A 72,089-nucleotide genomic window follows, 5' to 3' on the forward strand; every position below is an offset into this window, starting at 1 on the left:
GATTGTGAAATTGTTTCCTCAGACATGTTTATGAGGTGGTGCATGTACACATACTGTATTATTGTAAAATAATTTTATTATTAACTTATCAAGGAGGGACAGGGCAATTTACTCTTACTGTCTCCAATAAGAGTCCTGTCTCCAAGGTGTAGGAATCCTTTGTCTTAGGGGAGAGAATGAAGGGACAGTTTTTCTCAAAATACTAGACCCGTGTCTCTTAAATCTGACCTGCAGAAGGATTTTGTTTGGTCCACACAGTTTTATTTTTTACTTTTAGCATTTTACTTATTTATTTATTATTAAATTTTTTAAAAATTACGGTTGATATACAATATTATATTAGTTTCAAGTGTATAACATAGTAATTAAACATTTATATACCTGATGAAGTGATCACCCCAATAAGTCTAGTACTCATCTGGCACCATACATAGTTATCACAATATTATTGACTATATTCCCTATGCTGTACTTTACATCTCCGTGACTGTTTTCATAAATGGCAATTTGTACTTCTCAACCCCTTTCACCTTTTTCACCCATAACACTGTTTTATTTATTTATTTATTTATTTATTTATTTATTTATTTATTTATTTAAATGGAATCAATGGTCAAGATTAAAAACTTGTATGTGATTTCTAAAACCGAGAGTGGAAATACATTTTATTTTCCTCTAATGTGTTTACTCATCTAAGATTTCATGGGTAAGAAATTAAATGAAAATTGTTTTTGCAGCCACAGATGGAGTAGGAGGCCGGTGACGATTCTGAACAAAGCAGATGGGTTCACTGTTTCTGTGTTTAGGATTTTCTGTTGAAACCCAAAGGCGAATGAGGGCCGTGGAGAAGAAGAGACTTGCAAGAATGTTATGCATTCGGGGTAATGGGTTTATTATATCCATAAACAAGTAATCACTTACTGGTGTTTCGTCAAAAATAAAGGACAAGGTGACAGAAACGATTTTAGCATGGAAACAAGACGGCTGCCACAGACAATACTGAGCTTACAGACTCTCAAAAGATCACAGAACCTGAACTGAGGGCTTTCAGGTCGTATAGTTAGTTATTCAGACAATAAAGTCAACTACACAATGCAAGCAACACATGGCAGTAAAACACGATTTGCGAGGCGGCCTCTCACTGGGGTACCGAGGAGGGCTTGCTGGGGCTGGGGTCACTCATGGGAAAGGGCGTTAAAACTTCATAAACCCCCCGTATCTTTTCTCCGTTTCAGGAGCTTCTTTGGAGTAACCTTCGCTCTCTTCGTTGGGGGGCAGGGAATCGGCGAAGCGCTTCAGGAAGCCCCCGTACCTTTTCTGGTAGTCCATCCACCACTCGGGGCGGCCCACTCTCCTCATGAAGCCCCCATATCGCTTCTGCAGCTCCTTGGCTTCTTCTTCCAGCTGGGGGCTTCTCTTTAAGCTCCTCATGAAGCCCCCATACCTCTTGCCCACCTCCTCATCATCGCTGCCCTCTTGGAGGTGGCTGCCCTCTCGGTTGTCCCCTGCTCCTAGAAGCTCTTGCAGGGGCTCTAAGGAGTTGCCCAGAGTGCCATCCTCACCGGCACCCTTCTTCATGAAGCCCCCGTATCTCTTGGCAAGGACTTCACCTCCCTCTGCCTCTTCTTCTGGCTCCAGGGGGTAAAGCTCATCGGTTTTCTTCATGAAGCCCCCATACCTTTTCATGAAGCCCCCATACTTCTTGGCCAGCAAGTGGCCCTCCTCCTGCCTGCTGCTCTCTTTGAGGGCACTGGTGCCATCCTGAGGAAGCCCCAGTTTGGACAACTGGAGCAGCTCCTTGCACGTGTCCCAGGTCCTGAGAGAAGGCAGTTTCCCTTCACATTCCAGTGTGCAAGCCTGGGAAAAGAATTCGATTTAAGAATAAAAAGAGGCTTTTCTGATTTTGTTAAGTAAACAGATTTGTGTGGACCACAATACATTTGCTTTGACACGAAAACTCCCATACAATAATCTTCATTTTCTTATTGAAACGTTCTTATTGAAACTGAACAGGCAAATCGAAGGAAAATCAATTTAGAAAGATTGTGAACAATTAATTAAAACAAATTAGAATTTTTCTTTGAACTTTAACAGATCGTGTATATATTGCCATTTCAATACTGTAAAAGATTTGTTCCCACCCAATTTTAACCTAGATTGACTGCCCGCACAATCTAATTTCACTGCATAGTTGTTCACTGTTGATTTCATTTCATTTGAGCTTTCCCTAAGCAAAAGGGAGAAATTTCTCTTTACCTAATTAGGGATATCATCCCTAAATTCATTTTATCTACTTGTCTTACGTAAAATCAATATCAATGATATAAAGTTTGTTTACTTTCTTGTGTTAATATTTTACCTGCAATGGTATCCAATATTCCTGCAAACATTTTCAATCTTAAAAAAACCCAATTTCAAAAATAAGTTTGAAAAAAGACTTTCTAAAAATTCAACTTAAATCTCATGAATTATTTCAATGATGACATATTGATTTGGTGAAAGTAGAGGTTTTGCTTTTCTTCCCCCTTAATTGATTAAGCGATTTAATCATCTTGAAGCAAATGTTTGTAGTTATGAGATCCACATGCTAACGTTTAGATTATTCATGTTACTTTTCTTAACATTTAGTTGCTGGTGTACAGGAAAATATTTTCCAATGGAAATCATGTTATCTGACAAAATAGAAATCATCCATATACAATTTCTTCCTTTTAATTATATAATTAGGTTCTAATCATTGTAAGATTTAGTGTATATATTCTAATAATTTTGTTAAGATTCTCTTCTATTAGACAAATAATTTGGCTATGATAAAGAGAGTACTAAGATTACGTGAAGTCTTGACATTCCTGAGCATGCAATCCATGTGATATTTCTGAGTGTTTCAGGGGTTTTTATAGCCCTCTGAAGTCTACTTACAGAACTCAGGTTACCCACCTTTGATTTAGAAAAATCAGGTTATTTCTTGGAATTTAAAAATATATTGGTATATTAATTGATATAAAACACACAAATACTATTTTCACTATTTCATTAGTTCAACAAAATTCTTTAGGGTACATATTTAATCAACTGTTAATGATTATTTAAGTTTTGTATCTAAGAAAATTAAATATATGCACATATCAAAACCTAAAGATGATCTAATTAAAGTGATCCTTTATTTTTGATACCTGATTAAGAAATCAAAATGTTATAAAAAACTTAAGATGTTCAGATGTCAATAATATTTTTATTTAAAAATATAATTTAAATGATTTCTTTACCAAAAATGAATGTTGAATATTTTGTATACTATTACCAAAATGGTTTTTAATGTTAGAAATTTTTCAAAAACAAATAATGATAAATAATCAGAAAAACACATTCAGATTTAAAAAGTGATTTAAATTTATATGCTCCTATACATGTCTATGCATGTTTTGTGTGATATTTATCACATTCTCTGTTCTATGGTTAAGGTCATTAATATTATACCATAAATCCAATTTGGACACCAGCCATAGCATGCCTATGTATCTTTACATCTGCCACAGAACCAAGCACAAGTGTCTTTCACGTGGTAGAAGGTCAATAAATATTTGTTATATTGGTTTTACTACATGGTTTTGGCTAGGCAACCTCATTTCTCATATGTGCTTGTGCATCCAAGCTAAAATTCCGGCACTGCTGTAATTCTGACAACACAGCCATTAACAAAGCCTTTTGTCAAAGAGAAAATAACAACCCAAAATGTAAGCCCCACCACAAAACAAATCAGTTAAACAAAAAACACATCAGAGGGGGAAAAAAAGATGGATGAAGGGATTGTTACCCCTATTTAAGAGACATTTTTCGTGCTGGTAGTTTAAACATAAAGCCCCACTAGGTGTCTTCTCTTTAAGGCCATGTTAGCGCCTGCACACATCAAATGAAGTGAGTCAGGTAATTCAAAGGAAACCAACGAACCCTTAACCTGAATAATAAGCCTTGGATTTTGTGGAATCCTTTCCTTAATGTTTGTCCCTATTTTATGCATCTAAAGTTCCTTCAAAGGCTCCAGGGAGGAGCTTGGCTCCTCGGATGAGCACACTGTTCTCTGCTGAGGGGTGCAAGTGAGTCACAGGGTAGCTGGTTAAAACGAAGCTGCCGGGTCCCAAGTCCGGGGAGTCTGCTCAGGAGAGCACCGGTGGGATGCAGGAGCACAGGGACTATGATTAGAATAAGAGCTCTTTTGTCCTCAGCTTGCCCCCGCGCCCCTGCTCGGCGGAGCCGTTTATCTTTGCGTGGTTGCCGCCTCGTTGGATACTGGCCACCTCTCCTGCGCCTTTTTCATGGGTAAATCAAACTGTCCTCTTAGGTTTTGCAAAAGCACCCTCAAGACGTGACACAAGTTGAAGTCCATCGTCACTTTTTTGGGAGACAGTCGTTGCTCTCTCTCTTTCTCTCCTGTCCACTGCCCCCCCCCCCATCCCTTAGCTCTCTGAGGGTAAGGGCTTGAGGGATCCAAGGTTAAACTGGCTAGAGAAATGAAACAGGTAAAAAGGCGACCAATGTCACTCATTAAAAAAATGACATTCCCGCGGGCAGGATGAGAGGATGGTTGTGTGTGGAAGGGTCCGTTGGTGGTATGTTAGGAGTTGGGGGGACTGAGCATCTTCTCTGGGACAGGTGAGGTGACAACGCAGTGCTCTCCGAGGTGCTGAAGCGAGCACCTGGGGCTCCCGCATCCCCGAGGTTAAAACCAACTTGGTTTGTCTGGGGACGCGGCCGCCCTTACAGGTCCCGAGGGAGTCGCGGGTCCCCAAAGCTGAGAGCTAGGGCGGGACCTGGGTCAGCGTTTGGAGGAACAGTCGGGACACCCGAGGCACCAGAGACCCCGGCCGACTGGACCAGAGGCGCCGCGCGCTGGCCGCCGCACTCACCAGCGGGTTGATGTCGGCGGGGCGCGCCAGGCGGTAGCTGCACGTCGCGCAGTCCTGGCTGCACTGCGCCCGCACGGTCGCCAGGAGCCCGGGCCCGAGCGCCAGCAGCCAGGTGCAGAGTCTCAGGAGCCGCGCCATGGGCTGCGGGGAGAGAGGGGCGCGCTCCGAGCCTGCCCGCCGGCGAGCCGGTCCCTCCGAGGGGCCCTCGCGGGACAAGCGCGCCAGAGCTCCTAGGGGCGTCCCCGCCGGGGCCCTGCCGGCCGGGCCCGCGAGGTTCCGCGAGGCCCGGGGCGCTCGGCTCCTCGCGGTTCCCAGGCTGGCGCCGTGGCGCCGAGCCCGGGGCTGCTCGGGACGCTCGGCTCTTACTGGGCGTTTGCTGCTCCGCGCAGGGCTCCGGAGGGCAGAGCCACGACCAAGTGCTCGAGAGGCGGGACACTGACCCGGGTCGCAAGCGGGGAGACAGCTGGGGACCCCATGCAGTGACGCGCGGTAACCCCAACAGGCTGGGGCCCGGGGCGCGGGCCAGGGCGAGCCCCGGGCCACTTCACTCACGGTGACGCCGCTCGGAGGGCGCAGCTCCGTCCGCGAAGCCGAGTCCCAGGCGCGACGCTGGCAGCGAGGGCAGAAGGCGGCGGTGTGCGGGGCGGCGGGCGGCGGGCGGCGGGCGCGGGCGCGGGCTCACCGTCGCGGTCCTCAGCGTCGCCGCGGGGCCGCCGGCGGACCGCAGGTGTCGGAGCGCCCGCCTCTCCTCCCGTCGCTGTCCCAGGCTGGCGGCGCGGGAGCCACTTTATAATTAGCCCCAAACCGAAGGAGGCGAGCGCGCCCCAATCGCCGGCGGGCTGCCGCTGACGCAGGCCCGCGCCACCCCCGCCACGCGGTCCCGGGAGGGGTCGGTCCGCGGGCGCTCGCGCGTGGCGCCCGGCCCCCGGGGAGGGGGCGGGAGGGACGGCGCGTGCTGCTCTCCGTGCGGCCGGTGACAAACCGAGGTAATCAGGACATTTGGGAACAGAGTGGGATGAGATCGGGTCCCCCAAGGAAGGGCACTGGAATTGTGCTCCCTGGGGTGCGGGCTCAGAGAGAGCGCCGAGGGGCGGCGTCAGGAAGGCAGACGGACTGACTGACGTTCCCAGAACGTACTGGAGACCCTCGGAGCTGGTGAACCGGCCCGCGCTGCCCTCGTCGGGGCGCCCTGGCGTCGCGGGCGCACCAAGCACAGCCCTGGGCTCCGGGTTCCCTGCGGAACCGTCTAACGCGTCAGGCGCACGGCGGGCGCTCCGTCCACGGTTAAAGGAGGGAATGACTGAAACTTTCCGGGAGCCTTAAAACCTCGGGATGAGCTTTCCCCCTTTTCTTTAGTGGGACCCGCTTTTACCCAGCTTCCCGGGCATCTTCCCAGTTGGCGTCCGCTGCCTCAAGCGCGCTGCCCGAGGTGTCCCGGGGGGTGTTTGACGGGGCGGGTGTGGTATCCGCACGCCAGGGTTGTGGTGTCCAGGGAGGGACGAGGGGCGCCGCACCCAGGGCGTCTGGGACTTGGGGCTCGCCCGCCCTCTGGGCTGGAGGGGGCCGAGAGCCAACGGTGGAGGCGGGGCCGTCGATTGAGACCCGCTCGCTCGGCCGCTTCCCAGCTCGACGGAATACTGGCGAGAGGCAAGTTACTTATCTTGCCTAAGGACTCAGTTTCCCCATTCAGAAAACAGGGACAGAGGGAATGAGCCGTGCATCGGGTTCCGAAGTCACGTAAATGAAATAATGGACGGGCACATTTAGCCTTGTGCCTGGCACCTAGCAAGCCCTGAAAACGTGTCACTAATAATCTGTCTCCCATCTTCCTTCCTGTTTGTCTGTCATTTACCCCTCACACATCTGTTTGTCCATCCGTCTTTGTATCTATCCCTCCTGGCCCTAGAGGGAGACCACAAACAACACCGGAGCGCACACCTAGAGAAACGGTCTCAGGTCTTTCCGAGCCAGCAGCGCCCTCCGCGGAGGACTGACCACGGCTTCAGCCTTCGAGGGGACCAGCAGCCCCAGGGCTCCCCCCGAAGCTAGGGTTGCCCTGCATCTCCCGCTTCGGTCGCTAGAGGGCAGCGCTCCCCTGCGTAGGTCTGCGTGCGCCCGGGAAGGGGGTCTCAGGTAGGAGCACCCGAGGAGCAGCGGGGTGGCCGCGGGGCCCCACCGCCTGCCTGCGGGCGGGCCGGCCTTGCAGGAGGCCGGGAAAGCGCTGCGCGGGGGCGCGGAGGCAGAACGCCCGGCGCGGCCCTAACACACCTTGCAGGAAAGCAAGTTTCCCCTTCGGCATTTTTAAATTCTTCGCATCAGGGCGCTGGTGGTGTCTCCTCCAGCTCCTTGGCCCTGTCCCCAGAGGAAAGGACTGCTGACATCTGTAAGTGAGATTTCCCCCTGTTGCCCAGACTTGCTAAAGGCAGCCAACCGTCCTGCAGCGCTCAGGAGTAAAGGAGCCCACGAATAAATCCTGCCTAGAGTGGAAGGAAACTTGCTCAGTCTGAGCACTGGCACACCTGGGACCTCTTGAGAACTTTAAACACATAACCAGGAACCAGAGGCAAGAGGCTGTGTGTGTGTGTGTGTGTGTGTGTGTGTGTGTGTGTGTGTGTGTGTGAGTGATGACCGCTTCCTTAGGGTGCACAGTGCTGGACACGGAAAGACTCCTAGACACTGGGAAAAGTAGAAACTTAGCACTGAAAGGGCCTGGGGGATAATTTATTTCCACCCTCATTCTGTATATGGAAAAACTGAAGCTCCGACTGTCCAAGTGACATCCAAGTGACCATCCCAGACAGTGGCAGAACCAGGTTCCCTCACAGGTCCCCTCCGGCACCCACCTCAGGCCTGGTTTATTTCTACTGGAACAATTAAATTAATGGTTGCTCTGAGTTAGTTTCTGTTGGTGAATCTGCATCTTTCTCTGAGGCTTTTTAAATGTCAGGGGAGAGAAAGAGACGGCTGTCCCCTAGGAGTAGTGCAGGGGTTCTTAGTGCCCCAGCACCCGCTCAGATAATTGGGACATCGTGGGTGCTGAATACTGACTGAAGGAAGGAATGATTGTGAGAAGTCAATTTTGTTTGCGTATCCTAATCAGTAGTGATGTCTTCCCATGACCTGCCCCAGTCTACCCTCGAGGCTAAAGGGCATACATTTTTGTGTCCATTTCTTGGTATTTGAATGGTGGCAGTGGGTTGCAAGGAATTTACCTTTTCATGATCCTTTAAATATTTATTGAGAGTAAATGGATTTTGCAATTACCTTCTGGGGAAAAGCTTCTCTAAAAATGAGACTCAAAAGGGAAAGGAACCTTCTCTTAAAGCATTTAATCCAGAGAATTCAGTTTCCCAGGTCAGAATCAAGACCTTGCCTTCTTCTGATCTCGAGTCCCAAATATCAGACAAAAGGGATTTATTCCAGAGACCAAGAAATATGACTTTTTAAGTCCCAATGATAAATGGTGTTTCATTCAGTTCTTAGGTATTCTGCAAGCTGGTAGGAGGGATTTAAGAAGTCCTTTCAGTGTTGTTGTTCTTCATCTCCAGGTTGGAAGATGCTTAAATTGAATAATGCCTTTCAGGTGTCCATTCCTCTCCTCCCTTCCCTTCCTGCCACCCACATACACACACTTTAGTATGGAACCTGATTTCCCTCTGACCCTCTCTCCCTAACACAGCAGTAGTGAGAACACGGCCGTTCTGCACTCTGGGGATTGTGTAATGTTTCAACATAAAAGCACCATGTTCTAAAATTTCCAGTGTTTGCAGTCATGCCAGAAGCAGGGCAAAGTTGACTGTTTTCAGCGATGATCTAAAGTAAGCACTTTGCCAGATAAGATTCTGTGAGCTGGGGATGTTACTGTGAAGTATCACTTGGTTTTTCTTTGGATGGGCTCAGAACCCCCTATCAGAGACTGGAAGGTGGTTCAAAGGAGAGGTTTTTATGGTGTGATAAATCCTGCAACCCGGGCATGTGCCCTGACTGGGAATCGAACCCCGATTGCCTGGATCCTAGGTCGACGCTCAACCGCTGAGCCACACCCGGCCAGGCTCCATATAAATTTTAGAATCAGTTCATCAATTTATTCAGAAAATCCTGCTGGTATTTTGACTGAACTGACTTAAATTTGTAGATCAGTTTTGGGAGAATTGTCATTTTAACAACTGCATCTCCTAAACCATGAGCATAGTACATCTCTCCATTTATTCAGTATTCTTTAATGTTTCTCAGCAGTATTTTTTTTTTAAATATATCTTTATTGATTTCAGAGAGAGGAAAGGAGAGGGAGAGAGAGAGATAGAAACATCAATGATGAGAGAGTCATTGATCAGCTGCAGGCCGCAACCCACAACCCGGGCATGTGCTCTGACCGGGAATCGAACCCCTATCACCTGGATCCTAGGTCGAAGCTCAACCACTGAGCCACGCCCAGCCGGGCTCAGTAGTATTTATAGTTTTAAGTGTATAGGTATTGCACATATTTGTAAATTTTATTCCTAAGCATTATTTATATACATTTTGATCTCTTTCTAATGGTATTACTTAAAAATTTATTTTCCAATTATTTGTTATTCTGTTTTGTTTCTAATACAGAGGAACAAAACCTTATAGGTACTAATGTTGTTCTACTTTAGATTATAATTGGTCATATATTTCTCCTCTCTTAGCCTGTAGGTGACTACTCGTAGTCTTCATTCCTCATGTATAGGTACAAATAGTTGTATATAATTGGTACTCAATAAAAGTTTTTTGAATGAAGATATTACTTTCAAGATCAAGTTCATTTTGGATTAGTTCTCAAAAGACCATTATAAACTACTGAGAATTTTAAAATCTTGGGACTCTCTTAGCTTGAGCTATATCTGAAAAGCAGAGTGAAATGATTTGACAATTACTTGACTGATTAGAAAAATGTGGACATTTTTCTACATTTGATTGGCATCCAAATTATCCATTGTTCTCTTAACAAGATAAATGTCAAATCACATCCTTGCTTGTGTTATCTCAGGAGAGAAGCCTAGAAAAAGAGAAAAAGGAGAGGTAGTGACTGATTCTAAAGTAACAATATTGCGCACAGATGTAGAGCGTAGGGCGCTGTTGCCACTCAGGACGATTACAGCAATCACAGAGCAACAGAATCCCGAGGTTGCAAGGAACCTTAGAGGCAGAAGGGGCCCAGGAATTAGAAGTACAGTTGGATCAGATGAGGTATGGCTTCCTCTCTAATCTTGAGTTTCCTTGGTTATTGGACTGGATTATAGATTTATCTTAATTTTAAAAAATCCATAACCTAGAGAGAGAAGGGATTTGTTATATTGGTGTGTAGCACCACAAGCTGTTTTGAGGGCTCGAAACTGAATGCTCCAGGCTACCTCCAAGTGCCCCACCTCCAAGTTCTATTTGATTGTCAGTTTCTAAATTTTTTTAAAAATTATATTTTAAAATAAAAACTAGCAACTAATTAAAATTAAAAACTAACCATCCTGATTTTAAATTCAGACTTTTTGTAGAGCAACCAAGATTTCTGGGTTCTCTTGAAAACAGGAAGCTATAGAAGGCCTTGGCCTTAGTTTTGCAATGGTAGCAACTGGCTAGAATGAGGAGGGGCTGCTCTCTGGTTTCTCTTTAATTTTAGTGCCCTCTTTGGTTTGCCATAGTCTACACCATCATGACCCCTGACCCTCTTTACTAATATATTTTATATGCTTGGCCCTAGAGGCATATGACTTTGCAAGCTCTGATGTCTGGGAATTCAAATCAGAACCTTGCTTGTTATTTGTGACCCCCCTGTCCCCAATCTTCCTGAACCTCTATCTCCTACCCATCACCATGCCCCAGTGATTCTCCCTTTTTAATGCTTCCCCAATCTGTCACCTCCTCTCTTTCCCCATTCTCACTGCCTTTATCCACACTTCTCAGATGGATTACTTCCATGTCGTGGTAACCTTCATGAGAAGAGAAGCAATGGAAGATAGAAGGGGGTGGGGGTGGGGGAGGAAGAAGCCTTTCTGTCCCAAAGGCAATAGCAATATTTCTGGAGCAATATGGGACAGGGTACAGTGTCCTGAGTGCAAGTCTTCTGTCCCTGGGACTTCCTCCTATCTGGGAAGCAGATCATTGTGGAAGGAAAAGGAAATGAAGGTCCTTCGCAAGGCTTCCGTTCTGTTTTTACCCTTTTTCTGGGTTTCCACTTTCATTCCCCTTCACTAGTTTATTCCTGTCAGCCTGCGTGCTGCTCACTACAGGGGAGTTTACAATTTAGGTAGCATGACTTTTCAAGTCGCTTAGATGAATGCATTCGAGGCCCAGGAGTCAGACCTTTCAGTCTGAGACCTCTACCTACCATCTGCTGGAGGTACCGTTAGGTCAGAAGCACCCACGTTCGGAAAGTCTTTATTGGTAACACCAATGATAATTATTTTAAAATGCTTGAGCCAAGATGGCCTACATACTAAGCAAAGAGATCTCAAATGTATTAATTGTTGCAAATATCTTAAGAGAAAGACATTTTGACTATAATTTGTGAGAAGAAAATCCTTAGCGATTAGCAGTACACAGCAGTTTATGAGGAATGGGAATGCCCAGGGTGGTGCTCTGGGGTTAGAAACTCAACTAAAGAAGCAAAGCCTCCTTCAGGTAGGTATTTATGTGTTGTCAAAGAGGAAACAAATTTGAAAACTGAAAACATAAAGGTGCCATGCCTGTGTGTGTGTGGTGGGCGTGCAGGGTAAGACTCTTTCCTGCTTATTTAGTTAGTACAGAAAAGTAAGAGAGGTTTCGGCTATGCCTGAATTCTTTGGCCACTTACATCTTGAGTATAGATCATTGGGAAACCTGAACATGTATACGTATAACCATAGCTTATAGCAGGAATGCATTAACCTTAAGTAGGACACCTATTAAATAAAAGTGCAGATTCCTAGGCCCAGGGCTAGATAGTCTGATGCCCCAGGTCTGCAGGGACCCTGGCACATGCACTGTAACAATGTCCCCGGCAGATCCACCTGCAGCTGGGCAATCAGATCATATGTACTTAGAGAAACAGTGTCTACAAGAAAACCACAAATGGATGTGGCCTGGGTTAATGGCCTAACCTCTGGCCCTGAGATCATGTGGCTGCATTGATTGTCCTGAAAAACATCTTAAAAGTCAAATACACATCCCCCTCCCACATACACCACACCACACACATATACACACACAACACATACACACACCCACACACCACCCACACACCAGATATGCATACATATAGATACCCCACATACACCACAGCACACATATACACCCACCACATACATATATACCTAACACATACACACACTCACTCCATGCACCACACACGTATACACACACCACAAACACACGAGCACTTATGTGTGTGTATTTTGCTTTTTTATTTAAAATACAAGGACGGCACTACCCGCCATGAAGCAGCAGTATGTTAGAGAACAAAGGTCTTTTCCCCACATTTCTTGAAGTCCTTAAAAAGAAAGCCCAAGTCACAGAAATGAGTTCGTCTCTGTACCCGTCCCAGAACCTACTCCCTGCGGCAGCACGGACTCGATGATGATGAGAGGAGAAGGCAGACTCCAAACCTCTCTTTAAAATGTTTCTTGTAAAAATATCTGTAACAAATGCACAATCTTATCTCACATTGACTGTGTTCTGGGTTGAGGAAACGGAATGATGCCATGTCGTAGGTGAGTAATAGGGAACAGGCTGAAATCATGAAACCAGGAGGTGGGGGACAGCGGTTGAGAGCACAGCTTGGGAGCTTTGGGTTGGAATCATGTGGATTCTCGTTAATTCTGGATTCTAGTCTAATTCTAGTTAACTGGATTCTAGTTAGTCCAGGCTCTGCTACTTGTGGCCTTGACCAAGCTCATAACCTCTTCACGCCCTATCTATTCAGGGCGGTAACTGTAGTACCTCATTATAGGATGATCATAAGGATTATAATGGAAAATGCTTACAGTCAGGTACGAAATACATTTCAAAGTAGCCAAATGTTAGTTTTTAGGGATAAGCAGAATGGCGCATGACTTTCTCTGCACTCCCTGCCCCTGTTGGTCTTCTGCTCTACCTACCAGAAGAAGAGAGGAGAGCTGATAGAATAGGCTGTAGGAGAGAACGGGGGGAGGAAGGAACAGGGTCACTGGAGGGTGCATTGGGATCACTTGGTGTGGCTGGTCCTCCCCCCTTCCCACCATATCACCTACTAATAGAGCTCAGAAATCGTGGATGGGCTGGGCAGTCAGTTTTATTCTCTGTAATCTCCAAAGGCACCAACCGATCAGATTTATAATTTCTGCTTTTCATCCAAATCGACCTCCGCAGTGAACATTTAATTTCAGGTGGCTCACATATTAGGAGCGTCTTTGAGCATAACCTCTTTTCTTTTCCTGAATTCAGGAGCCATAAAAACTGGCCAGGAGGAGGCCCTCAGACCTAGTTCTTTACAGCAGATGTTGTGAAATAGTGACCAGCACTTGGAACTTGGCCCACAGATGTGTTTTGTTTGGCTCATATGGTATGTTTTAAAATTTGGAATCGGTGTCCAGCACTTCAGAATAAGAAAGGATGAATAAAAGGACGAATTACATAAAAGGACGAATTTCCAGCCTATTTTGGAAGTCAGGCCTGGTCCGCGTCCAGGCTCCCGCTTACGTTAGGACTTGCTGGTCAGGCCTGGGTGTGGCTGTCCTGGGAGGGAGAGAGGTCCTGTAGGTTTTGGGACCCTGCCGGGCTAGATGTACACATTCTAATCTTCCTAGAGTTTTGAATTCTGCTACTGGCTTGACAAGCTTCATTAGAGCCTGATCTGAGAGTCTAGAAAGGACCTAATCTCTTTGGCCTCAGTTTACTCATTTATAAAACGAGCTAGGATAGTCCCAGTTCTAAAAATCATCGATCTAGCTATGAACACTGCACTTGACAGGGGCAGAGATGTCGAAGTCATGCTTCATTTGTAAGTTCTTGCTTTCTTTCCCCTTCCCTGCCTCATCTGTCAGGCGATGGGCTACTGACAGAGTGCCACCCCCACCAAACCCTAACCAGCTCCGCTGAGCTGGCTTCTCCACTAGGCCTCAAGCTTGGTTGAACAAACACTAACATCGTTTCCAACAGCCCAAGGCTGCACCTCCAGGATGACCATAGCCCCCCTTTAATTGTCTGCCTGAGAAAATAAGGCTGCCCAAAGAATTTACTGTTTGTTGCAGCTGACTCCTGAAGATAGTGTCCCCGCATCCCAGTCTCTGTGGGAGGGGAGGAGCTGAAATTTGATAAATGCTACTTTTTGTAATTTTTCGCTTCTCTGATTCTGCAGAGCTCCTGCTCACCCTTCCCAGCTTCCTCATTCTGTCTTCAAAGGCCCTGTGGCCTCTACAAATTGAGGCTGAGGCCAGTTCATGCTGGGTTTCCCTCCCCCCCATTGTAATAGTGTATTGCTGATTAATATCTGTCCTTACCACTTTAACTAGTGTCTGGCTTTATCTTTGACATTGCTCATCCCCCGGCAATTCAGAGCCAGCAAGTTTTTGAGAAGCCCTTAGTTGAATCCCAGCTGTAGCCTCCACTTCAATTGTACTTCATTGTATTTGGGTTGTAGTATTTGGTACTGAATTCCATTTTTTTGCATCTGGGAGAGAGCAGGAGAGAGTAAGCATTTGTTGAGTAAGTAGACGAATTGGTAGCAAGCTTGGCATTCCACTTGCTGGGGCATTTCAGGGAGCCAGAAGCTGCAGTCTAAAAGATTAGATTTTCTTCCCCACACTAAAAAACAACCCCAATAAGCTTATGCCAAATACTTAAGGAAGTGTAATGAACAAGCCCAGATGAGATCGCTTCCCATTACACTGAATTGCCAAAATAAGTGAGAAATTGTAGTTTACCACCGGGGTTCTCTCTCTTAATGATGCTTGGAGTAAACTCTGTTTTAGTAGTTTGTGTTTGGTGCAAATTAAAAATTTAAAACATGTAAGCGACAATGCAAAGACAGCTATGGTAGGGAAGTGATTTGAATTTTAAATTTAATAGCTTGTCCCTCTGGAATGAATAGGTGATTCAAAAGGCATGGAAATGAGATAGAAACCTGATCTCAGACGGCTCGTGGAATAGTGGTGGATTTTAATGCCTCTTTCATCCACTCATATTCAGTGCCTCATGCAACAGAGAATAAAATATAAAGACATGTATACCCACTACCTTGATTTCCATATTTTCTATTTTTAAGGTAAACATTGTTGAGGTAAATCTCCTCTTTTCTACTTGTGTTCCATATTGTTTCTCACCTCTGCATCTCCAGCATCTTTTGAAGCGTGTAGGATTCTCATTCACATTTTTATGCTTTTATTTCACCTTTTGGGTTCCTAAAATAGGCAGAATTGTGTTGTGTGTTTTCAAAATCATATTTAAGAGTATCATTCTTCATGTATACTTCTGACGTTAATGATTATGCTTTTGAGATTTATCCATGTCAATATATGTATTTCTAGTTTAATCATCTTACTTGTTTTATGGGATGATTAAGCCACAATTTATGATTCGTTACCTTATTATGGGCATTAATTTATTTCATTACAAACGATGCTGCAGTAAATGCCTCTGAATGTATCTTGTGGCTCACATGTTCCTGAGCCTCTCAAGAAATACACCTGAATTGGGTTACCAAGGTTTTAGAGCATGTGCCCCTTTAACTATATTATTGGCTAATTGCTCTGTGAAACAGTTGTGCTAATTTACTCTTTTAGTGGCAATATTACAAATTCCTTTTTCTCCACATTTTCTCCCAAACTTGTTAGATATTAATTTTTTATCCATATGATGGGTGGGAGATAGTACCTCACTGTTGTTTTACCTTACACTAACATGATACCAGGGGAGATGGACATTTTTTCTTGTATTTATTGATCATTTGGGCTTCCATTTCTCTCAACTACCTATTCATATCCTCTGGCCATTTTCTACTGAGTGGTTTAACTTTTGCTTTTCATTTGTAGGAGTTACTTACCCATTGTAGATCTTAATTCTTTATTGGTCAAATATGTGGCAAATATCTTCCTCAGTTTGTGTAGGAAGACTTTTATTAAATTAATTTTCAAATTATGAGAGCATCAAATTTATTAATCCTTCCCTTATGGATGTTTTTGTGTGTGTCTTTAGAAATCTTTCCAATAATTCATACCCATTATGATGGCATATATATTTATGCAGGTTTTCCCTTACTGTCTTTTCTTTTCCTCCCTCATCAAATAGTGTAAAAATACTGCAATAATCCATATATTTGTCCCATTATGCATTTGGAGATTAGTGAAGAACAAAACTTTTTTAGTTGAGCACAAGAAGGTATATCTGTTCCATTTTAGGTCTAAAGTGAAATGTGGGAAGTATGTAACAGGCTTTATCCCACAAGAATCTTGCCACCTGGTTGAAGAAGGTAGAATTTTTTAAAAGAAAGAATTTTATAATAATGTGAGAAAAAATGTAACCAAGTGCTACCCCTTTGGATAGTAAGTACACAGGCAAAGGGGACAACCCTGTGAGGATAAGAGGTTGGGGGAGGCTCTTCAGAAGCCTGGGTTAGACCCTGAGGACACTGAAGGATTTGGATTGACAAAAAAGGGAGCAGGTGTTCTAACAAGGAAACAGCCCCAGCAAAATAAGGCATGTGCATGAAATACAAGGGCTCAGCGAAGGGACTGAAATGTTCCCCCTTTGGCCATAGGAAGTGAACAATATGCAAGAAAACTACTTTTGCACACAAAATAATTCAGTAATTCTCTTGAGGAGTACATAAGGAGTACTTTTACAGATGGATGAATTGGCAGCTCTATTTTGTTTGGTAAAAGAGAAACCAAAAGGCAAACATTTTATTTACTGATATTAACTCAGAAGCAACTCCAACCATGACATTTTAATTTTTCTATACACATTCTAAGACACAGCGAAGTGGGTTTTTCCCTTACAAAGGACTTTAGAATGTACATGAATAAATCTTTTCCCTTCTGGGGTAAAATCTAATACTTGTTTGGGAAACAAAATGTGAAATGCATCCAGGCTGCTAAAATTGAAGAAGGAATGTCATGTCAGTACTCATCAGAGCTCTCTGGCTTCCTAGCATCTTCCTTCCTCTGAGCTTCTCTTCTAAGAATGATCCCCTTTTTACCAGTCCTTGGAAATTCACTTCCTTTCAAATGACTTAGTTGTATTTGCATTCTTTAAGGAGTCTTAGTGTTGGTCAGTGGACATGCATTTACTGTTTTCAGGCATGTGGATCAAAAAAGCAACACGTTCCCCACAAAGGATTATCCCCAGGATTTTCGTGTCCCTTCTTGTGACCACCATTCATATCTCTGTATTTCATGCTGAAATCAACGAGAGTTCCACATTCTTCCTGGGACTCTGTATGGGTCTCGTCATTCAAGGGCAAAAATTGCTGGCAAGCTATATTATACACATGTTTATAATCACTGACATTTGCATTGCTATAACTAAAAGATGCATTCTTCCTAAACACGTATATTGAGGGTGGTTAGAAAAATCTGTTTTGAGTTAAGCGCCCTCCCTTTGATATGTGTTTCCAATTGCTAACTGGATGCTGCTTTAATTTTGTTTGTAGGAAGCTGAACTGACACCAAGCAAAAGCGGCCTGTTGTTTGGACTGTGTCCTACACTTGGCTATCCCAGAGGTTGGTATCACCAACATTCAGAGATCTAGGAAGAAGCCATCTGTCAGAATTAAGAAAACCCAGCAAGATGCTGCTACTCTATTTTTTTCTGTGTGCTTGCAAGTAGACCTAATTAGTGGATGGGATGTATTTTTGAATGGGCGTTGAAGAAATCTTGATCACGAACATGGGGAACCATGGGGACCTATGGCAGCCAAATAGCAATGATGTGGCAAACCTAATGGCCCTTCCTGCTTATGGGCGGTCAGCTTTAAGCAAACTTCCACAGGTGGGCTCAGCTTTCCTCTCTTTCTTTTACTGTTTCCTTCTTGCTCACACATACCCCTTTTAAAAAATTACCGTTTCCACTCATGTCTCTGGGCTGTTCTTTCTCATCTCCCTCCCCACACGCTTCTCCTGTCTGGACCACATATCCGCCACCAGCTTTTGGAGGTTGTTCTCTTCATTGCTGCCTGTGTCACTGGCCAGGACTGACTTGGCTCTGTGCACAAGACATCTCTTCCCAACTCCGTCTTTGTCACAGGGGAGGCATACACCCAGCAGCATCTTCTGAAGCTGGTTGCCAAATTCCTTCTTCCACTTTCCTCATTCTCCTGCAAATTCAACTCTTACAGTTTGCCTAGTGGGTTGTTCCTTTTTTAAATTTTTTTTAATGCAAAAGAATTACATTTTACATTCTTATTCATAAAGTTTCAAATTATATGCAAGTATGAGAGGGGAAAAAGTCCCATTTACTACCCACCTCCCTGAAGCTCCCAGTCCTGGTCTTGTTGAGCTTTGTGGGCACAGCCTTCCTTATCAGCTTGAACCATTACCAACATTTTGCCTTTTCTGTTTTGTTTTGTTTCATCTATCTTCCTTTTTATATCACTAAGTATTTTAAAATGAATTCCAGACCATGTAATTTCTCCTACAAATACCTCTGTATGTATTTCTAATAGTTATGAAATAGCACTATTACACTTAATAAAGTTAATAATAATTTCTCAATATTAACCAATACTCAGCTATATTCAAATTTTCTCAATTTTCTCAAAAATTACTTTTAACATTTTTTTTCTTTTTCAAATTAGAATCAAAATAAGGAAACTGCATTCTATTTTGTGGGCAATGCATTATAAAGATTATTTTTAACCTTTAACAATCCCCATCATTATTTTTTCCTGCTATTTATAAGTTTAAAAAAAATAAAGTAATTTTTCTGTAAAATTTGTTGGATTGTAGACTCAGCCAATTGCACCCTTGAGGTGTGGTTTAACACCTCTCTCTATTCCATATATTTTTTATAAACTAGCAATGCATCTATAGATTCTATTTGATGCAACTTTGTTTTGTTGAACAAGACTATGTCATAGATACGATGTAGTATACTTTAAAAGGCTTTATATCAGGTGACACTAACACCTAGTTATTTCTCTTCCTGTGATGTTCAAATTGACTGATGAACACCAGTAAGTCTAACCCATACATTATAAAATTCCCAATCAGCTTCTCACTGAAGGGTTTTAACAACCATTGTCCAAAACAATTATTTCATTAAAGATTGTAAAGTTGTGATTTCCAATTCTGTCATTTTTTTCTGCATTTATTAATTTGAACTCATATATAAAAAGCTTTTCCTCATCAACTATTTGTCTACTCTAAAATATAATATATACAAGAAAGGCAAGATGCATACCTTTATTTTCAGTTTTCAGAATAATAAATTAGTACCCTAGCAATAGCATCCAATGAGATATTATTATTTTGGAATTTTAAGAACTCAGAGGTTTTACATATTTTACATGTTTACAACACTGAATGTTTTTGGTGTTCAAATGTCGATGGCATAACTAGGCCCATCCTAGTTTTGTGTTTAGCACAATTAGCTGTAGCTTCCTTGTCTTCTGGCACAATAAGATGTCTCAGACTCATGTTGTACATATCCTGCTCTAAACCTGAAGTTGGCCAATTCTCCAAGGAGTTCTAATTCATATAAGTGATAAATATTACTCAAAAATCATTATTTGGTTATTACGGTTGTTCTTGCCCCCAGACTTATCAATAAACATGAATTGTGATATTACTACCTTACACAATAGATTATTTTTTTTTTACTTATCACTTATGAGTTTATGTTTGTATCTCTCTTTCTGTTTTGTACACGGACAATCTTGGTACCTGGTGATTGATTGCATAGCTCGTTCACAGTCCCATACAGCACTCACCACATTGGATACTGGGAACTCTTTGAGACTCCTGGGGAATGGTGACTCACGCATCTCCTATTCTGGGTGCTCAATTCTACATTGCACACACAATAGGTACTCAATTCTTTGTCAAATTGAAGTCCAAGTATTTTTTGAAAGCCACTGATTTTTGAGGCCCAGGGAGTTAGAGCTCATGAAATGCAGGAATCCCAGTGAATCACCACTGAAAAGATCAAGGCCAGGTTGTTTAAGAATTGTGACTAGGACTAATGGAAAGGAAAATATGGAATCAAAACATAAAATAAATGAATTTAGAGCTATACAAATATGAATGCCAAAAGATAGCTGGATTCAAAAATATATCAACTCTGTTAAGAGCTGCCTCTTTTATGTCTACTAGGGAAGAAGAAAGGAGAGAGAAAAGGAAGCAGCTTGTTTATGATGAGGCCGCTTTCCTATATCCAGAGCGAGGTGAGAGGGTGAGGGGTTGGTGGCGGGAGAAAAGTGGGTGATCGGATTTTGATAGTGAAGTGCCTGCAGACTGTCTTTGCTTCCAGACAGCTTTGCTTTTCACTTCTCTAAGTCCTGAAAGCAGATTGCTCAAGTCTGAGCAGAGAAGGGGAAGGGTGGTGGGGGTGGGGTGGGGGCAGGAAGGGTTTGTTCTCTGGGTCCCACAAGTCTCCAGTGATTATCATGCAAGCCACCGTGAAGTAAACATATGGTCGATCCTCACATATCCTCACATTTCCAAAAGTCCCAGTTTATTTATTTCTAGTAACTGGGCCTCTGTTGTTTACTGAAAAATATAATATTTAAGGAAAAACGATGTAGAGGACTGGCTATGCATTTCTTTGCTTTTGTTCTTTAGAAAGCAATGCAGTATTTGGTGAAGCCTGGCTGGTTGCATCAGAACATTCTCCCTTGGAATTACAATTAATTCAGCTTAACATAACTCTCAGATATTTACCTGTAAGATGATCGTAATGCCACAAATGCCCTGTGGTAAGCAGTTAGTAAGAATTGTAACCTCCAGGTAACCAAACTTATTCGAGAGTATATATTACGTGTCACTAGAATCATTTATCTACTTGGGTTTAGGGAATGACCTGATAAAAATGCACCTTGATAGCCTTCTGTCTTTTGGACAAGCACAGGCATCACTACTTCAGTCTTGAATAATTTTCTGGGGAGCTGCAACATGTCCTGGCAAACGGCAGTCAGCAAACATCTGCTTGGATTTCAGCTTTGTCTTTGAAATAATAGCCTGACCATGTTTCCAATGAACACGTCTGGAGTTAGTGCCAATTTCCCTTTGTACTTTGTATCTTTTAATACAAAGATAAAACACTAACTTTTTTAAAATAAGAAAACATCTCCATAAGGAAACTTACTAACCCATTTATACAGAGGAATGGATGTGGCATCTCCAGCTAAAATCTCCATGCAGATCACTAAAAATCAAGTTGAAGATAAAGCTAGAAATATGCACAAAGCCAAGTGGAATTTTCTTCCATCTGAAGCTGCTTCTCCCACGCCTGGATGTGATGGAATATCCACCCAGTTGGTGCCTTCTCCATCCTGTATCAGTAACGAAGCCCAAATCCAGGTGCCTCTTTATAGATCTGTTAAATTGCGTATCTGTGTACTCTCTATCCAGATCCAAATCACTGTTTGCATTGCAGCCCCCTAAAGTACACCCCTGTTAAGCCTAGACTAATAAGTAGATAAACACAGAGAATAAGAATCGCAGATACTGCTGGAAAATGTTACATTAGCTGAAAGAAAGGCCCCATTTCACTTTTATGACAACTAACCCAGTTCCTTATAGACAACAACTTCCTTAAGGCGTCTGGTGATGGCTGATGGAGTGTCTCACACACACGCCGTTCTAGGTGGCAAAGGAGGAATGAAGGGTAATTTTACCTTTCATCAGCGAAGTAATAGGGAGTGGAGAAATTAGATGGCGGCAGTGCCGTGTAGCTTTTTGAACTGCCTCGTGCCCTTTCCCCTGAGTGTGACAACATTTTTAATGTTTTGCCTCTTACTGCACGGAAGCCCTGGAAATGAATTTTTGATGTTTCAAAATGAGCCTTATGAGGAAATCAGAGAAAATGGTCAAAATACAGTGTGAATAGTTCTTATAATACATCTTTAAAATAAGGTGTGTTTTAGAAGAAAGGTTTGTTTGGGCTTTTCACGCCAGAGGTCTGTCTGGGTTTTTACTCCCCGAGGGAAAGGCCTGCTGCTCCCCGCAGCCCCCCGGGACCCCTGTCGCAGTCATCCGTCCCGACTGCAACGTGCCCACAGCTTCCAATCACTGCTTTCTTTGTTACTGCCGCCGTGGGGTTGAGGCACACGATGGTATTTGGAAGACAAAAAAGGACTGCTGTAACGGGCCAAGAAGGCAAACTCTGGCAAGTGGGGCCTATCAAAAGCAAACATGCGTAATGATCAGTGAAGAAAATAAAGCGTTTATTCTTGGCTGCTGGGTATGGTGCCATCCAGCAAGCTCTTCTTTCATTTCACTGTTGGGGTGAGTCTAAGTCCACCTAGCACCAGAGGCATGACACAGTTGCAGGACTCTGTACTTGAAAACAGAAGAAAATATAAAGTTACACACACGTCTAGCTGGGGACCATCAGAGTAGCTATGGTTTAGGAGATTTATTTTCAGGTTATCCTTAGGTTCACATGAAAGCCCCACTTCCTTCCCTATGGGCCAGAGGACTGGGCCCTGGACAGGAGTTCTGGAAAAGCCTATAGAGAGCACAGGAGCTTCCCACTGTGCTGGTGGCAGCAGCCGTGCCCGCGGCTCTATGCCTGTCGGTTTAAATCGCGCTCTGGCTAATGGGCAGCACACTGTCCAGTGTGCTTTTCCTGGAACTGCCTTAATGGCTGTGGATAATAGTTTGAAAGGCCCGACACCTGATCTTCCATTAACAGACCTGGCTATTTTCGCTTTTAAATGTCCAAAAGAGCCAATTATCCTGAAAATCTCCAATTAAGTGTACCAGATTGAATTATAGAAGTGGATATTTCAGGAAAGTCCCCCCTGTGTTCCAAGTTTGTCCAGTTGAGGTAGAATGTTCATGGTGAAAACATTTCCTTTTGGCTTTTGTGCTTTGTCCCATTTCAGAGCACCTACTTTGTAATATCTCCCTCCCTTGGCAACAGAGGGGAGCAGTCTTGTTTTGGCATAAAACCTCTTGTGAGGAGATAAGCAACATCTTCCCAATGTCCTTACCGCACAGCAAAATGACTTTCTGTTTGATTGTACAGTGACTTACCTGTGACTTTCTGTTTGATTGTACAGTGTCACTGGAACACAGACAAGACCTAATGTCAAAATTATTTCTGCTCCAAACACTGAGTCATTTTGGGGGTGATACAGACCTAAGGCACTGTGGTGATCTGCAGAACTGGACACCATCATAGCGAGTCTGGAAACCCTAGGTTTAGGTACAAAATAAACAAGAAATGTACAGTAATAATCTTAATTGTAAAAAGGCTGAGGGAAAGAAACAACCATTGAAAAATTTTAATAAGGGATTTTTCTAGCTTTCCAACCATGCCTAGGAACATCTGCTGATCAGCCAGTGGGTAGGACTTAAGGAAACCAGTTCAGCCTCGTGATTGGCCAGTTTCTGAATTCCTCTGATTTAGGAATTGCTCTGGGATGTTAAAAATTTTTAAACATTTCCATAGATCTGTACCTCTTTATGTTTCACTTTTACTTTCCTTCTAGTAGAGTTGGTAGTGAACACTAGAATCCCCAATGTTGAGTGTGAGCAACACAAAGGTAATTTAGGAAGCTGGATAATGTACAATTAGAAAATCAGACCTTGGAATATCTATGTTTCACATGAGAGGTATCATTTAACTGCCAACATTTAAATGCTTCATGTATTTCGCAGCTGCTGAGATAATAGCTCCCTTAATTATCAAGACCCTACATGCTTACAGAGATTTTTAAATTTTCTTTTCAGCATTATCATTTGTGAAATTCTATAGGATCAATATTTAGTTGTTTTTTTCCCTCCTCTGACAACAAATTTGCTCAGGGAATAGTACTTCACATGGGATCAACATTATACTCCAGAGTATAATGGTCTTGTTGAGGTAATTCAAGACATCAAAAACAGCAATTATGGTTACCATAAGCTTCATTCATTATTTAAGCACAAACAAAAATAGTTTATTTTATTATTATTTTTTAAATTTGCCTTTTATATCTCTTAAATATCTTTTATTCAATGATCTCTTCCTGATATCCCTTTATATTGATTTTTTTAAAAATTGAGGTAAAATTGGTATTTGCTTTATGGAAATGTAAATTGGTACAGCCACAATGTAAAACAGTATAAAGATTCCTCAAAAAACTAAGACTAGAACTACCATATGATCCAGCTCTTCCACTTCTGAGTATTTATTCAAAGAATGCGAAAACACTAATTTGAAAAGGAATATGCACCCCTATGTTTATTGCAGCCTTATTTACAATAGCCAAGATTCAGAAACACTCTAAGTGTCCATCGATGGATGAATGGATAAAGAAGGTGTGGTATGTTTGGAATACTACTCAGCCATAAAAAATAATGAAATATTGCCCTTTGCGATATTTATGACAATATGGATAGACCTAGAGGGAATTATATTAAGTGAAATAAGTCAAACAGAGAAAGACAAATACTGTATGACTTTACTCTTATGTGTGATCTAAAAAAGCAAAGCAAATGAGCAAACAAACAAACAAAAAACAAACTCATAGATACAGAGAACAGACTGGTGGTTACCAGGGGGGAAAGAAGTTGTAACGTGGGCAAATAGATGAAGACCAATTGTGTGGTGATGGATGGTAACTAGACTTTCGGAGGAGATCACTTTGTAGTGTATACAGATATCAAATTATAATGTCATACACCTAAAACTTACCTAATGTTATATATCAATCTTACAAAAATATTTAACTTGAGTCATTTCTTTTGTCAACACAAGAAAAAGGATTAGTAAAGGACTTAATTTGGACAAGAAAATCTTCTTCTCATATCTCCATCTCAGAGACCCATTTTTCTAAAGTTTTCCAAACATTTATTTAGGGCTTATAAGTTACCAGGTCCAATATTAAGTGTTTTATCCCTTTGAGTACATATAACACATCAAACTGAGGTTGTATCTTACTCAAAGTTATACAACTCATGAGAAGTGGAGATGGGATTAAACTCCAGAACTGTTGGACTCCAGACTGCCTCTTGGGTGGCCTAAGTGCTCCAACCGGTGGCTCCTGGTTGGATATAAACATGCACTGACAATGACTATCTCTGAGCATGGTCTTCTAGGGTGTGTAGGTTTCATGGTTGTTCCAAAAATAATTGCCGATTATCTCCAAGTGATCATTGACATTAGCATTATTAAATGTTCAATCAAGTTTAAGAAGCCATGTGGCCATGTGGCTTTGTCACATCTGCTAGCCGTAGAAAATGTCTCAGCCTATTACCCTAACAAATTAAATTTCAATCTGCTGAGGAGGACATTCAAATGAGAAAATTATCCTCACTTAAAAAAAAAAATCATATTTTAGTATTCTGTTTTCTGATGCCCAGCTCAGTGCCTTGGCTGAAACAGATACACAGTAAGTGCTTGTTTTTTATTTGAACACACTTACATGGTAAGCTCTGAGAGGACACAACTTATCAAACAGGATTTTCTTTTGACTCTGGGATAGAGATGATTCCTAAGGCCTTTGTCAGTCTACTTTTTGACTATGAGTTAAGAATTTTCAGGATAGAGCAAATGAATATTCACTGAGTACTTAATGTGTGCCAGTGCTATGCTAAGTTCCTCAGGAATATTATTTTATTAGTCCTCATTAACTCTTTGAAATATAAAGCACAATTACTACCCCATTATTCAGAAAAGAAAGTGAAGATTTGAACATCATGTCCAAGGGAACTCAGCCAGACAGTTGCAGAGCCTGGGATTGATTGTCTGTCTTCAAATGTCCTCCAACTAAGCACTGGGCGTTAAGTCCTCACTGTCACTCTCATGCTATGTCTCTGGCTTTACTGCAATCCCTTTCTTAAAACTTCCAGTACAACACAACAATTGGGATGTTTTGTGGCTTCTCTTTCTGCTTCCACCTGAATTATTTAGGGTAAAGCTTTAGAAAATAGAAGAGAGAAAAAAGAAGCCTAAAGAAAGAGCAGCTGCCATTTTTAGAGAATGAACTTCAAATGCTTGTCATCATCTCTTCCATATTAAAAGCAAGGCTATTTTTTAATACTCTTATAAAAATGTTATGTGATTTTAAAAGTGTTATGCATAAAGACAATAAGAATGTTTAAATGAAATCTTTTTTTCCCATTAGCAGGCATTCAATGATGTGTCAACTCTTGATATAACCTAATTTGTCTTCTTTCAACTTGACTTTTGGTTTTCTGATTCTAATTTTTCAAAAGTTGACAGACATCATGTTATTGTCACTAATTTCTCCCACTCAGCTTTCAGAGGCTCATTGTTCTGAGGAAAAAATTGTCATCTCCCTCTCTCCTGCACTGGTGCAGTTTAAGAAAGTGCAGCAGATTATGGATCTCTTATATGTTCCTCAGTACTGGCTGACATTTGATCCCAGAGTATCTGAGTCCTACTCTAGAAAGCTCCCACCCACCTGCTCTTCAGTCCTCATAATCTCTTTGTGGTTAAAGGGGAGGGGGCAAAATGGTGAGTTGGCTGAGCCCCAAGAAAAGGAACCTCATGAGTTGACAAAGAAAAGGAACCTCATGAGGACACCTGTTCTAGTACATGTAGTTGAGTGAGAACATTCAAAATGAACGGACAGAATCCATCTTTATCTACAGAGCAGCCCAGCAAACTCACTTCGATATTGGGCCATTCACACACTTACCTAAAAAGCTCCTGCTACCTTCACTTGGAAGCTGAAGATATAACTTTGTCTATAGAATACTGTCAGTGACATTTAGATGACTAGCTGAAGTGCACTTGGTGGCCTCTCCAACTTACTAAATTGGGTTCCAACACTGTGGTGGGCAAGCGGCTGACTGCTCAGGCCATGTCTCCTGATAACTGTGGCCTGAGAAAAATGAGAACTTCAGAGGAGTAATGTTGGCATTTTGAAAAAGCTTTGTTTCTCCATGGCCTAAGCCTGGTACTGATGCCTTGAAGCCTGGTGGCAGCCTTGTTGAAGGATCAGCTTTGTAGGCAGGAATACATGTAGGTGTGTGGGGCCAGATGCTCATACAACTTGATGGAACTTCTTTAAGTAAAAGCATACACAAATTTCTTACCTTTTTTTATTTTACAAAATATAGGATCATGTGAACCCACTGCTAGGATCTTGGAAAGGGACCTGATGCTTAAGCATCGGAAGTGAAATCCAATTCTGTCTATGGGCAGCTCAATTTACTCTCTTTCCCCATGTGGACTTTTGCAGCAACCCATCTCATGCTCTTAGCCTGCCTGTCATGTGATCTCTTTCCTCTTCCATAATCTTTTTTTAGTTATACTTATTTTTATGTGGCTTTTTCCACATTCCACCCTCTTTATTGTTACATGATCGTGTGACTGATGTTTTGGGACAACTCAGTTAGGTTGTTCTGACATAGTCATTAATGGTGCCTTTTTTCACTATCAAAACCACTCCAGTTGGGACAATAAGGTTTGTCACCTTCTTATTTCTTTTAGTAACTTTATTATTACACTGCTTTATTATATTACATATTGCTCATATGAATAGCTTCATTTATGGCCATATGTTTTTCCTGATAACCTAATTTTGGCTCTCCACTATCCTCCCCAAATGTAATTAGTATCTGAGTTAGAGCCAATCCAGGCCTGGGATCAAATGCTTTATTATCTGTTGGCCTTTCCAGCAACTTTAGCAAAGGATCCAGACTTATAGGTAAAACCAGCAGTGCAGAACTTGAATGCTCATCCACAGAACTGTGATTCTGCCTCAGCACACCAAACACTTCCTTGAATCCCAGAACCAACCTTCTTTTACCCCTTCCTATGTATTTTCACATAACGTTGGCCAAGCTAGGGACTTCCACATATTGAGACACTGAAGAGATGAAATCATTAATTAATACTTAATCTGTTTTTAGATGATAGACTAAAGTTTTACAATTTCCAGCAACATCAGCATTAGTTACACCATGACATGAACGCAAAGTATAATTTCCACCACCAAAGTTTTAATAACTAGGGAAATAAACTATGATTTGGCACACTGAGAAAACATAAATTTAGTTCTTTGTTAATGTTGGGGAATGAGAATTTGAAGTAATGACTTGTAGTTTCTAAGAAAAAGGAAATTCAATAGTGATATTATGCAGATGAGCTAGTTGTTCAAGCATTGTCTCTTGGCAGCTTATCTTGGGGAGATATGTGCAATGCATGCCTCAGAGGCTTATTTGGAGATCTTTGGGTGGCCCTGGAGTGGGGGTCACCTTTTGTTCTAGTCAAGCCCGAGTCATAGGCCCTGCACACCCACAACAGCTGTGGGCTTTTCTTCTGCTCTCTTCCACGGCTGTCCCTCCTGCCTTCCCCCACCACCTACACCTTTCTGTCCTGACCCCCTACTGAGTCCCTGGCTGGTCTCCCCTCCCTGGTCTCCTGCAGGTGGCCCTGGCATTGCAGTATGCCCCTGCTTGTCCTCACTGCATCCTACTGTTGTTTTGTGGGTGTCATTGCCAGGGGTCTGCCAGGTTGGTGCTGACCCCTGGCTTTGCCCACTTTCTGTATAGCTTGAGTGATATGCTCAGCCTCTGAGTTTCTGTTTCTTCATCTATAAAATAAGATCAATGCTGTAAGATTCTGAGGACTGAGGTGATAGCTATCTGGCACACTGTAAGGATTGGATTGAGTGTTTACGGTTATTGGTACTATTATAGTTTGAAAGTCAGTTGGGAGATCTTCCTAAGTCAGAGAATTGGCTTTAAGTTTCCTACTTTATCTCCATAGAACTCAGCTCAGGGTAGGACATCTGCTGATGTTCAACACTGACTTGTTATTTGACTCTTTCCCTAGACTTTGGTGATTCTCTATTAGCAACTTTTCTGGGAGACCCCCGGCTTTCCTGATTGTGACTTGTGTGGGGTCTGGCAGTGGCGTGTTTGTAAATGTTTACCAAACAGCTTTTTAAAAAGCCCTAATTTGAAGAATTTGTGGACTTTTGTGGTGTAAGTAGTTCCAGCACAGCCAATTTTGAGCTGCCACCACTACGTGAACTTGCTTGCAAAAGTCTTGGAAGGTTTGCAATGGACTCTCTGGAGCTGCATGACACATAGCAATTCAACCTCTCCAAAACTAGGAACACACTCTGATGTCAGAATTCACTGGGCTGGACTGGTGTCCAGTGTGCCATTTAACTTCCCTGAGACCTCGAGTGAAATCTAATTTCACATTTAAAATCCATCTTCTAAAATGCATGGCAGCACTTTGAGCCATATTGTTGGGTCTTCCCCACCATGATCCTGGATGTCACAATGAGAAAGGTAAAAATTCACCTGCTTTATAGGTTGAGCAACTTATCAAAAGGAGGACACTTGCTTTTCACATGGTATATAAAAAGGATCTAATTATCAATTGCAACAGATTCCTTGGAACTATAGTCTGTTCCTGCAGAAGAATTTTTCTTTCTAAGCCATCAGTCAGCTGTGAAATGGACAAAAGCCAGAGCCCTCAGTAGCTGTGTCCTTGGAGTGTCCTCACAGGCCTGTTGCAGAAGGCCCCATGCGTTGTATACAGCCTGGTTCCATTGGCTGCACTGTGAATGATGCCCTCTGGAGTTGTGCGATGATGTTGTCCTTTCTATTTTTACTCATACATATTCCTTACTCTACTCAGGGGAGAAGTTGACAACCAAATAGTTATAAAATCAGGAATGTCAGAAGTGCCTAACAGCAGTTTCTCCCACTCAGATCCATAGAAAAGGGACCTGCATGTTTAACTTTATGGCAGATAAATGGCCCATATTCAACTTGGCAAAGATTTATTGAGTAGTTATCACATATAGGGCCTCTGCTAAGGGCAGTTATAACATTATAATGCCCCAGTGTGCCCAGCACAAATTTGCAGCCGCCACTCACCCTGCCCCAGAAACCTCTTTTAGAAAGTAGCACTCAGTGTACTCTATTTTGTTCCCTGCTCGTGCAGTAGGGGTAAAGAAGAGGCACCGAACATAGGCTACCTTCAAAGAGCTTCCTAATTTTTTCGAAGAACACTTGTGCACCAATGACATTCTTTGGGAATAAAAGAGTAAGTGTACTCCTTAACAGTGACATACGGACTTTGTTTAGAGCCAAAACATATGGGAAGTCATCAATCTAGTTGAATACTGTCTACTCTAAACTAATTACTTTTGGAAACTGTATAATTATTTCAGTGCGGCTGCTATTGTCCCGATGGTGTTTGCATTTCCTCTTTAGGAATTAAAAACCCATGACACATTTTTTTGAATATCCATAGTTCACACTATTTTTTTTGAGGGTGAATTTAGGGCTAATTCTTTGCTAAACTTATAGGCTTGCTTATACACAGACTTTGAAGATGTGGTAGATATTATCGGCTGATTAATCCCATATTCATTCAGCCCCTGTTCCCTTACTTCCTTTACTACAGAAGCTAGGAAGCTGAACACTTCCATCTCCTGGCTCATGGGGTAATGAGGGGTGGCAAGAGGGGACAGGCAATACTGTCTTTGCCTATGATTTTTAGGTAGACATTTTATTATTAGTAGTAGTAGTATATCTTTATTGATTTCAGAGATAGAGAAGAAGGGAGAGGAAGAGAGAGGTAGAAACATAAATGATGAGAGAGTCATTGATCGGCTGCCTCCTGCACGCCCTACACTGGGGGTCGAGCCTGCAACCCCGGCACATGCCCTGACCAGGAATCGAACCGCGATCTCCTGGATCCTAGGATGATTCTCAACTGCTGAGCCACACCTGGCCAGGCTAGAGGTAGACATTCTTGAGAAAGGTTCTTTTCTCTATTGAAAAGGAAAAGACTTAAGGGGAGACAGTTTCAGGCCCTTTTGCCTTCTTCCAGGCCTGTGTGTCCTCCTGGGATACCAGGGGGAGTATCAACAGATTACAGACTTGAGGACACCTTGAGGGAAAAAGCCACACCCTAAGGATGGTTGGGCAGAACAGTAGGAGGAGGTGGAATCCTGACAACATCCCGGAATGGCCATCCCAGCCCTGGACTTTGCTTCTCTGGATGTCCTGTTACATGCAAAATATATCTTTGATTATTAAGCGTCTGCTCCTCTGGTTATCCAGAACTTGCAGAGGAATAAATTCCTAACAGAGCACTGAAGATAATTCCATAAGATGAATTCCCAACATGCCTTGAACCATACCATAATTACTGAATAAACATTGCTTTTTTCTTTACAAGTCTAGGATGGTTAGCATTTTGAAAAACTGAGGCAAGGGAGGGAGCTGACATTTGCTGAGAGTCTCCTTTGTGCCTGGCACAATTCAAATGTTATTTCCTTTAATGAGACCAATGGAATTAGAGTTGATATTATTCTCACAAACTGAGGTCTCAATGAATTCCAAGCCTGGGATGCGTGTGGGGTGAGTATAGGGGGACTTAGGGGGCGGGGAACCAAAGGGCATTAGAGGTGAGGGCAATAAAGACAAGAATATGCATAAGTAAGGAAAACAATAAGAAGCTTGGCCAGGCTGGAGTTTAGAATTCATTTTGAGAGGTGCAGGAAGACAAATGTGGGCCGAAAAAAAGCAGAGGCAGATGATGGGAGGCCGTGGATCCTGATCCAGTGACTACAGCCACTGGTTAGTAGGAAGCAGTTGCACGTTCTTTAGCAGGAAAAAATACGCTTTGCTCTTGGAAGAGTTATCTGGCACCAGGTCTCACTATAAACAAAAAGGGAAATAGACTTAATCAAAACCAGATTAGATTACTTTTGAGGGGACTACTTTTGCCAGCATGCTGTTTCTTAGATTGTAAACCTCAAATACCAGGGACAATTACCAGCCTGTTTGATATTCAATTCCCCTGCTAGAAACTTTAGGCAGGTTAAGAACACCAGGAAAAGTGTTCATGGAATAAATGAAGAGGAATTTGCATCTTGCCTCATGCACTTTTAGCAACTTTGCATTCTTAGTGTTACTATTTGTCAAGATTTGATAAAGGATAGACAAGCACGTTATGTCTAGGATAGGAGTAGAGCATTAAAAAAATCTTTGGTGATTTGAAATTATGCATGACACAAATAGCAGAAAATTAGGTTCAGTCGTCTGGGAGGCTGGCTTGGTAATGCTGAATCCCTTACGTTTAATATTTAGACACAGCCTCTTTCTGGCATAGTGATAACCCTGTTAATAAAGCAGTTAAAAGTTAACTGCTCTAGTTAACTGGCTTTAATGAAATAGATAATTCGATTCAATTTTTTGTTTAAGAGGCTTAATTTAGGAATTTACCTTTCTGAGTTTTTGTCAGTTTCACCATAGCATGTATGACAATTTGTCTATAGATGGAGGCTACTAGACCAGAAGACCAAACTTAGAATTAAAGTTGATGCTATGTGAATATAATAAAATTTTTATGCACAGATACCGATGACTATCTGCTCAATCATTCTACCTTTCTTGACCATAATTAGTTATATTCATTTTCTTTTTCTGCAAATATGTTGTCTGTTAAGTCTAGACTGTAGGCCCTGGCATTATATAGAAGACATCAGCAATAGATGTCTTTTTTATAATAATGCATAAGTGCAGTGTATTAATTATTAAGACATAATCTAGGCAGATGTTTGTGTCAATTTATTCCCTTTAAATTAATAGAATATTTTACTTACATTTTTAATACTTGATTTAAGACCTAGAGCTATTAGGGGTGTCTGTCTATATGTTGCTAGAATCTAAGGTAAATTAAAGCTCTATTTAGCCCTAGAAGTTTTGACTGTTTATTATCTGGAACCACCCAATCTACTCTGAAGTTTGCTGCAGGTGGGAGAGAACTGCATTTTAGGGGTAGGTGCTTGGCCCAAGCTCTTCTGTAACCATGGGGTGAGGCAGCACTTTGTTCCAAAGTAGTACAGGTCTCTCTTAACCTAAAGAGGCATTAAGTGTCCAGGAGGCAAGACATGTGACAGTTTTATTGTGGTGATTCTGTTAGAGTGGTGGCAATGCTGAAGCTGTCTGTTGCTTTTCAGAGGGCATTTGAAATTTCCCTCAAATACTACTATTGCTCTCCCAGCAGACACTTGGTCTTAGTCAGCTCCTGCGGCTGTAACAAAATACCATAGACTGGGCGACTTAAAGAACAGACCTTTGTTTCTCAGTTCCGGAGGCTTGGAAGTCCTAGATCAAGGTGCTGGAAGATTCAGTTCTTAGTGAGGTCTCTCTTTCTGGCTTGCAGAAGGCTGTCATCTTGCTGTGGCTCACGTGGCCTCTCATTTGTGCGCTGGAGGATCCAGTGAGCTCTGGTCTCTCTTCCTCTTATAAGGACACTAATCCCATTATTTTAAAAACCTTCATAACCTCTCAAACCTAATTACATCTCAAAGGTCCCTAACATTGCGGATTAAGGCTTCAACATAAAAATTAGGGGGACACAAGCATTCAGTGCACCGCACCCCCATTCCCATTTCTTCAGCCTGAAACCTCCCTTTTCTTCTTTACTATCCCTGTTCACCGAATAAAGTAATGGGAAATTTCCTAAAATGGCTTGTATTTTTATAATCTTACCTTTTTGTTCATTCATTTATGGAAAAGGACTACTGTAAAGGAGTTGTGGCCCCAAACCAGCCAAATTTTAGAGACTTTAGAGCCAGTATTTTTGAGTTATATTGTACTGGAGTTCCTCAGGATTCAAGCAACCACATTTTGCTTATATCATTTTTTATTAAGCTATTTTGAAATCTGGCCCACAGAAATGGATCATTAGGTAGCTAATAGATACAATTACCAACAAATATCCAATTGTTCAGAATAAAAAGTGTGGGTGGGGGGGGCTTCAACCAGATTTTGGCCGTAGCCGGTAGTAACAGTCCTGGTGACATAAAAGATATCTTGCAGTTACAAAACCAAAACCAAAACCACCACAATTCCTGAAATAGTATATTCAAGGTGGAAATCTCACAGTACCTAAAAAATATTTCCAAAGGGATAGTCAAAAGCAGTAGAATTGACACAGGAACATTGTTAATTGATGTGCGGTTAAAAATACTTTGTATTTTTAATGATAATTTTAGCTTTTAACTTTAGCTCAGAAGTTCTGCAAATACCTGAAGGAATTTCAGTGTTGCTCACCGCCTCTCCTACACATCCTTGTCAAACCACAGGGGCACTATTGTTATCAGTTTTAGTACTTGTGTTATTTTCCACGTGAAGACGGAGTTTAGAAGCGCTGTTCTTTCACTGCCTTGTTTGGATAATTCTTCTTTCCGGAGGGCAAGGATGACGACATTTGTGTTGAATTTATGGTCCAAATTTTTCTCCTTTCTTTTAGAAAATTTTCACCAAAAGTACAAACGACCTGAAGCAGAATCAAACCTCCCTGGAAGAAACGGCTCGTTAGCGGGCGCTGGTGACGCGGCCTCGCCCGAGAAGGCCAAGCTCCGTTCCGCGGGGCTGACCGCGGGGGCGCAGCCGGGCGCTCCGCTTCGTCTCGGGTTGCATCCCAGTGCGCAGGGGGAAGGATGATAACCCGCTTTCCGAGAGCCAGGAGTAGTATTTAGTCCATATAAACCTGGAATTGGTTCCCAAGTCCGTGAGACTTGGAAACAGGAAAGGCCGGGAATGTCGCCGGCGGGGAGGGACGGAGGCAGCTGCTCCTGGCTGGGAGCTCGCTCTCCTTCTCAAAGGCATGGCGGGAAGACGCTGCCGACAGGGTTAGGGTTCACCCTTCTTCTTGGGGATGACTTTCTCTTCCGGTTCCAAACACTGGACACTTTATGAGAGACCTTTGCAGATGAAACGCAGGTTGAAGCGCTAACCCCCCATGTTAGGGCCTTTGGGAGGTAATTCGGTTTTTTAAATTTAATTTTTTTATTGTTGACACTATTGCAGATGTCCGGCATTTCCATGCCTTTGCCTCCCTCCCTCAACCCCCTTTCCCCCTCCCTTGTCCTAACTAATCTTTTCCCCAGGGTAGTCTACTCCTTGTGGTCGCCATTTTCCCTCCTACTGCGCATGCCTCCTGGCTCTGCTTCTCACGTGGCTCCTACTGCGCATGCCTCCTGGCGCTGCGTCTCATGTGGCTCCTACTGCGCATGCCTCCTGGCGCTGCGTCGCATGTGGCTCCTACTGCGCATGTGCTGAGCGAAAGGCATTTCTCCTCATCTTTTTCTCCCTCGCCCGTTAACCTGGCAGAACTCCGGTTCCCTCAGGGGTGAGTGTAAAACTGTCTTTCCTGCCCATTGGGGCCCACAGAGATGATGGCTGCCAACCCAGCCACCGGTAGCATGGCCCAGGGTGTCCTACTGTATTAAAGTCGGGGGAAGGTCATGACGCGAAGGTCTACCTTTCGGGAAGCGCAGAGCTGGTGCCTCTAGGCGGGGACTGCGTCCAGGCCGAAGGCAGGGCCTTGCCTGAGGAATGGGGCGGGAAAGGGACGGCATAGACGGTCTCAAGACGTTGCCTGCGTCAGGGAAGGCGTTGCTCCTTTTACCTCCAGGGTTATGCTGTATTTTCTAAGCCAGATGCTTTTCATCTTACCATCGCATAAGAAAAAAAGGCTAGGCTCTGGGTCCGCGGCTGAGTCAGAAACGCAAGTTTCCCAGTTCAAGGGGGAGGCGAGCCTGACAAGGAGGAGCTGCCGGTGGAAAAGGAAACTGCTGCTCAAAAACCCCAGGAAGGAGCGGTGAACTCTCTGTGTATAATTAAAATTATACCACTTCGAATATAATTACAAAAACAAATTGCACATGAATCCTTTGTGTCCAATTATGATATTTAATGCAGCAAATTAAAATTACTGCTCATTTTCATCCATGTGTCACACGGGAACCCCCAGAGGTATTCTTAAGGGCCCATTTTTATAGTTGCAGAGAAATAATTAAAGATATTGTAATTAACTTCCCCATGACTCAAAAACTCTGAATAATGGGAGCACCAGCTGATAGATGAGACAGAGCCTACTATCCTGTCTTTAAAAATACTGCCAATTCAAAATATTCTGATAATTAGTGGTAAATGAAAGTGCTTAGGAAGAAAATTTCTGGAACCATCGTGGGCAAAATTAAGTACGACTCAGAAATTGTTAAACTTTTGCTCATAGCTTTATTTGAAGGATGTTCATGACTCAAAGAGGCTAATTCCTAGTGATGCAGTAGATATATAAAGTACCTATGCAGAATTTAAAGCAACAGTACCTAGTTCCATAACCTGGAATCTTGGAGAACCAAGTGTTGCCTATATGTCCACGCCACTCGTTAAGATGAAAACATACTAATGGAATCAGAAACTGCAATAATTGGCAAGACCTTGGAGACCCTTTTTCCCGACTCTCTTTCAAAGTAGGTATCATTTTTATGGCATTCCTATAATTCTCTTTGGTGAAAAAAAGTCTGGTGACATACTAAATTTTGAACCAGACTGAATTATATTGCCTTGCTTTTATCAAAATGACTGTTAAATTTTTAAATTTGATTTTTCTGAGAGACAATATGCTGAAGTCTAGGTTTTGTTTATAGTCAAATTTTCCAGTCAAATCAATAGGGTAAAGGAATATACTGGTTGTAAACCAGCCTCATCATTCGATGTGCATATTGTCTTAGGAAGGAGTTGGAGGCCATAGGTTGACAATGTTATCAAATAGGGTTATGAGGAAACAGCATCTGAATTCTGCTTTAGCTCTGTTACCCATCTGCTGAGGCACTTTGAGTATCAGTTGGCACTGTTTAAGCCTCATTTTTTTCCTCCTTAAAGAACACAATGAAGCTTGCTTGGTGACTAATGCTTACATTTGGATGGTATTTTATTGTTATTTTTAATGGTGCCTGTTGAGACAAAATTTACATGTTTTTAATATCAAATGGTAATATCAGTCTTATAATTCTTATAGGTATACATTTATAGTGTGTTGTTGCAGAGTAAAATATCTACAAGAGGTCTCTGAGATGCAAAGCCACAAATGTGGGATGAGCTGCCTTAGGAGGAAATAAACTCCCCCTGCGGGAGCCTGAGGTACTGAGCAGCCAAACTTAAAGTAGAGGCTCAAAGATTAGGCTCATGATCGAATGTATCCACGCATAAGATTGCTAGCAGGCTTGGGGGGCTGTGGCAGTACCTTTGAACATTGCAGAATGTTGTACAAACTGAAAGATAGTTGTTAAGAAAGACCAAGATTAAAATGTAATCTTCTATGAAAAGAGTATGCTTACAGAAATTCTGAAAAAAGAGTTTATCCTTTTGTAATCCTGTAGAAAACATTTTAACTGCTGGGTTTGGGAAATGTAGCTGCAACTCCCGCTATGCATTACTTAGCAGAGTTCATTTAAGAGCATGAACACAACCATTTCAATGCTTCCTTCCTTACGTGCCATATGCCTTCTCACATGCTCTTCATTTTTATTTGTTCAGCAACTTTTGGACATTTCAGTCCTTTAGAGACAAGTGAGTGACAGTCAGACCTCCCTACAGTCATCTTTGAAGATATAACCTTAGTCAACCTATCTTAATCAAACTATTTCACAAAGAGTAAATAACAAAATCATTAACTTGATGCTACAATTCAAATAAAGCATACATTATTTCTTTAAAATCTGGGGAAATAAATAAAAATTTTGGAAGAGGTATTTTTTCAAAACAAGGATATGACAGGATATACATGTTACAAATCACAGGTGGAGCTCAATCTCTTTACTTTACAGCGATATTTCATACAAAGTTGGTGCTTGAGGGGGTGAATGGCAGTCTGTGCTAGACTGTGTGGGTCCAGCCCATAAGGGAACCACTTATTTGACTTGGTTGGTGGGTAGGAAAGAGGAGAAATCAAAGGCAGATAGTCCAGCTCTTTTGAAATATCTGTCACAAAGCCAGCATGTAGCAAACGCCTACTCTGCCAGGCACTGTGCCAGGCACTTTACATGTATTATCTTATTTGGTCCTTCCTATAACAATTATTATTTTCATACTGAAAGAAAATTGTCAGTGAAAGAGAGAATTGACAGTTTGTACTCCAGGAAGCAGTAGTAAGATTGTTGAGTGGAATTACTGAGGGCTATCATTTTATGCCCCATAAAAATTCAGGGGTGGCCTGGATGCACCATCTCTCCCCCCACAGCTCTCCTGCCCCAGGCTGCTGGTTTGGGTGCCTAGATCACTGCTCCCTCTTTGTGCTCTTTTACTTGAAGCACTGTCCTCCGTCAGTGACCAATGACTCCAGCAAAGAGGACGACTGGTCAGTCAAAAACATCCGGTGGCATTTGTCTCTTGCTTGATGTCCAGTTTAACCCACCATCAGTAGAAAGTTTGAAAAATATACTTTTCCCAACAGGGAACTTCCTTGTGACATAAATAATCTGTCTCCAGCAATGTCACCACAGGCTGAACTGTGACATAGGATGGAAAGTGGGATGAGAAAACTTTTCCCTCCCTTACCTCCATCTCAGTATTTCTTGATTATAATTGGCTGAAAAGCAAGCAAGCTTAGTTATTTAGAAGTACCTCACTGGCCTCTTGGAAGAAGCCTAGTTACTTTCTGAGATGGCTTTAGCTTGGTTCAAGCCTAATCATTTGCTAAGCCAAAGTGGCTCAGAAAAAATGGAAATCACAACTAGGTAATATTTTCATACAACCTAACTGAAACATATTAGAAAGGAATAGGTCTTGTGCTATACAAATCACACTTGAAAAGCACAGTGAGTAGATTGCATATCTACTTTCAAGGCTTTTATTATTTTTTGTTTTAGTTTTCAGTTAAAGTCACACATAACATTTCATTTTTATAGTGATTTAGATGAAATAATCAACCATTTATTGAGTATATATTTGGTGAGCCTGACAATAAAAATGCAGATGTAGAAATAAAGGAATTTGGCTTGTGAGGGCAGCAATAGAGAGCTGGTGGAATGTTGGCCTGTTCGGAACCATCCAAGCTTTGACTCAGGTATTGAGCTGAATAGAGCCAATTCCAAGAGCAGGCAGTTTTCATGAGAAACAGGAAAGAACTGTGGAATTTAACTCTTTAGTCATAAGCTGATGAGCTAAATACACTGGGCCTGAGGTACAGAGCCACGGATTTAGAGTCAAGTAGAGATCAAGGAAAAAGCTGATCAGAAGGGTAAGATATTCCAGAATTTGCTGCAACATAATGAATCCCTCCTTACATGTATGTGGTGCCCAGGAAATTTGTCGGATGAATGAATGGATGTGTGGAGAATGACGGTCTGAGAGATTTGCCTTTTGAGGTCTTGGTCATGATAACAGGGTGCCTTGTCCAGGATTCAGGAATTACAGGGAGCCGAGCAAGCCTCCCAGTGATAGATCTGATTCCCGTACATAGATGTGTAAACATGCACAGACGAGAACCGCAGTGGAGGACTGTTTGAAAACTGGGCACCGGGAAAGTTCATGGAAAGGGGCAGAGGCTGGGGGAGATTTGAAAGCATGATGTGGGGAAGAACATCCCAAGGTTCAGGGGAAATAAGGAGTAAAACTATGGCAGTAGGCAAATAAGGCACAAAAAAAAAAAAAAAAAAAAAAAGCCAAATGTCACCAGAGCATGCAGTGTGTGAAGCTAGAAAAGCATTCTGAGACCAGAATGGGGAGGGCTTGGATTCCAGGCTGAGTACTCTGAGCAGAATCAGTCCATCTCATCAGAACAGCTTTGACACGGGGAAGAATATACAGGTAAGTTAGTTCTGTGAAGTGCTTGTCATGTGCTGCAGCATGGTAGAGCAATCATAACTGACAGTTTTCTCTGGGGTATGGAAATGTTGAAGCATTACCAAATGAATAAAAGAGCAAAAGAGGGAAAGCGTTAAATGACTGCATACAAATTCTGTAAGATGTGTCTCTATTTTTTTTTCTTAAGGGTTATAAAATATAAAACAGGACAGCACTGCAAATAAATGCAAAGCAGGCTAGAGAACCTCCCCTGCTATGCTAAACTCTTAAGGACATGAAATGGAACCAAACCAGCCACATACAAATAAATGGTAATTGTATTTCTTTCCATCTTAAATCCTTTTCGGAACAAGGTGGATGTTAATTTTAAAAGTGCACAGTTAAAAAGTCTCTAGGTGTAGCATTTACATTGTGATGTATTGTTTTAAAGTACCGAATAACAATTAGGTACCTTACAGTCAGAAATACTTTGCAGATGGTTTACATGACACATTTCTCTCCATTCGGTAAAGCAAAATCTTGTTTAGTGGGGAGCTTGTGTCGCCATTTGGAGGATTTCTTGTAATTAGAAAGCCCACTTTTGCTGGAATCATTCTAGTTGAAAATGTTCTTATTCTCATTTCTCCATTGTCTTCTGCAGGGGCAAGGAGCGTAGGGAGCAGAAAAAGTAGAGGAAAGAAAGAGGAGAATTTTATCCAAATAATGCTAATGAAGAAGTGAACATTTAGCAAACCAGACGCCTTTGCTTAATGAGTACACGTGACTATTTTTGTGGAGGGAAAAAGCAGCCAAGTTGAAAATGAGTGTTGGGAGAACCAGGGTCTGGGGGGTGGAGCGCATGGAGGGAACCGGTGCGTCCAACTGTGGCCCATAATGCGTTCCTACAGATGCTTTCTGAGGAGAGTCCTGCCTTAGCACAAACAGAAGCTTCTAGCCTGGGGCAGATGGTTGACTCAGTATGCAGTCTTCTAAATGGTGTGGGGTTTGACTAAACATTTTGCTTGGAATCCAGACTCTCCCTTCTGTTTCTGCCTTTCTTTTATCCAACTGCTTGCTCACTTTATGACCTCCTCTCTTATTTTGTTCTTGGAATTTGTGCCTTCTAGTTCCCAGATTGCTATTTTATTCTTCTGTACTACTCTGCCCTGACTTATACCATAGTGCCTGGTACATAATGCAGATTTATTAAGGATTTGTTGGAAAAGTGGACCAATATCACACTGTTTTCTTTGATGTGTGTAACTGTCTAGAGACCCGAGGCTACTCCAAAGCTCCCCAGTTTGCATCTGTTCTTGTCTGGTGAGCTATGCTGAGTATTGTACCTGGCCTTGGCCTGATACTCTTTTTGTCTGTTTGTTTTGATTTTCCTTTTATCTATAGTTTACCACTGGAAACAGTGTAGCTGATTATATTTGACTTTATTGGTGGTCAAGCATATGTGATTTTTGGTCCTTACTCTCTCATGGGGATCTAGGACCAAGGTTAAGTCATTTAAACTTATAGCATTTCAACTTTCTCTTCTACAAAATAGAAATGTCCCTGATGCTCTCTAGGATTCTGCAACTTCTAGTCCTAACATCTGGTCACTTTAAGAATTTCCCTTAAATCATTCCTGTTCCATCATAGTGTTTGATTATTTACATTCAATGACATTGAGATGAATGGCCATGTTTCCTTTTGGCTTTGACGATGACTAATGACTTTATGGCGTGTTTGTTTCTTAGAAAGCTTGAAGGAAGAATCATGAGGATAATATTTTGGGTTTTCTGCTGTCTGCGAGCTGGTTTTCTTGTTCTGCTTCATCAGTCATTATGATTTCAGGAAAGGGGACAGGACAGATGCCACTTTGGGATGGATGAAGTTATGACACAGGGTAAGTGTCTTAACAGGCTCCTCTGGCCAGTGGATTGTGGGAAAGGGAAGGAAGGCAGCAAGCCAGTACATAGCATTAATCTCAAGCTGATCCCACACTTTAGAACAAGGGGTGGTGTTGGGTGGATGGGAGCACTGGGGACTGAGAGGGTACCAGGAGCATCCTGTAGCTGCATAGGAGTAAATAAAATGTGAGTTGGGCATATTTAGGCAGAGGAGAGTCTGGTGTTAATGACCATGTGCCTGTTTTGACCTTGGATGGCCAGAAGGGTCTCACAATTCTCATGTGCCCAGAGAAGAGACAGGGTGGCTGGTGTTGGAATCACCAGTTATGCACCCAGGGGGCTTGCAGTAGGGGGCACTGTGACCCCATCATCTATGGCTGTGGAACAAATGAAATGGGACACCCAATGTTTGTCAGAGCTAATGCAGGGCCATGTCAACAGCTGAGAAAGATGTCAGGCCAGACAGAGACAACCCCAGGCTTGAGATACCCAGGGGCAGACGTAAACAGTGTGAGCAAGTATCAGAACCCTACATTTTCTCTCCACTCCTGTGGAGGGCAGCAGGGCCCAGACACCAGTGCCAGACCTGCTGGCCCACAGACCTAAGGCTTGTGTCCCCTCACTCAGCCGGAGACATGGTAAGCCATATACCTCCCACCAACCAGGTACCATTGTGGCAGGACAAGCGGGGCAAGGGACATGCTCCTGAAATGACAGCTGTAACAAGGAAGGAGATAGTTAGAAACCTATGACACTATTATTACCCGAACCGGCAAGTTTAAAAGTTCTCCTCCTCACGATCCAGTGGGGTTGAACGGGGTGAGAGATCAAGCAAAGAAAGATCAACAAGACACATTCTTTGCTCACCTCAGTGGCAGTAAGTTTCATTCAGTCATGAAAGGATAGTAAGAGGAGGCTGGCCTATCCTTCCATTTCCCACCCAGTAGGTGCACCACCTGCTCATCTTTCTTGGCAACATCTCCCTGACCTGGTTAGGGAAAGAAGAGAAATCCTGGGCATCCCCCAGGGCCACCAGTGCACAGAAGTGATGAGGTTGGGGGCTAAAGGCTCAGGCAGTGACACTGCCTTCACCTGTCACAGGTCTCATTAAGGCCCCCTGTCTGCTGAAGTTGTTCTCTGTTAAAGAGTTGCACACAAAATAAGAGAAAGAATTAGCTCTGATGTAGACCACTTCTTTGTCTTTTGGACACACAGATGATCACTAAAATTCACATTGAGATTTTCCCAGGCGGAAATGGAAAGGGTGACAGATCCATTATTGATCTGCTGAGGAGCTGATCTGGTAACAGTAGAAATCTTGTATGATGAATTGGATATTAAAATCTCTTGAAATTGAGATGAGTTTGATTTTTTTAAAAATCCCCAAACATCATAAAACAGAAAGTGTCTTTTATTCCTTGTTATAACTCCTATGCCAGGAAATGGTATTGGCAGTCTCATGCTGAGAAAAGACTTGCTACAAGGAGAGAGGGGGATACTAAGTAAGGACAGGAGAGAGGCAAGGAGGGAGAGAGATGTGGCTTTAAAAATTCCCCTGCTGGAATAATTTACTTGGCATAGCTTAGAGTTCTCATAATAAAAAAATAACTATAGTTCTCTTTTCCCCATGAGGCAAAACAGATTCTGTCTCTATGACAAGGCTCTCACTGTTCAGCCGAGCAGTCAGTTGTACAGCCAAACTTCTCAACAGCAAACTAATTCCTTGGCCAGATTTTTCCCTGTGCTGGGGACAGTGCACCCTGGGGTAGGGAGAGGTTGTGCTTGCATCTGAGCAGCAGCTGGGACAGGAGTGTGTCTGGAGGGGGAAGGATGGAGAGAGGAGAGAGAGAGAGAAAGATTCTTTCTCCTTCCCACCCAAACTGACTACGTGCATTAGTACAGAAGACATGGGCATTTAGAGTGGAGACTCGTCCTGATGTTCTTGACTGAGAACAGAGAAGAGCACCTGGCCTTCAGTCGTAAAAGGACAACTTGGACAAAAGGAAGACTGTGTCATTCCTCTTAGCCACCCCTGCAGAAGTACCAGAGGCTACCCCTTACCTGGAGTATGCCAGCCCTTCAACCATGCTCCAGAACTTGAAAGGAAAGGTGTTCCGACCTCAGGAACTTAATGTGCGGGTAGGTAAGAGGATGACATCTGAACTGTGCCTTTGAGCTCACAAAGCCCTTTCTTGTCATATGTCGCATTTGTTCCTCACAGTTACCCTGCGATGTTGCCCAGACAGGTATTGTGATAATCCTCCTAGTATGGAAGGAAAAATGGAGTCTTAACTTCAACTGACTTGCCCACTCACCCCAACTGTCAACTGACTTGCCCACTCACCCCAACTGTCAATGGCAAAGATGGGATCTAACTCAAGACTGAACCTTTCTCCTACATCATGTAGACCCTTACAACGTAAATCCAGGCCGAGTACATAGACCTGGCAGAGTACATAGACCTGGGTCCCTGAGAAAACGGAGGGGTCATGATGTAGATGGGGCGGGCTGGGTTGAGGGGTCTGTGTGTTTCTGCCTCTCCAGGCAGTAGGCACTGCTTGGACACCCCGAACAGGTCCCTTCAGTCAAGCTTGAGGCTAATCGAAGCATAAGACTTTTGGGGAAGTGAGTAACGGTGCAGAAGAGTTGATTTTCTTGCATAGTTCAGGAGAATGTTTGGCCAGCACACTCTGGCCAATTACACTGTGAAATTACATTCACAGCAATGCTTTCTCTACAACAGAGAAGCGCATGGCTCTCCCTCTTCTCCCCTTTGCCCTCTGAGGTCCAGTTGTGTTTTACTCATTAAGAAGATAGATTTGAAAGCACTTTGGTGGAAATGGAGGCAAAAACAAGTTGCCAAGAGGGCTAACATCCTCTTGATAATAAACTGTTTTCCACTGACTCTGTATTTTTTTTTATGTGTTATGAGCATTTTTTATCTTAAAAGATGTCCACCTAACTTTCCAGATTCATTTTTCCTTCCACGGATAACAAATATCAGAAAAAGAAAAGGAAATCAACACAGTACAAATATTTAACAGCTACCCAAGTATAGCTGGTTTTGGGGAATCCACTCTTCCCTTTTGAAAGGAGTGAGGCGAGCAAGGTTGGCTCCAGGTATGAAATAGATGAAGGTGTCCTAACTGCTGTCATCTCTCGTTCGTGCAATCACTTCCCACTGGCACCATCACTCCCAGCTCTCCAGTATTAAAGACCTCTCCTTTGAGTGGGGATTAGGAATTCACACTAAGAAGCTGAAGATCTGGTTTGACAGACCTCTCAAGGATATTTTAGTTCAGCCAGAGGATACAGGGACAAAGGAGAAGGTTTGCATGGGGATGGGGAACAGGTCTACAATCCCCTGTGATTTGGAGTCAGGAAGGAGTCAGACTGGAGGAGTCCCCATCTCTGAGGACCTGTTCTTACTACCATGGTGGATGACCTGAGGGATATAGAAGGCACTTAATGAGTGGGGTCATGCTGTCTCTCAGGACATCTAAATGCTTCCAAGAAGATCCTAGATAGATCTGGACCAAATTCTAAAGACTGAAAAAAATGTGTTCCTTCTTTTCTTTTCACGTAACCCAGAATCATGATAGGAGACCTGGTCTAGAAAGCACCTTTGCTGTCTCCCTGCATGGAAGTTAACTAACTGCTTCACTGCTAGAATAAGATTTCTCAGCCTCAACACTACGAACACTTGGAGCTGGGTAACTCTTTGTTGTGGGACTATCCTGTGCAATGCAAGATGTTTAGAAGTATTCCAGGCCTCTACCCACTAGATGCCAGTAACACCTTTCCCCACTCCCTCCACTGGATGTTGTCTCCAGACATTAACAAATGTCACCTGGCAGGTAAAATCTTCCCTGGCTGAGAACCACTGCTAGAGTCATCCACTCACTCAAGCACCTTAGACAAGTGCTTCACCTTTCAGTTACTCAGTTTCCCCATCTGTGCAATAGGGTTGTAGTTAGGATTAAACAAACAGTGGACGTCAAGGGCTTAGTGCAGTACCAGGCACACACAGCACACTCAGAGAAGGTTAGCTGGGATCCACAGCAGCAGAACTTGTCTTTTAAGAGCTGTTAATACCTATCTGCTAAGATGAGTTTATTTGTGCTACTGGAGAAGGGAAACATGAAAACCGTAAACATGAGGCACGTGAGCTCCACAAAGTTTTGGAAACTTTTTCTGAAGCAGCAGGAGACGAATCTGTTAGGGAGCATGCTTTACCCCTCTGCACATCCCAGCAGTAATTCGTGCTTCAAATGGCATCATCTGCCAGGATATGTTCGATTTCTAGACTGCCAGGCAAAACCTCAAATTAAAAAGAGAGAAAAGAAAATCCAGAGGAAATTTAGAGATCTTATCATGAGGCAGAGAATGTGTTAATTCTGGGAGAAACTTGTTTTTCAGCAAGTGAAATATTCAGGCTCTCCACACACACAGCCCATATTTCCAGTGTTGTAATGACTCATCGCTGAGCTTCATTCCTCTCTTAAGAAAGGCTGTCACACTGCAATGTCCCTGCAATGTTTCAGGGACGTGCCGAACGGAGGAACCATGCCTTTTATACTCTGTGATGGCATCCAGCACAACGAAGAGATTAAACCATGCAACTATCATTAAAATGGACGTGGGGCTGAGCAGTCTTCTTGGGATACCTGAGGTTTTTCTACCCTCTACATGTAATCACAGCTGAGCAACAAGAATGCAAAATGAGAACAGAGAGAGATGCACAAAAGATAGTGGCACATCTATGCAGACAAAGAGCCCAAGTTCAGCTTAGGCCTGGTGTGGGTGACAAGGAGCAGAAGAAAGGTGGTCAGTCAAGTTCCTGGTCTCCTGAGGAAGGTGGCAGTGTAGGTGCTTTTTAAAAAAGTGGTTTCGAGATTACCAGCAAGCTCAGTGCCATTTCCATTCTTTCAAGAGACAGGAGAGCCTCAATGGAACTGTTCCTGTGCTCGGTGACAGTGACCAACTGGGGTGGCGAAGTGGTGGACAGATCCAACTGCAATGTGTTTGCCAAGCTCAATGGGACCATTTAAGGGGCTTTCTGTCTTGGTGACCTGTACCTGGCCCATCATCCTTGCTCTGTTCATGTCTAATTGCCGACCACAGGTTCTGAACTCTAAGCAGGGAAAGGAGTGATTGTGAATAGTCACTCTCAGCATCTCATTAGGTGTAAGGAAGTAATAGCTTGAAAAGTGATTCTATTGCTGAGATTTTCTTTTCCCTGCTTTTTTGTATGTGTACCTCTCCCAGGTCTGTCTGAGATTCTCATATCACCTCAAGGAGACTTAGGGCTGCAGTGGCCTGGCTGAACAGATGCCTCTGGACTTCAGATGGAAGAAGAAAGCAACAAACTTTCCCAAGCATCTCTTTTGCCTGGACTGGCCTCCAAGTGTCTCAGAAGCTATATATTTGCAAGGGGTCCTAGGTAACCATTTGAGAATTGGGTGAAGGTGGGTTAGAAATAGTGTAGTGTGAACTGAAATATATACACGTATCCAGAGTTTTGGAAGGAGAGCTTATGTATTACCGTGCCTTTTATTTTCTGTACTCATGCTTTGACACCCTGGAATCTTGTGTACTGCAGAGACTGCCTCTCCCAAGGTTAGCTAATTTGCAGAGATAACAGATAACTCCCCTGCAAGTTTTCCTTTCATATGCAAACCACCAATCCAGAGCCCACCCTCCCAACCCTCCTTTGTTAGCCTTTCACACAGGGGCCACTATCCATTTGCCCTCTCACCCCAGAGCCAGGTAACAGACAACTAGGGACTCCCCTATGCCCCAGAGCCTATTAGAATTATTTAAAATAGCCAACTTTAAGCCTGCTTACTCTGCCTCACCTATTTTTTTCCCTGTGGAAGAAACCACAAGAAAGGCTCTTGTCCATGTTTGCCCCTTGCTACATCTGCCTGCTGTCTGCCTGCTGACCTGGTGCTTCCCCATGTGGCCTCCTATAGTGAAGCATATCCCCTCCTCTTGGGATCTGTGGGTATACCAAGCTATCATCTCAATGGCAGTTGCAGCCTGTTCTTTTGGCCTTGCCATACCTAAATAATAAAACATATTTTAAAACTGGTTAGAATTCCTGAACCAGGAAGAAAGCTGAGAATGAAAAGACAATAACCTGGCTATTTCGCCAGGAACCTCACTTTATGTCCATCACTGCTATAAGCATTTCACAAGTATTAGTTCATTCAGTCTTCACACAACTCCTATGTTGATAGATGCATTTTTCAACTGAGGAAAGTGACTGGAATCAGAGAAGTTAAATGACTTCCCCAAGGTGACACATCCAGGGAGTGGCAGAGGAGGCAGGGAAGATGATATTTTCTGAAAGGAAGGAGAATGGTGGAAATGGCTGTGCACTGGCTTCAAAGCAAAGATTTTTCTGTTTATGAGAAGAATTGGAAATCACTGTAGCGTTTTCATGCAGTTGCTACAGATAAGCCATCTGGTTCTTGCACATTAAAGATCTCTGCCCCTGGTTTTTAATAAATGGGAATGAAAACTGATGAATTGGCTGCACTCTCATCAAAAGTCTTTTGCTTATCAACCCAAGACAGGGCCACACTTTCACAAATCCCTGCCGGTTTCAGACTCCTGATCTCACACCCCAGACAGCTCAGGAGATAACTAGAAGTATTGAATCACATCATGTCCTGCCCTAAGAAACAGTTTCTCCTTGTCTCGCTGTGCTTCTATTACTTAAAAGCTCCAGGGAGTGGTTTGTGAAAATCTCAAGTCCATTTTACAGTTGAAAGTCAACAGTAATACCTTCCTACTCTAAGGAAGCCAAGAACTAAATTTCACAAAAAGTCAACTCCACAAGCTTCAGCTTTGTTTAAATCAAGTCAAAACAAGAAGTTGAAAATTCAAGTTCAGTCGCTGCCCCTACCTCCCTTCCTTTTTCATTTTGCTCTAAGAGAACTTTGCAATGGGTGGTGCGTTTGCTTTTTGGCCAGGTTCCTCGTAACTTAAAACCAGTGGACTTCAGTTTGATTAATATGTGTGCTGTAGACGGCCAAGGGTTTCCGAATCCATATGAGCAAATTTCCGTACATCAAAAGATACCCCAGAGCAGGAAGCGTTAGTGTCTCCAAATCCAGTGTGAGTTGATGGTTAAAATCACATGGCAGCTTCTACACAAGTGACCTTGGCTAACAGCCATTTGACTCAACCTGCTGGAACCAGTTGGGTTTGCCTATTTCACTGATTAAATACTTCTTGTTTCAGGAAATCCTACTTCAGCTTTTGTTTACTTGAGAATTTCAGAGAAAATCCTTCCTTCCAAAAAACACGTCTGAGGCCTGCAGAGTCTGAACAAGAGGATACTTTGAAATAAATCTTACAGTTTTCCTCACTATAGACCACCAGGTCAGGAATGTACATCCTCAAGATCTTCCAGAGAATGCAGACGACGGTGCTTGGGGTGCACAAAGAATTGATGGTTGCCAGCGGTGCACAGAGGAGGAGCCAACACCCGGGAGGTTAGGCCTTGGGTCAGCCATTTCTGGAGTTGACAGTTACTAGGTGGAGCTATGCAAATTTGCCATTTTGATAGTTTAAATATGTCAAATAGCAGTTTCATATGATTGGACCCACAGCGTCTCCTCCATCTTACTATTACTATTATCTGGATGGGAAAGTGGCCAACCAACGTGGTTTGCCTGGGACTGTCCCAGTTTTAGCCCTGGAAGGTCACATCTAGGGAAAAGCTGCTGTCTTGGAACAACTAGAGGGTTTGCGCACTCTGCTAGGAGACCAGGTTCAAGGTCTCCAGCTTGGTGTCCTATGTACACCACCTGCACCATTATGGCTATCCTAATGAGGCTAAACATAATTATGGTCACTAGGTGTCAAACATCGTATCTGACTTCATCTAGTCCTCAAAATGGCCCTTGGGGGCCCAGAGGACTCAGGTGGCTTCCCCAAGCTTTCCTGTGTGGTGGGGGTAGAGCTTTCCCCCCACTCTGAACCTCAGCACCTGTTCTGTGCCAGCCACTACCCCAGGCCCTGGGATTAGAGTGGTCAGGAGACGGACCAGGCTAATGCTACCAGAAACAGAAAAATGCAAAGCGACTCCTGTTTAGTCTTTGGGTAGAATTCCTTTAAATGCAGAGCCTTGAACTTCAGTCTCTTGCTGGGTTTGTGGACACGGAGCAGCTCAGAGGCGCTGTGTTTCTGTGGGTTGGGTGCATGGACAGGGTGAGCAGAGTTAGACCCCGCTTATAACGAAACCCTCAGGGTTGATTCCACTCTCATATTTAAGTGGAAGTTGTAAGATTGAGGTTCCATTCTCCATCTGGACTGCATGTCAGGCAGGCACTGGCCAAGGGAGCCCATTGGTCACAACCAGGTGAGACAGATAAAGGTGAGACCCCGGCAGGAAAGTAGGGCACAGCTGAGCCCCATGCTCAAATATTCTGGATAAACACATGCATTAATCTTTCCTTAGGATTCTTTTTCTGTGGGCTGCTGCTCTTATGAACAGCTTTCCTTGGGTGTTACTGGTATATAATATTTTACTGAAAAAGAAAACTTGTCAGAGCAAAAAAACAATTCTTTCGAAGACAGCCAGCAAGCTCCTGACATTGATTAGCTGTGTTCCTCCAACTGGGAGGTCACCTTGCTGTGGACCACAGCCCACGTGAGAAGCCACAGCACAAAACAGAGAGCATCTCTGGGAGAAACTATTTTACCTGAAGATTTAAGGAATTTTCTCAGATTTAGAAAAAGGTAGAGTTGAAAATTCTTATAAATGCTTAATATAAAACATGCAGAATTAACAATTTTGGAGTTACTTCAGGGTCTATTGCTGGACTGTTGGCATAGAGTTCAAGTTTGAGGGGCACAGACTGAAGTAATAAGTCACAGGAACCTGTGCTCACATGTCCTACAATTAGCCTCTGAACTTGGTTTCATCTTGATGTTCTCTGTAATTGTTTTTTCTTTTGTCATGTGAGCCACTAAAAATGTGGAATCCATTTTATAGAGACAAGCTACTTTTAATCAAAAATTGTAAGGCACTGTGAGTGATCAAACATATGATTACAATTTTCTGAGTAGATTTTGGATACCAGGCTTTGAAAGCATTTTTTAATGTCTACATCATAGTAGAGGCTTGAATTAAATTACTTTATACTTCATAATCATTGTCGTTTTGTCTCTAACATTATGTAAATTGACATTGAATAAAATTCTCCTTAAACAACTAGAATACGTGCTTGATTTCAAATGACTAATTATTGTTATAATGATTATGCGAGAGCACAAGGTATGATCTGCCTAAAAAAAAAAAAAAGCATGGCAACATTTCCTGTGGTTTGCAATTCAAATTGAATGGCTCAGAGTCATTAAGAAGCAGATGAGCAGAATATATAAATCACTTTTTTTTTTTAAAAAAAAAAAGGAGCTATTTTAATTCCTATCTTGGCTTCACTTGGCAGAAAGAATTATCTAAGGTAGTAAGTATCAAGTAGGAGTTGGGTTCAATTTCAGTGACCCGTTCCGCTGGCCAAGCTGTTAGCCTGGCATTTGGAAGCTTGAGTGCCAGAACTACAGCCACCCTCAGGAGGACAGTGTGCTGTCCATGTCGAAAATAATGAGGCCGTTTCTGTGGTATTGAACAGTCTCTGTGGAGGAGGCCACACTAAGCTGGAGGCTCCTACCTGATGTTAGGGAAGATGTTCTTTGAATGGGTTTAGGCTTTTTAAGTATCTTAGATTGTTTTCACGAGGTGGCCTTGACAAATAGATTTTGTTTGCTTCTGTTCTCCCTTCTGTATAAAGATTTTTACATTCTGTGAACCATCCTATGTTTTGTGATTATTGTCTTTGTTAGGAGAGAGAAAGTTCATTGATAATATGTACCTTTAACATTTTCTCCATTCTAAACTGGCACTTGCTGCGATTTTGTGTTTTGTATTGAGCTTTAAGTGACAGTTCTATTATGCAGATTAGTAAGCATTTTGCAATTACCAGGAGCTAGGCTAGATTTAAGCTCACCAAGACAGAATTGTTATTTGAAATTCAAGTTATGGACATTTTTCTTTGATTTTCATGGATTTTGCAATTTGTAAACAAGCAACATTTCAATACTTACCTTCTCAGTAAGAGATGATAAAGCATAGGATACATTTTAGCAACTTAGGAGACAATATTCTTCCCCTTCCCACAGAGGGTATGGGTAGAATATAAAATCTATTTTTGAATATCAACTAGAAAGGAATCACTAAGTAGGACATTGGTATTGAGACATGTATTTGAAATAGTAAAATGTGAAGAATTATTTCTAATTCTATAAGTTACCACTTGCCCCCCCACCTCCCCACCAAGAGGTTAGAATCATCCAAGATAGTTGTACCCTTGAGTTTCTATTGTTTTGCATATGTATCCAGGGGATTAGACTAAATTAACAAATGACAAACGTGACCAGTGGAAGTGGGACTGGGACTGTGACATAGCTGCTGCTTTGTTGGTGCAATAATGCCCGTGGCCCCAGGCTGTCAACAGAAGCTTCCTCGATTCCTTGAATCGTACCAAGAGAAGGGAAAACTGCTCTGCAGGTTTTTCTTTTTGTCTAATAATTGGTTACTTAGTTTAAAAATTCTTATTAGATATCTAAGGCATTATATTTTACTGAACAAATTCTTCCTATAATAAAAAACAGGAATTATCATTGAAAGAGAGGGGAAATAAAAAGAAAATAAGCTCTGAAAGATTACCTCTGAGCCCACGTTTGTTTGAGTCTGGTGAGGGAGACATAAACGTCGGGCAGGTCTTGCGGGCATTGTGTGGACACTGAGCCTGTAGCTGCACTGCTTTACGTTTCTCTGGCTATTTCATATTTGTATTTCTTCTTTCTGGTTTCACATGGGCAAAAACTATGTATTCGATGCTTACAACAGAAACACCTTGCAAAATTAGCTTGAGTAAGCCACGCTTAGCATATAGGTAGCAGGGAGAGCTAACTAACAAGAAAGTTTAGTATGACAACATCTTGTGCGTATCAAAGAATCTCAGAAAGGTGTTAATAACATGTATGTTAGAGTAGCTACTTACTACTTTATTATCATGAATAGTTTAGAGTTGCAGGATTTGTCACATTTGCCAGCAACACCTATGCTTCTTATTTGATCTTTTTGATTATTTTTTGTCAGTTATTAAACAAATGGATTCATTTTATAAAAAATATGCAACATAACCCAAGAAATCATTTTGGGTTCTCGGTGGTTCAGTCCCAAATCCCCTTACTCATGGGATCTGGATAAAGTTTCCTTGTTTAACTAATTTGTGCTTATTAAGAAGGACACTTGAGAGCAATTGGAACCAGTGTCTGTCAAATAAATACAAATTCCTAATTTAGTCAGGAGAGTTTTCATCATAACCATTCCCAAAGCAGGGTTGAGGTTATGTTGGGAGATCTTGCTCTGACATTTATGATCGACCTCAATAGGCACTCAGGCCCTTGAAGCCTGGGATGACTTTTTCTGAGTATATATTCAAATAGTTGTACTTAAAGCTAGAGACTAACAAAGAAAATGTCATTAATTCTAAAAAAGATTATTATTTGAATGGTCTGTTAGAAAAACCAAAGGTGCATTGTTCCTCTCAAAGAAGATGGCTGAAAAGATAATTAGACATCAGTAGAAAACCTACACTCCACTGGGGAAAAGATAGGGCACAGTGGCTCCTAAAATTCACAGACATGAAGATCAGCACAGAGACCCAGACCCTTGTTAGTGCTGAGTGGTGAGATGACTACTAATGTCAATGAATAGCAGTTTACATTTTTAACAGTTTCAAAATATTCCTTGGGATAATTCAAGGAATCAGAAAGTGACACAGTTCATATTCTCTTTTGTACTTAAAACGAGTGATAAAATTCACTTTGCTAACATATGCCTAAGTCAATATGCATATTTTAAACAGCCAAATTCAGGAACACAATTTAGCGTAAATTATGTGTTAGTTGTTGTCATTGCTCCTGTTAACACTCACCTTTCTCTCTTCCAGGGGTCAGACCTGGTTAAGAGAAATATTTACAGTTTGATTTTACATAAGTTGTAACTGAAAACAGAATGATCATGTAAACCATTTGAAAAGATGCATCGGTTGCCCCGGTGCTGTCTAGAAGAGTGCTTCATCAGAAATGATCCATTTTTACCTTCTTTGCCCTCTTATATTTGGGTTTGATTTCTGGCTGCTTTGGGTCAGTTTCTCCTGATGTGGCTGCCCTGAGTCCACATGAGACCTCTGGGGCTTTGTTCCCTGAATCCAGTCTTCATTCTGCCCAACCATGACAACCTTTGCTTCTCCTCAGGGCCTGACACTATTTTAAGGGGATCAAATTTTCCCTTCCATACATAACAGAAAATACCATTCTAACATCTCCCAAACTTGGCTTTACTAACTCAGATTCTTTTGGCTCTGTAGTATTTTAAAGTTATCTCCTTTTTCCCTTCAGAAATGTATTTAACATACACTAAATAGTGCTCCCTATGTGCCAGATAGTTTCTAAGCATTTCACAAATACTAATTCTTTATAATATCTTTATGAGTAGATTCTGTATTTTATCTCATTTTGCATAAAACAGAAACCAACGGAGAGAGACTAAATGACTTACCCAAAGCTACACAGCTAGTAACTGGTTGAAGCAGGACTCCAAGGCAGCCTCTGGCTCCAGCCTCTGTGCTTTTAACCACTCAGCCTTTAACAGCTCTTGACTCCCCCCATTAAAACATCTTCAAGTCTGATCCTGCCAAGAAAGGAATTCTAGGCTTAATTAGAGGAAGACTGAAGGATTTAAGAATGGAAGTTTTATGAAGTTAAACGAACAGTTGTGATGTCATTGTCCACAGCACTAGCAGGAATGGTGATACAGGAGGATGACATTTTGGAGGGTGGTTTTTGTTTTGTTTGTAGCACAGAGGAAATCAGAGAGTTTTGAGCACAGAAAATGAGGGGAAGCCAGGAATTGGAGCAAGACACAGGAGCTGTCAGAGCTGAAGTCAGGGAGCACAAGAGGGAAAGTTGGTGGGGATTGTGGGATTAGTGCGTGGTTTACCATCATCGCCCAGAACTAAGCACAGTGAAAACCGTTTGAGATGAAAACAAGGAGGGAGGTGGCTGAATGAGCATCAGATAAGATGCTACTGGGGACACGGGCATTTGAGGTCATATCTTCTTATCTGGGATTTGCTACCCAATTTCTCTTAGGAGTTTTGCTTTTCTGCATTCGGTGGTGGTTGTGCCTCAGAGTTATACATTTGGAAGCAGTTAAAATACACCAGAGCAGCGAAGAAGGGCAGATGGGCTGCTCTTCCAAAAGGAAACCATCTGTGAACTAATGACTGGAGAGTCTACTCCAGGCAACACCATGGGCCAGTTCTCCAACAAACTGTTAGGAAGAACCTGGGAGAGGAAAAACTGATTCCAGGAATTCAGTACATGATTACTTGGGAAAAATTTATTCAGAATAAACTTTTTGGATATAACTGTGGAATGGGAAATGGTAGAGCTGTGTTGAAGTGAAGTCTTCAATGATACAGTGATGGAGTGATGACACAGGTAGACTGATAAGTGGTTGAAAAATATCTGTATGAAATGCTGAATAATGGTTGATGACATTCTAGTAAGAAGGAGCCTTTCCTCAGTGACAGTGAACTGGTTACATTTAATAATGAAATATCTTTGCAGAGATGACATAAAAATTATTTATGGGCTTTCAAAGTTAACATTTAGACACTTCTCTACATTTCCATGTTTTCTTTTTGAGAACTTGTTCAGTTAATCTAACGAAAGTCATTTAATAAATGTTAAAGGTCACTAAATGAAAAGAAATGGTAAGTCTCTAACATTCAGTAATGAAGTCTTTAACTGTAACTCCCTTAGAATTATGTTAAAAGTGAGAATGAAACTCTTTCAGTCTGTTATTAAAGCTTCAATTATTCAAGGCTAATATTTTATCAATTTTTTTATACTTTGATCTCACCCTACTTTGCTGTATGTCTCTGGTCAATGAACTAAACTGCTAAAAGTGGAATTAGGGGTATGTTTGAGGGATAAATGCATCCTTTTTGGTTGGTTGTGGTCCTTCATTGTTTAGCAAACAGTAAAGTCTCCTTTTGTTTGGGTAGTATGAGGCCTCCGGATTGAACTGTAATTGATTCAGGCTAATCATAGTAATCCCATTTCTTTTGCATGGGACCCAGTTCTGGCCAAAGAGTTCAAACGGGAATTCAGGGAAAGATTTGTCATCTCGATAGAAGAGGTTGTGAGTCGAGGGGCAGTCTCTTTTGGCTTCTTCTCTTCCTTCCTTTGGACACTGCTGTGTGAGCACTTGATGTCTATAAGGCGACAAATCCAAGGACAAAAGCCCTCATGCTGCGGAACATGGAGTGAAAAGGCAATGAGTGCTGAGTGCTTGGTGGGATGGCCAGTGGGCCTGCCTGCCTCCGAATTGCTATTAAGCAAATGATGATTTAAACCACAGTTGCATGTACTTGCTATTGCATACTTACTGCTTAAACAGATCCTAACAGATGCACAGGTAATACTAATTTTTGGTAGAGCCCAGAATAATTTATTCCTGCTATTCTGGTACGAGGTAAAAAGAAAAATCTATAAATTTTGAAGTAGTGTATCAGCTCCCCCCAGAAGTTAATGCAGCCTGTGGTGTCCAACTGAGAAAGAAAACCATTTTTGGTCATTGAGAGATTGTTTTGTTTATTGTGTTTGCTTTCACACAATATGAAAATAAATTAATTTGAAAGCCCCCTGTTGAATGAATGATTTGGAGATAATATATTTAAACACAAAAAATATATATATGTGTATTGAAAGAGTGAAATTAAAAATAAATGGTATCTGACATCTTTTTTTGGTACATTTATCACTTTTATTCTCTGTGCCAGTTGATTTATTAAGGCTTTTTGGCCGTAAGCTTATCATATTGCAATCTTCCCCAGGAAAAACAATTTGAAGGTTCTTGTGGCTGAAGGCACATTATGATGGCAGGAAATCAAATAGAGCACTGACTTTCATTTAAGACTGTCAATTTGATGAATAGAATGAAGTTGACTTAAAACAGGACCGGATAAAAATGATCTATTTTTAACAGGTGGAAGGCATGTGGAATATGGTGGTTAAATAAAGCATATTTGGTTATTATGTTCCAGAAATAATACATTTCACTACTTTTGAACACACAGAATGAAAACAAACTAAGACCTACACTTTTACAAACCAAATTGTCTTTAAGTGATGTCATTTTGATAAGTTTCAAAATCGTATATATAATTCTTCCCTGTTCCTTTGGTAGAAATTTTAATTCTTTGAAAACTATTTTTTCCTAATTTGTTACTCAAGAATCTGCCTTTTAAACCATTTTTATATTTTAATTTGTTATAAAATTCTTACTTTGTGTAATGAACCTTATACTTAGTGACTTTTCTTTAATATGGTGTTTACGCAGGCTTTGAGGACCATTTATACAATATTATTATTCAGCCCATGTTTATGGACTGCCTACTGTGTGCCCTGTAGTAGGGAGAAAGTCATGCATCAAATAATCACACAAATTGATATACAATTAGAATTATGAGACTCTATTATAATAAAGTGATTTCGAAGGAACAGTTTGTGGATTCTGATCTGGTTTGAAGATCAGTGAAGTTTGAGCTGAAATCTAAAAGACAAACAATACTTTATATGTACCAATGTTTCTTTTTTCCAGTGTTGTCCCCCTGCCCGGGTAATGCAATCTTGAGTGTGTTGTGCTCAGATGACTCTCCTCCACTAGAGAACTGGCGCGAGTCCCAGGTGCGAGGAGGGAGAGAGTGAGCAAAATTACAGGGAGGCCTACAGGTAGTTATCTCGAGTATCCCAGGAAGGGAGGCTCTCAGCGTGTCCCCAGAAGAAACGAGGAGAGGAGAACTGAAGTGGCAGGGCCTGGAAGGAACGTAAATAGCTGGTTTCTGTAGTTTTGTACCCAAGAAAACAAAATTTTCCTTTTATTTCTAGTTTATGTCTTTCAGTCATTCAGCAACTTGTAGAGTCTCCAATAACTGTTTGAGTGCATTAATCTGAGGAAGAGTGGACCCAGCACTGTACCTGACGTAGAGCTGGTGTCCAGGCCTGAAGACGCTTCCCGCTGTCTCTTGCACCCATGGCTCTCTTCCTTGTGCCTGGAACAGGGCCAGTATATAGCAAGTGTGCAATAAATACCTGCTGAATGAATGAATGGCTGTCAGCTAGAAAGTGGAAGTGCAGTCATGTGGCTGTACATGTATTAGGAAGGCCATTTCAACTTTCAGTTTTCCATTCTCTCCCTGACTCACAGTCCCAACTTCTACATAAAAACACAGAAATTTCCACCATTCTGTGAGATTCTGCAATGTAAGGACTGTTTTACTCTTGTTTTTACTGTCAGAGCCTCAGAACACAATGAGGAAAGTAGTAGTTACTCAATACATTTGTGCACAAAGACTGAATTTTAATACTGCTTTGGGATCGACAACAGCTTGGGCTGTGGGGCCATCTGAATAGGTAAGATGCCCTATTCATGCTGTCCCTTTACTCACAGTTCTTTGCAGAGGGGCCATGGTGTATGTACCTGGTTTACATCACACCTAGATCTACAGAGGAAGGTCCAGGGTACCAAACTCTAACATTTTCATCATATCTATGCAGTTTTCATAACTCTTGCCTTCTTATAGGATTGGAGGATTTGTGAAAACATGTTATAAATAGTAAAACATTATTCATTTTTAAGGTATGAACTCCACAGGCTTACTAGATACCAGAGTCAAACATTGCATTTGGTTGATATGTACTTTAACTCTCTTTTTACCTCTAGGTTTCCACTGTCTGACACTCCTGGTTTCCTGAAATTTATTTGTGAAAGAAGCTTCACTGTTTACCCTGTAGCATTTCCCACATTGCGGACTTTGATGATTGTATACCTATGATGTCAATTAGCATGTTCTTCTGAATTCTGATTAGATCTAGACACCTGATCTAAATACATTTTTTCCCCCCACTAATACTTCCTAGGTGGTGGTGATTATATCTATGAGGAGACACATTTCTTTTGATAATATTAATATTGATGAAAGAGCTCATGGGATATTGGCCTGAGCTGTTTCACTGTAATTTTTCCATCAACTGGCTTTTCACCTCATGGCTTTATTAACCACTGATCATTATAATCTAAATCCTCATTTTATTATGGGCTGCAACCTGGATGTCTGGGTTCAAAATCTAGTGTGTAAGAGTGAACAGCCCTGAGTGACCTGAAAATCTCACTCTTCTCTTCATTAAATGTTATTCCATGTCTGCTCCTTTCATTTCTGCTAGAATCAATTTGTCTGTTTCAAATTATATGGTGCCGCATCTTGACAAAAGTCCCATACAAATTCAGTCCTATTCCTCTCTCCTTGGTAGTCACAGGCTCAAAATTCTCCCCAAAGACTTTTACAATGTTCTAAAATATCTATCTTGGAAAACATAATACGCATGTAGTTAATGATCATTAAAAAACGAACCTTGGCCCTGGCCCGTGTGGCTCAGTTGGTTGGGCGTTGTCCCGTGCACGCCCGTGGATGTTGTCCTCTCACACTGAAAAAATCAACAAACTATTTTAAAAAATGAACCTTTGAATTGTCTTTGAATTGAGTAGACAATCAGTACAGAGATTCCACACACATCTCTTATTTATACAGAGGGAGATTTCATGCTTCAGAGAAGTACATGTCAGGGGAAGGTATAATTTGTCGGTGCTTTTAGAGTACCCCTTTTTAGTTCTTTACATTTTTATGGATAAGATTTATTGTTTTGGGGGAAGGTACCAGAGTTTTAAGGTCTTTTTATTTATATTTATTTATTTATTTATTTTAGTTTTATTTATCTTTATTGTTGAGAGTATTACAGAGGTCCCCACTTTTTCCCCCGATTGCCCCCCTGCACCCGGTTCCTGCCACACCCCAGGCCTTCACCACCTTATAGTCTATGTCTGTGGACAATGCAAAGATGCATATAAATTCTTTGGTTAATCTCTTCCTGCCCCTCCCACCCCCTTCCCTCTGAGATTCCTCAGTCTGCTCCATGTTTCCATGCCTCTGGTTCTATTATATTTGTCAGTTTATTCTGTTCATTAGATTCATGTGATATTTGTAAGGCTCTTTTTAAATACAAATTCCAAAGTTTGAGTGGGAGGCATGACAAGCTCTTAGCCTCTGCTACTTTAGTATGAATTAAGATCACACTTGAGCTGAAAGCAACTTGGAGACCACAGACTACATATTCTTCATTTAACAGATGAGGAACCTGAAACCCAGAGGGCATAAATAAGGATGTCGAGGACGCTGGAGAAAAGCAGTTGAAAGGGAGACTGAGGACGGTGAGCAGAGACCACCGTTTGGTTTAGGCTCATTTTCTTTATACATGTTTATCGTGTGAATCACGAAATGCCTGCTTCCTTCACAGGTCCAGAAACAAGTTCTTATTTCCACCAGACTTTGTAGAGACCATGAGAATGCTTCTCTCTGTTCCTAAACTCACCAGCGAGTAGGAAGCAAATGTTTCATTGTGAAGAAATTAATACGTCCCTGAGGATGAGCCATTTATCCCTTCCCCCTGGTGAAAACAGCCTGGTGGAGCTATTGCGGCATCCAGGGCACCAGGCAGTGTTTGTTTATTTTGTTTATCAGTTGTATTTGCTAAATTCCTGTCTCTAATGAGCTAATAGACTTTGGATGCACATAAAGTTCATTTATTTCCTTTGATTGGTTTACATATTTATAGAAAAACAAACCACTCCAAGCACTGAAAGAACAAAGTCATGCAGCTGCTTAAAATCTTTTAATTATGATAGAAACATCTCTTAGGTTTAAACCAGTGAAACAAAGTTAAGTGGAAAACTGAAAGCTCATGTCTGACAAACATATTTTCCTAAACAGATTGAATAGTTTTGGAAATCACACATTATTTTACTAGTGCTTCAAATTTAATTCATAGACTTTAACAAATCCTGATCCAAGTAATTTTTCCCCGCAGAAGCATCTGATTTACATCATTTGAGTTTTAAATAAAAATGAGAGGCTTTTAAAGTTTAAAATTATTACTTAAAAATTACAGACATAAGCTGAGTTTCTTATTGTGGGACACAAAGAAATATATTTAATCAGACAAGTAAATTGATTTCAACAATACAAATTATAGTTTCACTCCCAAGTTAGTTTTACATAAGTAGTCTTTGTTAGAAAATACCCGTTTAGTTAGATTAAATTGATACAAAGTCTATTGCATTCAAATTTTGTTTTGGTTTTTAATTGATTTGAAATTAGGCACACACAAAAAATTAAAAGTTTACTTTCTCATGACTCCAAAGGGTTTGTTTGAAGTTCCATATAAGTCTTATTAAGTGACTTTAATTATTTTACGTTCCCAATTTTAGAATTGAAATGTTTTAATTAGATTCCATAACATTGCTCCATGTTAACTTAGAGAAAAGTCATAAGGGTAGATAGTATTTCAAAAGAACAAAGCCCTCCAGGGCAGTGCTCCAAGTATGATAGTGGGGTGTTGAGATTCTCCGATCTTTGCTGTTCCTTTTGATTCTCTTGGGCTCATTTATACTCTGGGAGCTAAAGCAACTGCTTCAGGAGAGAAAAATCACACCATCCTCTATAAAGTATTTGAAGTTATTTTTTCAAATAAAAAAAGAAAAGAGAAGCGCCACTGGGCATCAAGCCCAAACCAGGGCATGTGCTTCAACCAGGAATCGAACCAGCAACCCCTCGGTTCACGGGACAACACCCAACAAACTGAGCACATGGGCCAGGGTGAGAAGTGCTCTTTTTTAAATCTTAGCTTCTGAAATACTAAAAAAAAAAAAAAAAAAAAATCAAAGAAAATATTTAGTCTCAAAATTCTCATATTTCTACATTTTAATTAATGTATTCTACTTAAAGAGTAGATTGCCACTGAAAATTACTTTATTCTCTATACAGTGAAATAAATTTTAGAAAGCAGCCAACATTTTGGCTGCACCTAGTTAAATTGTTTTTTCCCTAGTTTTTCAGAAACACAAAACTCAATTATGAGGGGGCACTTAAAGGATTTTAAAACAATTTTTCCATGTAAATTCATGGCATTTTAATGTGTACCATAAAGCATATTTGACGCTAGTTTAAATGACATATTACTCAATGTATTTCAATTTTACGTATTCCTCCAAACGACCACAGTGAAACAGTGCATGCCTGTGAGCCCAGGTGCAGCTGTGACAACACAGGAGTGTTTGTTTCCATTCCCTCTGTACCTACAGAAAGCGCAGATTGTAAACTGAGCTCCCCTCCGATTCAGTGAGCTCACAGGTTTATTACTCATTCATTGAATGCATTCCACTGAGATTTCTTGAATGCCTTTTATGTGTCAAGCATCGGGTTAGGCACTGGGAACACCTTGATGGAAAAGCACAAACACTCCAGGGACAGACGGGGTGGAGGGTGGAGGACACTAGGAAATTCAGCATCGTCACCTGAGGCAGAGGACAAGCGATTTGTAACTTGTTTTTAGGAGATCAGGTGGTCCTCTTGAATTCTGCACACATATTACCAATTCTACAGTTGTAGAACTACAGAAAAAAATCAAGAATTTAATTTTACCTTGTAAGAGCCATCACCCAACCTGGCAGCAGTAGGGAGGTCCCAACATAGGAAATGATGTTCCTTTGGGAAATAAGGAACAGACTCTCACCCGAGGAACAAAGAAAGGGGCAGTGTGCTGGCTTGTAATCCATCTCTTGAGTCCAGGTGGACATTGGCTATCCTCGGAGCCAGTTCAGCAGCTCCCCAAGGACGACAGGAGAGCCACGCCCTGGTCCTGTGGATCTCTGCTGAAAGGAAACCTCCACCATCTGCCTTGAAGGAGCATGAAGGGGACAGACAGCTAATGAAAAAAATCATAGAATTCCTGTACCCTGAGCCATGCGCCCTTCTGCCTCGGCACCCATAACTGGAAACTCCTGAGCCTTTGGAGAGATGGAACTACACAGAACCCAGCCGCTGCTTCCACTCAGAAAATGTCTTTCCTTCCTGATACAGAGTGTAGCATCTAGCAGTTAATTAACAAATATTCACTGATCGAATAAGTACCAAGTTTCTCTACTACCAGACACTTTGGTAAGTGATGTCGGAGAAGAAAATGGTAAACTCCTTTTACTCATTCATTAAAAAATTATTGGGATCAGAATTATAAACTATTAAGAATAAAGATACAGCTTTTGCCTTAAAAAACACACCCACACACCAAAAAACTATTTATGCCCTCCCTGGCATGGTCCCTTTCCCTTTAAACTGGCTGGCTCAACAGATGTCTTGGGAGCATCGATGGGCATGAAATGAGTGAGCTTTAGTCTATGTCAGTTCCCCCTCCATGGGATTTTTCTTCCTACTCCCTCCTCATTTCCCAGGTCAAATAATTGTGGAGAAAAGAGCTCAAGATAGAATTTCAGGAGTCCCATTGTTTCTACAACAAAGGAGAATAAATCCTTGGCTTGCTCTCACTGCATTCCGTTCCGGGTATCTTCCAGAAAAGATCCTGCAGGACTTCTTTCCCAAGCTAAAGAGTTGGCTTCCACTGGCAAAACTCTTAAACATACCTGTGTCTAATTGTAATTCTAATCACTACACACCTGTGTGATCTAGATAAAAAGAAAAATTTAGTTTTTTATTTTGAAAATTTCTCATTGTATAAAAAAAATACAGTAGTAGAATGACTTTGGGGCACCAGCGTTCAGTGTCCACAACTGTCAACCTATGGGTCATCTTCTTCATCTGTAGGTCCACCCACTCCCCCACAACAAGGATAATTTTGAAGTAAATTTGATGTATCGTGTTTCATCTCTAAGTATTTTAGTATGTATCCCTACTAGAGGAGCACCCTTTTTTAAAAAAACCCATATCATTATTACATCTAATAATTCATATATATCATTGAACATCTACTTACTGTTCACATATTGGACATCCTTAAGTCCATTTAATCCTTGCTCTATCTCTTCACCCTCCCCAAATGTTTTTCTTTTTAGTGGTTTGAAACGGAAAAGAAGTGAGCCTGGCAAAGCAGAGGTAGAGTGAATGGTAGGGGGCATTAGGATTGCTTGGATGAGATAATAATGCTAACTTCTTATTGTAATCAAATGATCCTTGAAATTATTTTCTGTGTATTAAGCTTGCATTTGTATCTTCTCCATCACTTCTGTAAGGAAGTCATTCCCAACTGCCTAGCTTGGTCAGATTCCTCTGTTACATGCTTTCCTATGACCTGCACCTCTTCTGTGTAGAATTTGTCACCTCCATTTCTGTGGGTGTTGGGTTAGTTTCTATTCCTATATTAGACTGTAAGCTCAAGAGGGCAGGGATTACTTGTATTTTTATTTATGTTGTATATCAAGTATCTAGCATGTAGAAGACTCTCAAGGAATGTTTTTCAAATGAAAACACTGCTTCTTATTTTCCTTCTATAGTTATATAGAATACCTTTAGAATACCTTTAAAATACCTTACTCCCCTTAAATCTTATTTTTCCTACAGGAGACATTGAAGCCTTCTCAAAAATTCCTCCTGTCGCATAGCATTTGATTAGTTTGTTGTTGGGTTGTTTTCCTTTGAACAGATTCCAGTAGGCACTCAAGCTGACCACTAGCCTAGATGCACCCTGGCTAGGTCAGGGTTGGAATGGGACCATCATGTCCTTATTGTAGAGACCGAAACCGCCATTGGCATTTGGTAACAGCATTACACAATGTTGATACATATGATGCATTAAAAATATCTTGTCTCCTTACTGTTATATTTCCGAGTGTTTACTAAATCTGTTGGCAGTTGACACTATTAGAGTGTTTGATTGATTTAAATTTACTGTGTTCCCAAGTGCCCAGTTTTCCTACACAATATTGACTTAAATAAATGTCCTACTTATCATATTTTTTAATACTGAAAGCCTATGTGTGATTCCTGGGTAGGAAATTGAACATAACCACATTTCTATTCCTCATCAAACAACCTTAAAACAAAGAGAGTTTTTCAATAATTATTGCTGGGCAATAGCTGATTTAAGTCTTCTCCCAACTCCTCCTAATAACAACCCAGCACTGCAGTTGATTAGTTGATCTTTGTGTAGTATAGTCTGTTAGAAGTTTATATTCAATATATTTTGTCTTCTAAATGTTTACCAACCTGTCATTTCTGACCTGTTACTGGTTTTGGACAGCTTTCCAGAGGACAGCAGCAGCACTTTATCAGTTTCCATGCCCCATAAATGCCCTTCTCCAAGCCAGCAAAGAGCTCCTTTCTGTGGGATTTGCAGTGGTAATTGAATATCTGGATTAAGCATCTGCTCTCATGAATTCCTTCCTTGGAGTACATTCAGCAACTATCTAAACTCATCTCTCACAAACAACGCAGGCCTGGAACATCGTGATCCCTCTTATTAATTAAATGGACGGGAGCTTGCGACCTGCTGCTCTGAGAGAGTCCAGACCAGCAAGGGTTCTGGCGAATAGCTGACTCAGGCATAAACACTGGCTAGGCCTTTCCCTTCCAGGGTGTGGATCCATCAGATTTCCATTCATATAAGGAGGACAGATAGCACTGAATTATAGTTTTTTCTCTCTCCCCTTATCATAATATTTCATTGGCACTGAAGTTGTGGGTGTAAACACGCATAATAGAAAATTATAAGTGATGTAGAATTTTTTGTTGTTCAAGCTTAAAGAATAGAGACAAATTTAGTGCCCCTAGTCTCTTTTCTACCTTCTTTCTGATCATCTCAGATGCTTCTTAATGACTACTGCATATTTTTTCTGTGGACTCTTTTTAAAAAAATATTTTTACTCATTTTTTTAGAGAGAGAGGAAGGGAGAGGGAGAGAGAGATAGAAACATCGATGAGAGAGAAACATCAACATCAGTTGACTGCCTCCTGCATGCCCCCTGCTGGGAATGAGTTTGCAACCTGGGCATGTGCTCCGAACCGGTGACCTCTTGGTGTAAGGGACTATGCTCAACCGACTGAACCACACAGGCTGGGCTGTCGTGTGGACTCTTAAATGTTCCTTCCCCAAGCTTTAGGTCCAGGAATTTCATTGCTATTTGAACTTGGGCTTTTGAATGTTTCCACCTGGATTTTTTTAAAGTCTTTACCTAAGGATATGTTTATTGATTTTTTTTTTTTAGAGAGAGAAGGGAGGGAGAGAGAGAGAGACAGAAACATTATTGTGAGAGAGAAACATCAATCTGTTGCCTCCTATATATGCCCAGACAGGGTATCCAACCTGCAGCCTTTTTGGTGTACAGGATGGCGCCTCACCTGGATTTTTGAATGTTTCCTCAAACTGAACATATCCAAAATCAAAGTCATAAACTTTCTATTCATATCCTTTCAAAATTTCATCTTTCTGTTAATACTTATACTAGTTATCTAGTCCCTCAGACTCAACATTCATTCTCATGTGTCCATACAACCTGTAATCTGCAATCTTCAAATTTCTTGTTTCCCTAACACAGACCTTTTAAATCTCATGAAAACTGTGAACTTTTTTTCCCGGAAAAATGCACATAAAATTTTACTTACAATGACAATGGGCTCAGAGGTGAGCTTATTTCACTTCCATGTACTGGTCTGGTAGATGTGTGGATGGAGTTTCCCACTGGAGTGAATTTGCCCAGTTCCTTCAGGTTCTCAGCTGCCTGGAACTACCCTGTTTTTCTATTCCATGATAAATGGAGCTAAGGGCACATGGGAGGAAATTAGGGAAGAACTTTGGAAGAAAGGCATTGAGTATTTATTTATTTGTCACAGCAATTTCATTGAGCTTTCACTGGGTATAAATCATTGTTCTAGCCAGATGTCAGAGGGAAATATAAAATGATTTTCAAAGTCCCAGCCCTCAAGAAACATAGGATCCAATAAGAACAACAGGCATGAAGAGTTTTGTTTTGCAACGGTAAGAGCTGAAGATATTCAGGGGAAACAGATCGTTTGTAACTAGCAGAAGACATTGGGAAATGTTTGGATGAATTAGTTTCAATCAAAAATATTAGCACATCCACAGCCATCCACATCTCAGTGATGGCGAGGTAGGGCAGGAAGGAGAGTGGGTCCCAGTTACTTTGTTCATTGTTCCTATAACACTTCTGAGCTCCTGTGGGTTGCACAGTTTTGCACAGAGAACCTTCTTCAGATTTGGTCAATGACACCTCAACTTGAGAAGACATCCAAAGGAATTGGGAACATAAGCTTCTAAACTGAAACATTTAGAAATAAGATCACACTTGCAGTGCTATTTGAGTCAGACTAAAACTTTTGTAAAAGTTGAAAAAAAATTCTACAAATTTTTTTTGGTATTTCTTGATAATTATCAAGAATATGACATTTGTCATTACAATCTAAAGGACTGTGATTATGACTACGGCTAGTCACAATTTTGAGTACACTTAAAAATAATACTTAACACTAGGAGGCAAAAGAGGTCACTGTGAAAAATAAAAGTTAATGAGGGAACTTATCTGGCCTGATTTTCAAGAGCACTATTGAAAATTTTGAATACTTCTTTAAAATATGTTTTTAATTCTGAGAAATTTCTTCTCTTTTTATTCTCTTACCTCATTAAAAAACACACTCTGGTTACTTTGAAAAGTAGCTATTTTATAAGATTTAAAAATGCCTTTTAAAATCATCTGGTTGAGTTTCTGATGGTCTTTGAGATGACTTAGAAGTTATGATGTTAGTTGTGACATTGAATTTTCCTGTTTTTGTACTTCCATGTGACTTCATTTGGTTGAAACGTTATTTCTACCTGGTTTCAAGGTCATATATGGAAGGAGAAGCCCTTTCTGGGCTTTACTTTTAATGGGAACAAGTGATGCAAATACGCAATTCCCTTAGCTTGCCTCTATTTCCATCTCATTGTATCATTTTTGGCGTGTGACTTCCAGTGCAATCACATTTTGGTGACTCTGCCTTCTGTTCAGACCTCTAGAAAGTAGAGCAAATGGCTTATTTTTTCTTGGCACTTGACCCAGCTCTGAAACTGTCTTTTAGATAAGGGGATATTCAACCTAGGTTATTAGTTTGGTTCCCTTCTGCACAGCCCAGTGGGTCATTATCTAAGGATTTATGAGTGCTGGCATCAGGGGTGTGCAAATGGAACTGTTTTTATAAAAGCACAAGCTGCTGTACCATGAACAGAGCTCACAATATTATACTTATGTATTAGAAAAGTGTTTCATTTGGAGTAAAGAATTATTGTACATAAACTTAAAGACAATAGTAATCATAAGCCCTACATTTCAATGTACTTACGACATGCATTGGCATATCCAGCAGTGTGTAGAACTTTTTATCTTTTACTTGTCTTTAGAGAATATGATAGAAATGTTCTCTGGTCACTGTGATTCAGTCTGTTGATTCACAGCAATAAGAAATACCTGTCCTTGACTTTAAAGCATAATGTTTTCTGCCCAATGCCCACATCCAAAACAGTCGAGGCTCCTGTCAAATGTACTTGTTTCATTCTAGGTGCTTAAAGATTGGCTTAAAGATTCCATGCCCGGCTGGCATGGCTCAGCTGTTGAGCATCGACCTAGGCTCTAGGAGATCGTGGTTCGATTCCCGGTCAGGGCAAGGGCCTGGGTTTCGGGCTTGGTCCCCAGTGGGGGGAGTGCAGGAGGCAGCCGATCAATGACTCGCTCATCATTGATGTTTCTCTCTCTCTCCCTCTCCCTTCCTCTCTCTGAAATCAGTAAAAATATATTTTAAAAAAACCTGGAAAACCATGTTTACTAAACTCTTCCTTCCTTCCTTCCTTCCTTCCTTCCTTCCTTCCTTCCTTCCTTCCTTCCTTCCTTCCTTCCTCCCTCCCTCCCTCCCTCCCTCCCTCCCTCCCTCCCTCCCTCCCTCCCTCCCTCCCTCCCTCCCTCCCTCCCTTCCTTCCTTCCTTCTTTCCTTCCTTCCTTCCTTCCTTCCTTCCTTCCTTCCTTCCTTCCTTCCTTCTCCTTTCTTTCTCCCTCCCTACTTTCCTCCCTTCCCTCTTTCCTGCTTTCCTCCATCTCTCCCTACCTTTATTCCTTACTAATATAATGAAATGATTACTAAAACAACAACCATGAATCTATAAAACATGTTGACCCTCCTGTCCTTTTTCCCTGGGGCAACAAGTAACACATCGAGCAGTTTATTAATGAAAGCAAGCTGAAATAGGAGTTTGGATTAGGTAATAATAAAAATGCTTAGTTTTCTTACAAAGATATTTAAAAGAAAACAAAATGGAGGTAGCATGATTTTGTGTTAAAATATCTGAATTTTTTTTGAGTAGTAGACATTTTCTGACTAGTATTATTAGACTAAACAAATAATAAAAGAAAAAAAATATTTTCTTTTAAAACTACCTGAGTATTGGGAAGAAAAATCAATAAAGTGAGTGTTACAGAATCCATTTCTTTGAGTCCGATGTCACAGGCACAGACAAAAATGGATGTGTTATCCTGAGGGAAATGATTTATTTGCTACAAGGGTGAAAATTGGCCAGAGTGGAGAAAGAGAAAAAATGGCTTTTTGTTTGTTTATTCTGTTTAGCTTGTTTTCTTTCTTCCAGACAAGTGGGTACAACTGACCCTGATTGCAAAAGTAGATAAGGTCTATCTGGAAGGAAATTCCCAATGTTTTCACTACAGGTTTGTCATGAAGAGAGACCTTAAGAAAGTGATTTTTCACTTTTTATTTTTTTCTAAATCTATCCAACATAGATGACGGCAGTTCCCTTGAGCATTCTCAGTGCTTTTCCCCACGGTGACACAGAGACCTCCCACCTTCCATCCCTGTTCTGCCCCATTGACATGGAGGGTGGTGGGGATTTGGTTCACGCTGCAGTTCCTTCAGGGTGGCCCTGCGCCCTGGGGTCTGAGTGTCCAGTCTCTCCTTCCTCCCTCCTCTCTCTCCATTCTTTTTCTTCCAGCAAATATTTATGGGCACCTTGCATCTGCTGCACTCCTTTAACGCTAGGTAAGGAAGTTACAGCTGATGGCCTCCAAAGCTTCTAGTCTAGAAGGGACTGAGATTAAGAAGTAAAAAAGCAATTACAGCACATTCATCTGGCAGTTCCCAGGTGAGCCCCCCAGGCCGATACTGGTTCTCTTTTGAGTACAGAATGGCTCTTGATGATGGCAGGGATTTGTGGGAGGTGTAAAGTAGGGAGAATAATCTGGAAATAACATCCCAAGATCTCATAGAGAAATTGTTTCATGCATGGATGATTAGACTAGTGAAGACTCCTAGTCATGGATTGCTCTTGCCCTGGGTCCAAGAGTGGGTTGACCCTTTCTTGGAGGACCACTGCCTCAGGGTGTTCTGAAGGAATCACCTGAGCATGGCATGTTCCAGATTATATTTTCCCATATTGCTCCCCAAGGGTGATGGTTTACTTTTCAAGTAACTCCATGGCTCTTGTTTTTGTAGAAAGCAGAATCATTTCTTGTGTTGATGAGAAATGATAATACTACTCAAATTCTTCATAGGTTAGGTACTTTTCATGGGTTAAGTATTTTTACTGTGTTATTTTGCTTTCTCTTTACAACAAACCTTTGAGATAGAAAATATTGTTTTCCTCAGTTGACAGGTGTGGAATCAGAGGCTTAAAAATACTAAATAACTTATCCATTGTCTCAGAGCTATCAAGTGGTGAAGCCAGTATCAGAAGCTGAGCAATCTGACTGCAGAGCCCACACTTAAAAAATTACAGTCTATAGTCTTTTTTTTCATCTTCAACCAAGGATGGTTTTTTCCAGTTGATTTTTAGAGTGGAAGGGAGGGAGGAGAGGGAGAGAGAAACATTGATGTGAGAGAGACACACCAATTGGTTGCCTCCTGCAGGAGGTTTATGCCCTTGACCAGGAATTGAACCTGTGATTGATCCTTCTATCCACAGTCTGACATTCTAACCACTGAACCAAACTGGCATGGTAATAATCTATAGTCTTAATTAAGACTGTAAACATAGATATATGAGAGGGAAATGGCTGACATGTGTTCTTGTGCTAATACTGACTGCCACTCAACTAAATAGGGTTAATAACTTACAGGTGACCAGTCTTAAGACTCCATAGCTTTTATTGCCCAGCTAAATGGTAGTTACTGCCAAGCCTCAGAGTTCCCCCCTAAAAATAAGGGGGGTTGACTAGGTGAGCCGTATCTTCCAGCTAAAATAACAATAATACCCATGCCTTCCTGAATCTGGGCAAGGCATTTTACACATATCAACACCTTTTTTGATTCTCTGAATCTAATAATTGAAGGTGACAAAATTGTTAAGAACTTTCTTGAAATGAGGTGCACATGTGGAGGCTCTGCTTCCCTTAGTGATTAGGCCCATGACCTTGTGCTATGAGGTGCCTTATCTGGCATGGCAGGGAGCCTTACTTAAGCTGTTTTCATCAGGATTGGTAGAGACCAGGGAGGCTGTTGGGGACCAGAGGGAAACTAGCATTCAGTGGCCAGTGGCAGGAAGAATTACTAAAAATAAGGCCATGCCTGAGGGTAAGATGCTTTCTGGTTGATTTATCCTCTAGGTGGGTCTATAAATAAGGGAGAAGAGGGTCCTAACACACACAGATGGGCTGTACTGATTAGGAGTTGGATTGTCTGCTCACAGAGCAACAGTGACAAGGGTGCGTGGGTGCGTGCGTTTTGTACTTACCTCTTGAATTTCTGTCATGACTGTTTCTTAATGATGCTTTATTGATGAAGGTAATTAAATGAATAAATTGAATAATGTAATTTATTTATATACCTTTACACAAGTTTCAAAAGGACACTCTTTATCAGACCTTGTTTCCCAATGTTTGGTGCATAACATAAGGTAGGTGACCTTAATGTTGTGTTACTTGCTCCCCAGGGAGCAGAGTGGCCTTTTGCTTTTCATGGGGTATCTCCTAGTGCAGGTGCCCTGGGACTCTGAAGTTGAATCTGACATATTCAAACCATGTGCACATACTGTGGTTAGCTTTTTTCCTGAACATGTTATGTTTCCTGGTGTCCTTTCTGAAAAAGCTCCTTGGTTTTCCCCAGGGCTGTTGGCAAAGCAAAAGTTTAAAGTGGCTCCAGCAGCCTCAGGACTTCCAGCTGTTGGCAGTTAGTCTCCCCAGCCCTCCCCTCAGGAATCTCCTGCTGACTTAATAAGCTAAATGCAGGGAGCAGATGTCTCTCTGGTAGGTGGGATGCTAACTCCCTAACTTGGGGAGGGGTGGGGTGAATGCTCTGGAGAGGAGACACGTGAGCCCCAATGTCTCCCACACCATGTCAAAGCTGCGGACAGCTCAGCCCATTGACACGTGCTTACCCTTGGAACCAAGACCGAATTCTGTGTTTCCAATCAGACGCCAGCTAAAGAGACTGTTGGGAACAACTGAAAATAAAATTGTTTGTTGGGAGAGGAAAGATGCCTTGCTGGCCAGTGTACCTATTTCTCATATTAATAAAAGATGAGACTGTTAAGTGACTGCTAAA

The 72,089-nt window shown here is 41.7% G+C and overlaps 1 protein-coding gene and 1 long non-coding RNA gene across 4 annotated transcripts; one reads left to right on the forward strand and one right to left on the reverse strand.

The window, feature by feature from the left end:
• Nucleotides 1-598: 598 nt before the first annotated feature.
• On the reverse strand, nt 599-5,767 carry PENK (proenkephalin). Of its 3 annotated transcripts, none has more exons than XM_081117025.1 (3): nt 5,457-5,767; nt 4,905-5,045; nt 599-1,857 (listed from the first exon to the last, which is right to left on the reverse strand). In XM_081117025.1, exons 2-3 carry the CDS (start codon nt 5,040-5,042, stop codon nt 1,195-1,197), a joined length of 801 nt encoding a protein of 266 aa, XP_080973151.1. In that variant the 5' UTR covers nt 5,043-5,045; nt 5,457-5,767; the 3' UTR covers nt 599-1,194. The 3 variants fall into 3 exon arrangements, with proteins under 3 accessions (XP_080973151.1, XP_080973153.1, XP_080973152.1); XM_081117027.1 differs by having other exon boundaries at nt 605-1,857; nt 5,345-5,668; XM_081117026.1 differs by having other exon boundaries at nt 605-1,857; nt 5,271-5,668.
• An 11,759-nt stretch (nt 5,768-17,526) lies between these two features.
• On the forward strand, nt 17,527-50,736 carry LOC308547175. Its single transcript, XR_013997463.1, has 4 exons — nt 17,527-17,596; nt 20,186-20,256; nt 46,774-46,948; nt 48,757-50,736. It is a non-coding gene; the product is annotated as an uncharacterized lncRNA (long non-coding RNA).
• The last annotated feature ends 21,353 nt before the right edge of the window (nt 50,737-72,089 follow it).

Source organism: Miniopterus schreibersii (genome assembly GCF_964146895.1).
Source record: "Miniopterus schreibersii genome assembly, chromosome: 17".
NCBI classification, from domain to species: domain Eukaryota; kingdom Metazoa; phylum Chordata; class Mammalia; order Chiroptera; family Miniopteridae; genus Miniopterus; species Miniopterus schreibersii.

Coding starts and splice junctions, on each gene's coding strand:
- PENK (XM_081117027.1), bottom strand. CDS start 5,380: ATGGGGTCCCCAGCTGTCTCCCCGCTTGCGACCCGG. Junction 5,046..5,344: donor TCTCCCCGCTTGCGACCCGG/GTCAGTGTCCCG, acceptor CTCTCCCCGCAG/CCCATGGCGCGGCTCCTGAG. Junction 1,858..4,904: donor CCGCCGACATCAACCCGCTG/GTGAGTGCGGCG, acceptor TTCTTTTCCCAG/GCTTGCACACTGGAATGTGA.